The following is a 72,089-nucleotide window of genomic DNA, read 5'->3' as shown; positions in this document are numbered from 1 at the left end:
TTATATTTTTTGAATAGGCTAGTTTCCCTACAATGAATGTCCATACATGCCATTAGATGGATCTTGACCCCCATATCCCTTTGAAAGGGGCGTAGGGGCAAATATTGTGATAATTTGAATAAACACCAATTTCAGGCCGAAATGGTAAGGGCCGGGGTGGTTCAGGATTTTGGAGGAAACATTTTTTTTTTTAATAGGCTAGTTTCTCCACAATGAATGTAACTACATGCCATTAGATGGATCTTGACCCCCATATCCCTTTGAAAGGGGCATAGGGGCAAATATTGTGATAATTTGAATAAACACCAATTTCAGGCTGAAATGGTAAGGGCCGGGGTGGTTCAGCATTTTGGAGGAAAATATTTTTTTTTTTTAATAGGCTAGTTTCCCCACAATGAATGTACATCCATGGCATTAGATGGATCCTGACCCCCATATCCCTTTGAAAGGGGCGAAGGGGCAAATATTGTAAAAATTGAATTATCACAACTTTCGTGCCGAAATTGTAAGGGCCAGGGTTCAGCATTTTGGAGGAATTTTTTTTTTTTTTTTAATAGGTTAGTTTCCCCACAATGATTGTACATACTTGCCATTAGATGGATCTTGACCCCCATATCCCCTTGAAAGGGGCGTAGGGGCAAATATTGTGATAATTTGAATAAACACCAATTTCAGGCCGAAATGGTAAGGGCCGCGGTGGTTCAGCATTTTGGAGGAAAATATTATTTTTTTTGAATAGGCTAGTTTCCCCACAATGAATGTACATACATGCCATTAGATGGATCCTGACCCCCATATCCCTTTGGAAGGGGTGTAGGGGCAAATATTGTAAAATTTGAATTATCACAACTTTCGGGCCGAAATTAGAAGGTCCGGGTGGTTGAGCATTTTGGAGGAAAAAATATATTTTTTTTTGAATAGGCTAGTTTCCCCACAATGAATGTCCATACATGCCATTAGATGGATCCTGACCCACATATCCCTTTGAAAGGGGTGTAGGGGCAAATATTGTGATAATTTGAATAAACACCAATTTCAGGCCGAAATGGTAAGGGCCAGGGTGGTTCAGGATTTTGGAGGAAAATATTTTTTTTTTTTAATAGGCTAGTTTCTCCACAATGAATATAACTACATGCCATTAGATGGATCTTGACCCCCATATCCCATTGAAAGGGGCATAGGGGCAAATATTGTGATAATTTGAATAAACAACAATTTCAGGCCGAAATTAGAAGGTCCGGGTGGTTCACATTTTGGAGGAAAATATATATTTTTTTAATAGGCTAGTTTCCCCACAATGAATGTACATACATGCCATTAGATGGATCCTGACCCCCATATCCCTTTGGAAGGGGTGTAGGGGCAAATATTGTAAAAATTTGAATTATCACAACTTTCGGGCCGAAATTAGAAGGTCCGGGGTGGTTGAACATTTTGGAGGAAATATATATTTTTTTTTGAATAGGCTAGTTTCCCCACAATGAATGTCCATACATGCCATTAGATGGATCCTGACCCCATATCCCTTTGAAAGGGGCATAGGGGCAAATATTGTGATAATTTGAATAAACACCAATTTCAGGCTGAAATGGTAAGGGCCGGGGTGGTTCAGCATTTTGGAGGAAAATATATTTTTTTTTTAATAGGCTAGTTTCCCCACAATGAATGTACATCCATGCATTAGATGGATCCTGACCCCCATATCCCTTTGAAAGGGGCGAAGGGGCAAATATTGTAAAAATTTGAATTATCACAACTTTCGTGCCGAAATTGTAAGGGCCAGGGGTTCAGCATTTTGGAGGAATTTTTTTTTTTTTTTTAATAGGTTAGTTTCCCCACAATGATTGTACATACTTGCCATTAGATGGATCTTGACCCCCATATCCCCTTGAAAGGGGAGAAGGGGCAAATATTGTAAAAATTTGAATTATCACAACTTTCGTGCCGAAATTGTAAGGTCGGGGGTGGTTCAGCATTTTGGAGGAAATTTTTTTTTTTTTTTAATAGGTTAGTTTCCCCACAATGAATGTCCATACATGCCATTAGATGGATCTTGACCCCCATATCCCTTTGAAAGGGGCGTAGGGGCAAATATTGTGATAATTTGAATAAACACCAATTTCAGGCCGAAATGGTAAGGGCCGGGGTGGTTCAGGATTTTGGAGGAAAATATTTTTTTTTTTAATAGGCTAGTTTCTCCACAATGAATGTAACTACATGCCATTAGATGGATCTTGACCCCCATATCCCTTTGAAAGGGGCATAGGGGCAAATATTGTGATAATTTGAATAAACACCAATTTCAGGCTGAAATGGTAAGGGCCGGGGTGGTTCAGCATTTTGGAGGAAAATATTTTTTTTTTTAATAGGCTAGTTTCCCCACAATGAATGTACATCCATGGCATTAGATGGATCCTGACCCCCATATCCCTTTGAAAGGGGCGAAGGGGCAAATATTGTAAAAATTTGAATTATCACAACTTTCGTGCCGAAATTGTAAGGGCCAGGGTTTCAGCATTTTGGAGGAAAATATTTTTTTTTTTCAATAGCCTAGTTTCCCCACAATGAATGTACATACATGCCATTAGATGGATCCTGACCCCCATATCCCTTTGAAAGGGGCGTAGGGGCAAATATTGTAAGAATTTGAATTATCACAACTTTCGGGCCGAAATTAGAAGGTCCGGGGTGGTTCAACATTTTGGAGGAAAATATATATTTTTTTTAATAGGCTAGTTTCCCCACAATGAATGTACATACATGCCATTAGATGGATCCTGACCCCCATATCCCTTTGGAAGGGGTGTAGGGGCAAATATTGTAAAAATTTGAATTATCACAACTTTCGGGCCGAAATTAGAAGGTCCGGGGTGGTTGAACATTTTGGAGGAAAATATTTTTTTTTTGAATAGGCTAGTTTCCCCACAATGAATGTCTATACATGCCATTAGATGGATCCTGACCCACATATCCCTTTGAAAGGGGCTAGGGGCAAATATTGTGATAATTTGAATAAACACAATTTCAGGCTGAAATGGTAAGGGCCGGGGTGGTTCAGCATTTTGGAGGAAAATATATTTTTTTTTTAATAGGCTAGTTTCCCCACAATGAATGTACATCCATGGCATTAGATGGATCCTGACCCCCATATCCCTTTGAAAGGGGCGAAGGGGCAAATATTGTAAAATTTGAATTATCACAACTTTCGTGCCGAAATTGTAAGGGCCAGGGGTTCAGCATTTTGGAGGAATTTTTTTTTTTTTTTTAATAGGTTAGTTTCCCACAATGATTGTACATACTTGCCATTAGATGGATCTTGACCCCCATATCCCCTTGAAAGGGGAGAAGGGGCAAATATTGTAAAAATTTGAATTATCACAACTTTCGTGCCGAAATTGTAAGGTCGGGGGTGGTTCAGCATTTTGGAGGAAATTTTTTTTTTTTTTAATAGGTTAGTTTCCCCACAATGAATGTCCATACATGCCATTAGATGGATCTTGACCCCCATATCCCTTTGAAAGGGGCGTAGGGGCAAATATTGTGATAATTTGAATAAACACCATTTCAGGCCGAAATGGTAAGGGCCGGGGTGGTTCAGGATTTTGGAGGAAAATATTTTTTTTTTTAATAGGCTAGTTTCTCCACAATGAATGTAACTACATGCCATTAGATGGATCTTGACCCCCATATCCCTTTGAAAGGGGCATAGGGGCAAATATTGTGATAATTTGAATAAACACCAATTTCAGGCTGAAATGGTAAGGGCCGGGGTGGTTCAGCATTTTGGAGGAAAATATTTTTTTTTTTTTAATAGGCTAGTTTCCCCACAATGAATGTACATCCATGGCATTAGATGGATCCTGACCCCCATATCCCTTTGAAAGGGGCGAAGGGGCAAATATTGTAAAAATTTGAATTATCACAACTTTCGTGCCGAAATTGTAAGGGCCAGGGGTTCAGCATTTTGGAGGAAAATATTTTTTTTTTTTCAATAGGCCTAGTTTCCCCACAATGAATGTACATACATGCCATTAGATGGATCCTGACCCCCATATCCCTTTGAAAGGGGCGTAGGGGCAAATATTGTAAGAATTTGAATTATCACAACTTTCGGGCCGAAATTAGAAAGGTCGGGGTGGTTCAGCATTTTGGAGGAAATTTTTTTTTTTTTTTAATAGTTAGTTTCCCACAATGATTGTACATACTTGTCATTAGATGGATCTTGACCCCCATATCCCCTTGAAAGGGGCGTAGGGGCAAATATTGTGATAATTTGAATAAACACCAATTTCAGGCCGAAATGGTAAGGGCCGCGGTGGTTCAGCATTTTGGAGGAAAATATTTTTTTTTTTGAATAGGCTAGTTTCCCCACAATGAATGTACATACATGCCATTAGATGGATCCTGACCCCCATATCCCTTTGGAAGGGGTGTAGGGGCAAATATTGTAAAAATTTGAATTATCACAACTTTCGTGGCGAAATTGTAAGGGCCAGGGGTTCAGCATTTTGGAGGAAAATATTTTTTTTTTTTCAATAGCCTAGTTTCCCCACAATGAATGTACATACATGCCATTAGATGGATCCTGACCCCCATATCCCTTTGAAAGGGGCGTAGGGGCAAATATTGTAAGAATTTGAATTATCACAACTTTCGGGCCGAAATTAGAAGGTCCGGGGTGGTTGAACATTTTGGAGGAAAATATTTTTTTTTTTGAATAGGCTAGTTTCCCCACAATGAATGTCCATACATGCCATTAGATGGATCCTGACCCACATATCCCTTTGAAAGGGGCATAGGGGCAAATATTGTGATAATTTGAATAAACACCAATTTCAGGCTGAAATGGTAAGGGCCGGGGTGGTTCAGCATTTTGGAGGAAAATATATTTTTTTTTTAATAGGCTAGTTTCCCCACAATGAATGTACATCCATGGCATTAGATGGATCCTGACCCCCATATCCCTTTGAAAGGGGCGAAGGGGCAAATATTGTAAAAATTTGAATTATCACAACTTTCGTGCGAAATTGTAAGGGCCAGGGGTTCAGCATTTTGGAGGAATTTTTTTTTTTTTTTTAATAGGTTAGTTTCCCCACAATGATTGTACATACTTGCCATTAGATGGATCTTGACCCCCATATCCCTTTGAAAGGGGAGAAGGGGCAAATATTGTAAAATTTGAATTATCACAACTTTCGTGCCGAAATTGTAAGGTCGGGGGTGGTTCAGCATTTTGGAGGAAATTTTTTTTTTTTTAATAGGTTAGTTTCCCCACAATGAATGTCCATACATGCCATTAGATGGATCTTGACCCCCATATCCCTTTGAAAGGGGCGTAGGGGCAAATATTGTGATAATTTGAATAAACACCAATTTCAGGCCGAAATGGTAAGGGCCGGGGTGGTTCAGGATTTTGGAGGAAAATATTTTTTTTTAATAGGCTAGTTTCTCCACAATGAATGTAACTACATGCCATTAGATGGATCTTGACCCCCATATCCCTTTGAAAGGGGCATAGGGGCAAATATTGTGATAATTTGAATAAACACCAATTTCAGGCTGAAATGGTAAGGGCCGGGGTGGTTCAGCATTTTGGAGGAAAATATTTTTTTTTTTAATAGGCTAGTTTCCCCACAATGAATGTACATCCATGGCATTAGATGGATCCTGACCCCATATCCCTTTGAAAGGGGCGAAGGGGCAAATATTGTAAAAATTTGAATTATCACAACTTTCGTGCCGAAATTGTAAGGGCCAGGGGTTCAGCATTTTGGAGGAAAATATTTTTTTTTTTCAATAGCCTAGTTTCCCCACAATGAATGTACATACATGCCATTAGATGGATCCTGACCCCCATATCCCTTTGAAAGGGGCGTAGGGGCAAATATTGTAAGAATTTGAATTATCACAACTTTCGGGCCGAAATTAGAAGGTCGGGGTGGTTCAGCATTTTGGAGGAAATTTTTTTTTTTTTTTAATAGGTTAGTTTCCCCACAATGATTGTACATACTTGTCATTAGATGGATCTTGACCCCCATATCCCCTTGAAAGGGGCGTAGGGGCAAATATTGTGATAATTTGAATAAACACCAATTTCAGGCCGAAATGGTAAGGGCCGCGGTGGTTCAGCATTTTGGAGGAAAATATTTTTTTTTTTGAATAGGCTAGTTTCCCCACAATGAATGTACATACATGCCATTAGATGGATCCTGACCCCCATATCCCTTTGGAAGGGGTGTAGGGGCAAATATTGTAAAAATTTGAATTATCACAACTTTCGTGGCGAAATTGTAAGGGCCAGGGGTTCAGCATTTTGGAGGAAAATATTTTTTTTTTTTCAATAGCCTAGTTTCCCCACAATGAATGTACATACATGCCATTAGATGGATCCTGACCCCCATATCCCTTTGAAAGGGGCGTAGGGGCAAATATTGTAAGAATTTGAATTATCACAACTTTCGGGCCGAAATTAGAAGGTCGGGGGTGGTTCAGCATTTTGGAGGAAATTTTTTTTTTTTTTTAATAGGTTAGTTTCCCCACAATGATGTACATACTTGCCATTAGATGGATCTTGACCCCCATATCCCCTTGAAAGGGGCGTAGGGGCAAATATTGTGATAATTTAATACACCAATTTCAGGCCGAAATGGTAAGGGCCGCGGTGGTTCAGCATTTTGGAGGAAAATATTTTTTTTTTTAATAGGCTAGTTTCCCCACAATGAATGTACATACATGCCATTAGATGGATCCTGACCCCCATATCCCTTTGGAAGGGGTGTAGGGGCAAATATTGTAAAAATTTGAATTATCACAACTTTCGGGCCGAAATTAGAAGGTCCGGGGTGGTTGAGCATTTTGGAGGAAAATATTTTTTTTTTTGAATAGGCTAGTTTCCCCACAATGAATGTCCATACATGCCATTAGATGGATCCTGACCCACATATCCCTTTGAAAGGGGCGTAGGGGCAAATATTGTGATAATTTGAATAAACACCAATTTCAGGCCGAAATGGTAAGGGCCGGGGTGGTTCAGCATTTTCGAGGAAAATATTATATTTTTTGAATAGGCTAGTTTCCCCACAATGAATGTACATACATGCCATTAGATGGATCCTGACCCCCATATCCCTTTGGAAGGGGCGTAGGGGCAAATATTGTGATAATTTGAATAAACACCAATTTCATGCCGAAATATAAGGGCCGGGGTGGTTCAGCATTCTCGAGGAAAATATTATATTTTTTGAATAGGCTAGTTTCCCTACAATGAATGTCCATACATGCCATTAGATGGATCTTGACCCCCATATCCCTTTGAAAGGGGCGTAGGGGCAAATATTGTGATAATTTGAATAAACACCAATTTCAGGCCGAAATGGTAAGGGCCGGGGTGGTTCAGGATTTTGGAGGAAAACATTTTTTTTTTAATAGGCTAGTTTCTCCACAATGAATGTAACTACATGCCATTAGATGGATCTTGACCCCCATATCCCTTTGAAAGGGGCATAGGGGCAAATATTGTGATAATTTGAATAAACACCAATTCAGGCTGAAATGGTAAGGGCCGGGGTGGTTCAGCATTTTGGAGGAAATATATTTTTTTTTTTAATAGGCTAGTTTCCCCACAATGAATGTACATCATGGCATTAGATGGATCCTGACCCCCATATCCCTTTGAAAGGGGCGAAGGGGCAAATATTGTAAAATTTGAATTATCACAACTTTCGTGCCGAAATTGTAAGGGCCAGGGGTTCAGCATTTTGGAGGAATTTTTTTTTTTTTTTAATAGGTTAGTTTCCCCACAATGATTGTACATACTTTCCATTAGATGGATCTTGACCCCCATATCCCCTTGAAAGGGCGTAGGGGCAAATATTGTGATAATTTGAATAACACCAATTTCAGGCCGAAATGGTAAGGGCCGCGGTGGTTCAACATTTTGGAGGAAAATATTATTTTTTTTGAATAGGCTAGTTTCCCCACAATGAATGTACATACATGCCATTAGATGGATCCTGACCCCCATATCCCTTTGGAAGGGTGGGGCAAATATTGTAAAAATTTGAATTATCACAACTTTCGGGCCGAAATTAGAAGGTCCGGGTGGTTGAGCATTTTGGAGGAAAATATATTTTTTTTTGATAGGCTAGTTTCCCCACAATGAATGTCCATACATGCCATTAGATGGATCCTGACCCACATATCCCTTTGAAAGGGGTGTAGGGGCAAATATTGTGATAATTTGAATAAACACCAATTTCAGGCCGAAATGGTAAGGGCCGGGGTGGTTCAGGATTTTGGAGGAAAATATTTTTTTTTTTAATAGGCTAGTTTCTCCACAATGAATGTACTACATGCCATTAGATGGATCTTGACCCCCATATCCCTTGAAAGGGGCATAGGGGCAAATATTGTGATAATTTGAATAAACAACAATTTCAGGCCGAAATTAGAAGGTCCGGGGTGGTTCAACATTTTGGAGGAAAATATATATTTTTTTTAATAGGCTAGTTTCCCCACAATGAATGTACATACATGCCATTAGATGGATCCTGACCCCCATATCCCTTTGAAGGGGCATAAGGGGCAAATATTGTAAAAATTTGAATTATCACAACTTTCGGGCCGAAATTAGAAGGTCCGGGGTGGTTCAGCATTTTGGAGGAAATTTTTTTTTTTTTTAATAGGTTAGTTTCCCCACAATGATCGTCCATACATGCCATTAGATGGATCTTGACCCCCATATCCCTTTGAAAGGGGCGTAGGGGCAAATATTGTGATAATTTGAATAAACACCAATTTCAGGCCGAAATGGTAATGGTGGTTCAGGATTTTGGAGGAAAATATTTTTTTTTTTAATAGGCTAGTTTCTCCACAATGAATGTACTACATGCCTTTAGATGGATCTTGACCCCCATATCCCTTTGAAAGGGGCGTAGGGGCAAATATTGTGATAATTTGAATAAACACCAATTTCAGGCCGAAATGGTAAGGGCCGGGGTGGTTCAGGATTTTGGAGGAAAATATATATTTTTTTTTTAATAGGCTAGTTTCCCCACAATGAATGTACATCATGGCATTAGATGGATCCTGACCCCCATATCCCTTTGAAGGGGCATAGGGGCAAATATTGTGATAATTTGAATAAACACCAATTTCAGGCTGAAATGGTAAGGGCGGGGTGGTTCAGCATTTTGGAGGAAAAATATATTTTTTTTAATAGGCTAGTTTCCCCACAATGAATGTACATCCATGGCATTAGATGGATCCTGACCCCCATATCCCTTTGAAAGGGGCGAAGGGGCAAATATTGTAAAAATTTGAATTATCACAACTTTCGTGCCGAAATTGTAAGGGCCAGGGTTCAGCATTTTGGAGGAAAATATTTTTTTTTTTCAATAGCCTAGTTTCCCCACAATGAATGTACATACATGCCATTAGATGGATCCTGACCCCCATATCCCTTTGAAAGGGCGTAGGGGCAAATATTGTAAGAATTTGAATTATCACAACTTTCGGGCCGAAATTAGAAGGTCCGGGGTGGTTCAGCATTTTGGAGGAAATTATATTTTTTGAATAGGCTAGTTTCCCCACAATGAATGTACATACATGCCATTAGATGGATCCTGACCCCATATCCCTTTGGAAGGGGCGTAGGGGCAAATATTGTGATAATTTGAATAAACACCAATTTCATGCCGAAATGGTAAGGGCCGGGGGTTCAGCATTCTCGAGGAAAATATTATATTTTTTGAATAGGCTAGTTTCCCTACAATTAATGTCCATACATGCCATTAGATGGATCCTGACCCCCATATCCCTTTGGAAGGGGCGTAGGGGCAAATATTGTAAAAATTTGAATTATCACAACTTTCGGGCCGAAATTAGAAGGTCCGGGGTGGTTCAACATTTTGGAGGAAAATATATATTTTTTTTAATAGGCTAGTTTCCCCACAATGAATGTACATACATGCCATTAGATGGATCCTGACCCCCATATCCCTTTGAAAGCGGCGTAGGGGCAAATATTGTAAAAATTTGAATTATCACAACTTTCGGGCCGAAATAGAAGGTCCGGGGTGGTTCAGCATTTTGGAGGAAAATATATTTTTTTTTTAATAGGCTAGTTTCCCTACAATGAATGTACATACATGCCATTAGATGGATCCTGACCCCCATATCCCTTTGAAAGGGGCGTAGGGGCAAATATTGTAAGAATTTGAATTATCACAACTTTCGGGCCGAAATTAGAAGGTCGGGGGTGGTCAGCATTTTGGAGGAAATTTTTTTTTTTTTTTTCATAGGTTAGTTCCCCCACATGATTGTACATACTTGCCATTAGATGGATCTTGACCCCCATCCCCTTGAAAGGGGCGTAGGGGCAAATATTGTGATAATTTGAATAAACACCAATTTCAGGCCGAAATGGTAAGGGCCGGGGTGGTTCAGCATTTTGGAGGAAAATATTATTTTTTTGAATAGGCTAGTTTCCCCACAATGAATGTACATACATGCCATTAGATGGATCCTGACCCCCATATTCTTTGGAAGGGGTGTAGGGGCAAATATTGTAAAAATTTGAATTATCACAACTTTCGGGCCGAAATTAGAAGGTCCGGGGTGGTTCAGCATTTTGGAGGAAATTTTTTTTTTTTTTTAATAGGTTAGTTTCCCCACAATAAATGTCCATACATGCCATTAGATGGATCTTGACCCCCATATCCCTTTGAAAGGGGCGTAGGGGCAAATATTGTGATAATTTGAATAAACACCAATTTCAGGCCGAAATGGTAAGGGCCGGGTGGTTCAGCATTTTCGAGGAAATATTATATTTTTTGAATAGGCTAGTTTCCCCACAATGAATGTACATACATGCCATTAGATGGATCCTGACCCCCATATCCCTTTGGAAGGGGCGTAGGGGCAAATATTGTAAAAATTTGAATTATCACAACTTTCGGGCCGAATTAGAAGGTCCGGGGTGGTTCAGCATTTTGGAGGAAAATATATTTTTTTTAAAAGGTTAGTTTCCCCACAATGAATGTCCATACATGCCATTAGATGGATCTTTACCCCCATATCCCTTTGAAAGGGGCGTAGGGGCAAATATTGTGATAATTTGAATAAACACCAATTTCAGGCCGAAATGGTAAGGGCCGGGGTGGTTCAGCATTTTGGAGGAAAATATATTTTTTTAATAGGCTAGTTTCCCCACAATGAATGTACATACATGCCATTAGATGGATCCTGACCCCCATATCTTTGGAAGGGGTGTAGGGGCAAATATTGTAAAAATTTGAATTATCACAACTTTCGGGCCGAAATTAGAAGGTCCGGGGTGGTTGAGCATTTTGGAGGAAAATATTTTTTTTTTTGAATAGGTTAGTTTACCCACAATGAATGTCCATACATGCCATTAGATGGATCCTGACCCCCATATCCCTTTGAAAGGGGCGTAGGGGCAAATATTGTAAAAATTTGAATTATCACAACTTTCGGGCCGAAATTAGAAGGTCCGGGGTGGTTCAGCATTTTGGAGGATTTTTTTTTTTTTTTAATAGGTTAGTTTCCCCACAATAAATGTCCATACATGCCATTAGATGGATCTTGACCCCCATATCCCTTTGAAAGGGGCATAGGGGCAAATATTGTGATAATTTGAATAAACACCAATTTCAGGCCGAAATGGTAAGGGCGGGGTGGTTCAGCATTTTCGAGGAAAATATTATATTTTTTGAATAGGCTAGTTTCCCCACAATGAATGTACATACATGCCATTAGATGGATCCTGACCCCCATATCCCTTTGGAAGGGGCGTAGGGGCAAATATTGTAAAAATTTGAATTATCACAACTTTCGGGCCGAAATTAGAAGGTCCGGGGTGGTTCAGCATTTTGGAGGAAAATATTTTTTTTTTTAATAGGTTAGTTTCCCCACAATGAATGTCCATACATGCCATTAGATGGATCCTGACCCACATATCCCTTTGAAAGGGGCGTAGGGGCAAATATTGTGATAATTTGAATAAACACCAATTTCAGGCCGAAATGGTAAGGGCCGGGGTGGTTCAGCATTTTCGAGGAAAATATTATATTTTTTGAATAGGCTAGTTTCCCCACAATGAATGTACATACATGCCATTAGATAGATCCTGACCCCCATATCCCTTTGGAAGGGGCGTAGGGGCAAATATTGTAAAATTTGAATTATCACAACTTTCGGGCCGAAATTAAAGGTCCGGGGTGGTTCAGCATTTTGGAGGAAAATATATTTTTTTTTAAAAGGTTAGTTTCCCCACAATGAATGTCCATACATGCCATTAGATGGATCTTTACCCCCATATCCCTTTGAAAGGGGCGTAGGGGCAAATATTGTGATAATTTGAATAAACACCAATTTCAGGCCGAAATGGTAAGGGCCGGGGTGGTTCAGCATTTTGGAGGAAAATATATTTTTTTTTAATAGGCTAGTTTCCCCACAATGAATGTACATACATGCCATTAGATGGATCCTGACCCCCATATCCCTTTGAAAGGGGCGAAGGGGCAAATATTGTAAAAATTTGAATTATCACAACTTTCGTGCCGAAATTGTAAAGGCCGGGGTGGTTCAGATTTTTAGAGGAAAATATATATTTTTTTTAATAGGCTAGTTTCCCCACAATGGATGTACATACATGCCATTAGATTGATCCTGACCCCCATATCCTTTTGAAAGGGGCGAGGGGCAAATATTGTAAACATTTGAATTATCACAACTTTCGGGCCGAAATTAGAAGGGCCGGGGTGGTTCAGCATTTTGGAGGAAATATATATTTTTTTTATAGGCTAGTTTCCCCACAATGAATGTACATACATACCATTAGATGGATCCTGACCCCCATATCCCTTTGAAAGGGGCGTAGGGGCAAATATTGTGATAATTTGAATAAACACAATTTCAGGCCGAAATGGTAAGGGCCGGGGTCGTTAAGCATTTTGGAGGAAAATATTTTTTTTTTTTAATAGGCTAGTTTCCCCACAATGAATGTACATACATGCCATTAGATGGATCCTGACCCCCATATCCCTTTGAAAGGGGCGAAGGGGCAAATATTGTAAAAATTTGAATTATCACAACTTTCGTGCCGAAATTGTAAGGGCCAGGGTTCAGCATTTTGGAGGAAAATATTTTTTTTCTTCAATAGGCTAGTTTCCCCACAATGAATGTACATACATGCCATTAGATGGATCCTGACCCCCATATCCCTTTGAAAGGGGCGTAGGGGCAAATATTGTAAGAATTTGAATTATCACAACTTTGGATCCGAAATTGTAAGGGCCGGGGTGGTTCAGCATTTTGGAGGAAAATATTTTTTTTTTTAATAGGCTAGTTTCCCCACAATGAATGTACATACATGCCATTAGATGGATCCTGACCCCCATATCCCTTTGAAAGGGGCGTAGGGGCAAATATTGTAAAATTTTGAATTATCACAACTTTCGGGCCGAAATTAGAAGGTCCGGGGTGGTTCAGCATTTTGGAGGAAAATATATATTTTTTTAATAGGTTAATTCCCCACAATGAATGTCCATACATGCCATTAGATGGATCTTGACCCCCATATCCCTTTGAAAGGGGCGTAGGGGCAAATATTGTGATAATTTGAATAAACACCAATTTCAGGCCGAAATGGTAAGGGCCGGGTCGGTTCAGCATTTTGGAATAAAATATTATATTTTTTGAATAGGCTAGTTTCCCCACAATGAATGTACATACATGCCATTAGATGGATCCTGACCCCCATATCCCTTTGAAAGGGGCGAAGGGGCAAATATTGTAAAAATTTGAATTATCACAACTTTCGGGCCGAAATTAGAAGGTCCGAGGTGGTTCAGCATTTTGGAGGAAAATATTTTTTTTTTTTAATAGGTTAATTCCCCACAATGAATGTCCATACATGCCATTAGATGGATCCTGACCCCCATATCCCTTTGAAAGGGGCGTAGGGGCAAATATTGTAAGAATTTGAATTATCACAACTTTCGGGCCGAAATTAGAAGGTCCGAGGTGGTTCAGCATTTTGGAGGAAAATATTTTTTTTTTTTAATAGGTTAATTCCCCACAATGAATGTCCATACATGCCATTAGATGGATCCTGACCCCCATATCCCTTTGAAAGGGGCGTAGGGGCAAATATTGTAAGAATTTGAATTATCACAACTTTGGATCCGAAATTGTAAGGGCCGGGTGGTTCAGCATTTTGGAGGAAAATATTTTTTTTTTTTAATAGGCTAGTTTCCCCACAATGAATGTACATACATGCCATTAGATGGATCCTGACCCCATATCCCTTTGAAAGGGGCGTAGGGGCAAATATTGTAAAAATTTGAATTATCACAACTTTCGGGCCGAAATTAGAAGGTCAGGGTGGTTCAGCATTTTGGAGGAAAATATATATTTTTTTTAATAGGTTAATTCCCCACAATGAATGTCCATACATGCCATTAGATGGATCTTGACCCCCATATCCTTTGATAGGGGCGTAGGGGCAAATATTGTGATAATTTGAATAAACACCAATTTGAGGCCGAAATGGTAAGGGCCGGGGTGGTTCAGCATTTTGAAGGAAAATTATATTTTTTTGATTAGGCTAGTTACCCCACAATGAATGTACATACATTCCATTAGATGAATCTTGACCCCCATATCCCTTTGAAAGGGGCGTAGGGGCAAATATTGTGATAATTTGAATAAACACCAATTTCAGGCCGAAATGGTAAGGGCCGGGTCGGTTCAGCATTTTGGAGGAAAATATTATATTTTTTTAATAGGCTAGTTTCCCCACAATGAATGTACATACATGCCATTAGATGGATCCTGACCCCCATATCCCTTTGAAAGGGGCGAAGGGGCAAATATTGTAAAAATTTGAATTATCACAACTTTCGGGCCGAAATTAGAAGGTCCGGGGTGGTTCAGCATTTTGGAGGAAAATATATTTTTTTTTAATAGGTTATTCCCCACAATGAATGTCCATACATGCCATTAGATGGATCTTGACCCCCATATCCCTTTGATAGGGGCGTAGGGGCAAATATTGTGATAATTTGAATAAACACCAATTTGAGGCCGAAATGGTAAGGGCCGGGGTGGTTCAGGATTTTGGAGGTGGTGCCGGAGGCATCATGTTTTCGGGTTGTCCGTCCGTACGTCCGTCCCGTTTGACCGTTATCACAATATCTCAAGAACCATTTAAGATTTAAACTTAAGACTCGGGAATAGTATTTATCACCATAGGAAGACGATCTGATTAGATTTTGGAGTACGTAGGTCAAAGGTCACAGGTCACAGAGGTCAACTTATGAAATTCCTTGTATTGAGTTTGTTAGCGCAATATCTCAAGAACCATTTGAGATTTAAACTTCAAACTTAAGGAAAGTATGTATCACCATAGGAAGACGATCTGATTAGATTTTGGAGCACGTATGTCAAAGATCAAGGGTCACAGAGGTCAACTTATAAAATTCCATACACTGAGATTGTTATCATGATATCTCAAGAACCACTGGAGATTTAAACTTCAAACTTAGTGATAGTGTGTATCACTATAGGAAAACAATCTGATTACATTTTGGAGCACGTAGGTCAAAGGTCAAGGGTCATAGAGGTCAACTTATGAAATTCCATACATTGAGATTGTTATCATGATATCTCAAGAACCACTGGAGATGTAAAAACTTCAAACTTAAGGATAGTATGTATCACCATAGGAAGACGATCTGATTAGATTTTGGAGCACGTAGGTCAAAGGTCAAGGGTCACAGAGGTCAACTTATGAAATTCCATACATTGAGATTGTTATCATAATATCTCAAGAACCACTGGAGATTTAAACTTCAAACTTAATGATAGTGTGTATCACCATAGGAAGACAATCTGATTAGATTTTGGAGCATGTAGGTCAAAGGTCAAGGGTCACAGAGGTCAACTTATGAAATTCCATACATTGAGATCGTTATCGCGATATCTCAAGAACCACTGGAGAATTTTCACTTCAAACTTAATGATAGTATGTATCACCATATCATAATATCTCAAGAACCACTGGAGATTTAAACTTCAAACTTAATGATAGTGTGTATCACCATAGGAAGACAATCTGATTAGATTTTGGAGCACGTAGGTCAAAGGTCAAGGGTCACAGAGGTCAACTTATGAAATTCCATACATTGACTTGTTATCATGATATCTCAAGAACCACTGGAGATTTAAACTCCAAACTTGTTTAAATTGCTCTATGGCGGAGGCATCATTTTCGACTGCGCGCAGTCAAAATTCCATCTAGTTTTGTTTGAGATGATTTTTCTATTATACTGAAATTCATTTAAATGTATAATTCTTTTAATGTGATGCAGCTACTGGTAATGTTTAATCAAACTTACCAGAAACTGCTCCATGTCTATAAAAAAAAAATTAATGAAGCGTTGATGATTAATGTAGCCGAGTAATTAAGACCAGACCAAAGATTTTGCAATTTTTTGTAAAATTTCTTTAAATTGAGGCACATAAAAGATTAAATTGTATTGCAGAATTATTTTTGTTTATATTTAGGATTTAGGATTGTAGTGCAATATGATCTATGCTATATTTAATCTTTATAACATTGTACATGTAATGCATGAATGAAGCAGTTCTAAGACAATATAATTTCCTCAGAACTCAAAAGACGTAAACTATAAGAGTCTAATAAGTTAGTGTGGTGCCCTGCTGAACAAGGTATACCCAAATGTGATATGATATGATATGAAATGCATGATTTATGTATCTTACTGTGTGTCTTTTATAATATTTGTTATAGTTATATAGTTTTATAGTATATAGACTAGTTATTGCTGAATAATTAAAGACGTTGGCAGAAATATATATTGGTCAGGTTTGAGTTTTGTTCTGTTTCTATTCACAAAGATCGTAAGTTGAGCTTAAGTTGGATTTAAACATTATGGAGAGCCATTTGTAGCCTTAAAATAAAATACATTAAAAAGCAAAAATTCAAGTATTTTAAACTTTTCATAAATTCCACATCAAGAACATAAAATCTCCTTAATAATAGAAAATATGAATGGTCCGAATCAAAATTTTATGCCTTTCAAAATGTCTTTTACAAAATATTTTCAAAGATACTAATGGCTAATTTACATAACTGTTAAGTCCATCTTAAAGATAAGTTCAACTTAGGATCTTTGTGAAACACCCCCCCCCCCCCTGCATGGTCTTCTTACACTGGATTTTTTAGGCTTTATATAATGTGCCATAGCCATAACCTAAAGGTATTACAAAGTTTTGGGAAATTTTGAAAAATGGGTGGATAGTGAATCTTTACAATTTTGATATATTTGGATGCCCCTGTGGAAGTATTAAAAGCACTAGAAATTTTAGCTCCTAAAACACTTCTGCTTTCGAGAAATATTGAATATAAGGATTTACAGGTGCTCCCGGTAAATGTTATTAAATTTCAAATAGCTCCTATACGGCCGTACAATGGTAGCTGCGACCATGGAAATCTCAGAATATGTAGTTGTGGTATATAATTACCGAACAGGAATAGCTAATCGGTCGATTTTAGTCAAGAAACATTGTTTTATAGCTTAATCAATATCTTGACCTTGAGAAGGAGCTATACAACATAAAAGTGTTTTATTATTAGCAATTTCATAAGTTTAGAGTCGATTTCGACCGCGACAACAATCAGTGAATATTATAGGATCGCATATGCTTCCAATATGTTCATTTGAACCAAATTCACGACCCCATACCAAAACTTTGTATTACCTTTAATGGGAGAGGTAGGAAAAAGGGCCCCAATTAAACAAAAATACATCATAATTTTATTTGATAAGGACATATAGTTTTGCAAGCTTTTCAAATGAGAATTCTCAACAAGTAAATGTTCAGCTTTTCCAACTCCAATACTGATCACTAAGGATGAAATTGAAGAATAGAGAAAGGGATATATGAGCTGAGAGAGGGAGATGTGTAGAAAGAAAGAGTGGAGAAAGCTGGAAAAAGAGATGGACAGACAGACAGACATGACTCTAAAGGATAATGGAATGTGAAAAAGGGAGGAACATGATGGCAAAACTTTATTTCAAACAAATAAAAGTCAATTAACCAAAGGCAATTTCTATAGCCTTGAGATAATTACATACTGAAGCATTTCAATATGACAATGATGTGTTATAATCTATATATTGGTAATGCAATAGTGTGACTGCCCTTGGTTTGATTATTTTTCTTCAAGTCTTTGTGATCGTGCTGAGGTGAGGTTCTAGGGGGAGTTGAGGAGAGGGAGAATAAATTATGTTATTATGAACCAACGATTCTGTATTATTAGCACATCTGATGAAAGGTAAATTTTTTTTATAGGAACAATCAAAATATCTTCATTAGCAAAACGTGTCCCCATATGATTATGCAACTGTACACTACACTGCATCGATTCATGTTTAATTTACAAACAAAGTTTTGGAAGTCTAGGACAAAGACTACTTGGTGTGCGAGTCGAGCTGCGTGAAACTTTCGTCGGCTCCTGAAACAATTTATTAGTAATATTTGCGAAAACTCTATAAAGAAGACAACATTGTGAGAATTGTTTGTGCAGCATTGAACTTATAAATGTAGGCATCTTTATCATCGTAATGGCGTGTTTTAAAACAGCATGCCTACCATGTTTTCAAGCTAAAATTCGTACGCTGGGAGGGCAGCTGGTTAGGACAAAGTTGCAACGGTTGCACGTATTGGAAGCTGCCCGAAGTCGAGCGGTTGGACTTTGTACCAACCCGATGGTTATTACTCGAACAATCTGCTGTTTGACTACGTGTGATCCCGGGAGTAAGCAGCATAAAAATGACTCCTTTCTTAAGAAATGTCATGGATTGACACCGACTAGTAGGAGACAGAACAGGAGATCATTCTCCTCTTCCTATGATCATCATCTTTCAAATGTTCTTGTTGTTCCCAAAACAACAAGATACATGTTTGAGAAACAGCGCTTCGGTGGAGTCGAGACTGAAGAACAAATTAGACGGAGGGTAAGACTAAGAGTAATTTTTAGAGTTTTGTCTGTCCACATCTGCAATGTATCATAACATCTTCTCTTTTTTTCTTGAAGGTGTATCTACGTTATCCTTTTCGGGAAGACTTCCTTTCGCGACAGCCACCCAAATTGAAACTTGAAAGAAAACAAAATTGGGTACAGCTTAGAATGGGAGTCGGGCTAACTCTGACCAAAGACAACTCGGCCCAGCTGGTTTAGGGTAAGGTTTAGGGATAGGGTAAATGACAAAATCTGACTGTTTTTGCAACTGGGCCGAGTTGTCTTTGGAGTTGGCCCGGATTCCTTAGAATGATATCTATAGACTATACATGCAATAATATGATATAATAATTTAGTCTATATCAAACATGGTAAAATGGGGTTAGCGTTAGAGTTAGGACAAGGCAAAAAAAAAATCGACTCTGAAATATGGCTCTAAACAGCGCCTCCTAGCGACCTACAAAATAAAGTCTAATCTGCCTAGAAATTTGTTACAAACCCCATCACAGGTACATTGAGAGCGTCACCGTCTTCCGTTGGAATAGGTGCAGTACGTATCAAATCCCTGGGGCTTTCAACAAAAAGTGAAATTTATAATTCATTTTATGTTAATATCACAGGATCAGGAGGATTACAAGTTGTTGAGACAACAATGGAAAAGTCAGAGAGACAATGAGAGATAGAAAGAAAGTGAAATAAGACAATACAAGAAACTTTGTTTTTCATTTTGAGTCGCTGTCGCAAAAGGAAGTCTTTCCTCATTTTCCATTTGTCTGTGTGACTTTGTCCTCTTTGCTGTTTACTTCGAAATCAAATCCATCTTTTAAGATTTACCACACAAAATTAATGTTATTATCTAACTCTTTTAGTTTCACTGAAAAGTGAGATCTTCCTTTTGTACCCCACCTCCAATCAGATTTTTTTAAATTTCTAATTTTTTTATTGGACATGGCTCGAAATGTTATTTCCTACCTATTAGGATGAGAAAAGTTACAAATTAAGAGAATCCTAGGATCTATGGTTACGGTAAGGGTTTTTCACAATTTTCTTACATATATGCAGCTGCTGGAGAGAGGATCAGACCTTGATTTCCTGAAGGATCGTCATAGAGTTCACTCGGAAAACACAGAAAGATGCAAGAACATTCTCCAGTAAGATGAGATTTGTACACCTGCAGCTTATACTCCTTCGGCAGGCAAAAAAAAAAGACAGTTTTCACCTCCATTTTAAATTTGATCACTGTTGATGTTTCAACGGTGAGGGATTGACCCATTTGATGATTATCTTTCGGTACTGTAGATTAACTCAGTCCTTTCAATTTTTTTGTTATGATTTCCAAATTCTGAGTTATGTATTTATCAAGATAATTAGCCCTGATTGAGTGAGTGTTTTCCATTAATCATAATGAGGGGGGTGGGATGCCTTCATACGTTTAAACAAACATTTAATCTGACATTTGTATTGTTTTTGTTTTTGAAAACAATTGACTTATAGAATTTCCTCCCATGTTGGATACATATAGGAGAGAAGACCAAAATTGTCACCTTCTTTAGAACCCCATTTCTTCATTGTGTTTTCCCTTTATTCACCCATTTTCATCTCATTTAGAAAGCTAGGTTTAGAGACAAGAACTGTTGACCGTTACCACTTCAACGATGCTGCAGTCAGGTGGGCAGACCTCATCGTATCTATGGGAGGAGACGGCACCTTCCTCCTAGCTGCAAGTAAGGTTTTAGACCAGACACCGGTGATAGGGGTCAACACCGACCCCGAAGGGTCTGAGGGTCATCTATGTCTACCCAACAGATATACCTTTCTCTTTGAAGATGCCATGAAGAGGATACTGTCTGGCGATTTCAGGTAATCTTCATTTAGATCCATCCCCATGTTTCTCCAAATTCTAGTACCGGTAATTAATTGACCAATGTTTACAGTTGTTACATGCATTTGCACATATATGTGGACGTTTTATCCCTCCACTCTCTCTTTTCTCTTTCACATAGCTACAACTTTTTAGTGAGAGTAGTTCTTGGTCTGTTTCCATAAAGTACGAGTTCAGTCATTCAAATTCTTAATTGACCAATGTTTACAGTCATCACATGCATTTGCACTTATATGTGCATGTTTTATCCCTCCACCCTCTCTCATCTCTTTCACATAGCTACAACTTTTTAGTGAGAGTAGTTCTTTGTCTGTTTCTAATTGCAACTGCAGTCAATCACAAAAAATGCAATTGCACATTTGCTCCTTGGAAGACTAAAGTGTAAGAATCCGTGGCCCCATCTAACAGAGTTGCAATTGATCCAAATTTAACAAATCCTCCAGTCACTCACAAAGTTACAATATTAGCATTTTCTAGTCAGTCCTTCTTATTTTCTGCATGATGAACTATTTAGGACTGCTTCTCTCATAAGGTAGCTCTGAAATCCTGGGATCCATTTCACAAAGCCTTTTTTCATGACAAATGACAAAAATCAGTGACAACTCTGCTGATAACCAATCAGAAGCAAGGATTTCAGTAGCTTATAACAAAAACTGTCATTTGTCACTGATGACAAGTTTTGTGAAACACCCCCCCCCCTGATTGCCTTTGAATCTTTACTTGAAAAAAAAACTTTTCTGTGGTTCCTCCGTCTGCCCTGGACAGGTGGATGAGGCGTCAGAGGATACGAGTGACCGTAGATGGCCGCATGGTCAACAAGGACCCCATCGATCTCCATGAGCTGGAGCTGAGCTTCCCAGAGCACTACCACACCCATAGCCAGCAGGAGAGGCGTATGCACCAGGGACTGGATTGTATGGTCAAGGGACCTAGGGTGCTGCCTGTTAGAGCTCTGAATGAGATCTTCATTGGAGAGTCACTCTCTTCAAGGTAATACAGGCCTGATAATTACCCGATTTAAATCGGTTTCCAATGTTTTCCATTTAAAAAAAAAAAAAAAAAATTCCCCCCAATTTTTCCCGTATTTTCTCTATTCTTCCAAATTTGTTCCAAATTTTTTTACTCAAAAGAGGGGAATGTTGTTAGATGCCATTTTTTTTAAAAAGTGTTGTGGTATAGTAGTCCATTCACTTGACTTTCAATTCAAGGGTTTAGGGTTTGTGTCCCAGCCCGGCACTAACGTCCTTTGGCAAGACGTTAATCCACTTTTGCCACTCTCCACCCAGGTGTTCGATGGGCACCCGGTAGGAAGCGAAAGTTGTTGTAGTTTGCCCAGCATTGTATTGTGAGCATCTGCAAAATTACTCTTGGCTAAAATGCTCCCTGGGGAGTGGAGAATGTGCAGGCAAGCCTGAATCCAATGAATGAGGGTAATATCTGTAAAGCGCTTAGGAACATCTTTGATGTATTAAGCACTGTATAAACCCAAAATATTTTTATCATTATAATGTTGCTAAAGTATGGTTGTGTCACAGCTCAGATATATTGTTAAGCATATGTAGGATCAATTAATCCACAGTTGATTGACACTGCTGCTCAACATGTTAACTCTATGACAAGTGCTCTGTTTTCATGTTGAATCTTAATACAGAATGTCCTACTATGAGATGTCCGTGGATGACGGCCCAATGGAGAAACAGAAGAGTTCAGGGGTCACAGTGTCAACAGGAACTGGGTCATCGTCATGGTAAGTGCTATCATTATACTCCCTCGTATATCTAGAATCAAATTGCTCATAAACATGTATCAATAACAAATGCTAAATATCTATGACAAATTTGCTCTCAACCAATCAAATGCCACAATTTCAGTAGCTTATAACCGCTATTGTAACTTGTTATTGATAGCCAGTTTTATGAAACAGGGCCCGGAACCATGCTAATTCTAAGCATAGGCTTGTTGTAACTCGTATACGAACCCTGAAAGCAGCATTGAATTCAATTCACATTATCCTAGATTTCCATAAAATGTACATGGGGTTGGAGAGGAAGGGGCAGGGTCTATTTCTTCATCATGTCTTTTTAATATGTGATGATAACTATTTCCTTGGGTTAGATGGACAGTATGATTTCTTATGAGTGATTAAACCAGTCCTATAACGACAGCCTTTAATTCTCCCTAGGGGAAGGTGTCAAAACCTAGCAGTTCTTCACAAGGGGGTAGAATTAGAAAAGAAAAAAATGTGAGAGGATAGACAGCTATTGAAGCAGAGGGAGCCTATTCCCTTACTCGGATTAGGAACCAGTCCATCGCAATGAATCATATATACAGTGCATATTTAAAAAATATACCCAACTTTAGTAATTTATAAGTGAATCATATCTCATGGTTAAGGATAACCAATTCCCTGTCTAATGATACCATATTCGTAATTGTGCTGCCACAGATGACTGAGCAGCAAGCTTTTCAAAAACTATCGTCAAAATGCTCTTGTACCAAGTTTGGGCTGAAGTAATAAATGTGGGTCAAAAGCTCTGTATGGTATCTCATTCCAAAAAAATATTTACATTGATCGTTAGACAGTTGAAGGGAAAAGTTGTTGATATCAAAATTATCAACTCAAACTCAAGGAAATGCCTATCAAAAGCAGAAATATTATGAAGAGGGTATTGTATCATTGGACAGAAAACAAGTTACCGTACTCTTCATCATGAAATAGATTTCAAAGTCATAATGGTTATGACGTTTTAATTAGGAGCTACCAAAGTTGGATACACCTTTTTTGATACACACTGTACTGGTCTGAATACATTGATGTTTTTTTCTACTTCTATTTTCATTTCAGGTCTTTCAACATCAACAAACTATCTTGCCTAAGTGTAAAAGACATCCTGAAAATAAGTGAGTATTGTAGAAGACGATGTCCATTTATTATCATACTCTGAGATGTCCTCCCACAATGGGTAGGCAAAATGTAAATATATTTGACCTGAATATCGATATCTTTCATCAAAACTACATTGAGTTAATTAAACAAGGCTGACTGTATAACCTTTTTTAATTCAAAGAGACTTAGAGAAATTCTAAATGCTTCTCATGGATTCAAAGGGGTTATTTGGTCCAGCTACATACACACATCTTGCTGGAAACTAGATCACTGAAGAATAAAGTTCCAGAATATTGGCAATAAAAATTCCATTTATGTCATTCCACCAAAAGCACGATACTCATGGGACCGACCACAAGTTCTTGTGGTCAAAATGCGACCAGGCCAACTACTTTTAGACAGCTCTCCTCATGCTCCTTTGCTTATTATTCAGACATGTTATCTACCTGATTCATAGGGCAGACATTTGTTTGTCGTCTTAAGTGTAAGTTTAATTTGATTCTGCGCATATTTTTTCTCCATGATTACCAGAATTCAATATGCTCTTTCATCCATGGTGCTTTTGGTAAAGGTTCTATATTCTTTTTGTCATGCCAATGTACATGTACCGTTAACAACTAGATTATTCATACCAAGTATTTCAATTTTCTAAGTATGCATAAAAATTGATTTGTACCGATAAATGTGTCTTGACGATGTGACGTATTAATATAACATCTAAAAGCATTCAACAAATGCCCTAATTCGACCAGTCCACATTTCATTCCCGAGTTAAGAAAAAAAAAAAAAAACATTTACAAGGGGTACAAATAATTTAATTATTAACTGTATGTTTCTGCTTCTTTTGGGGTACAGTATTCAATTCATATTTTCTCCTGGGGTCTTTGTCCACACAGCCAACGAAGAAACAGGCAGCAACCTAGCTACAGAGGACTGCACAGTGGAGAGGATAGCAGACCGGTTCAACTCCTCTCTCCTGTTTGACGGTGCTGATCCTCGCATGGCATACACGGTCAGAGATCCCGTAACAAACAGAGTCTACCAGTCTGACATGCCCAGGGGTTTTGCTAGGAAGTAAGTAATCAAGTACATTTCCTTTTCTGTGTCATAATTCATCAATTTTATTGTATAAGCCTTTTCAGATGTTTTACACCAAATTTTCTAAAGGCACAAGTTCAGATTTCATTCCAATGTGCTTAGTCACCAAAATATTATGTTTTGTTTTTTTGTGTAGTCCCTCATGTACATTTTTATGGATATAATTTTTAATTGTGGGGAAAAATAAGAATCTGATACACCCTTCTCAATTTTTGCCCTGGCTTTAGCGGGACAAGCTGAAATAGTGGGCTGAAAAGAGTCAACAGAGAGAGGATATTGTAGACAGATTGTCTAGCCTTAGGGCTTAAGGATTCAAAATAATATCTTAATGATTACTAATTAGGAACACAATTCAGCTTGTCTGTGTCATAATTCATCAATTTTATTGTATAAGCCTTTTCAGATGTTTTACACCAAATTTTCTAAAGCCACAAGTTCAGATTTCATTCCAATGTGCTTAGTCACCAAAATATTATGTTTTTTTTTGTGTGTAGTCCCTCATGTACATTTTTATGGATATAATTTTTAATTGTGGGGAAAAATAAGAATCTGATACACCCTTCTCAATTTTTGCCCTGGCTTTAGCGGGACAAGCTGAAATAGTGGGCTGAAAAGAGTCAACAGAGAGAGGATATTGTAGACAGATTGTCTAGCCTTAGGGCTTAAGGATTCAAAATAATATCTTAATGATTACTAATTAGGAACACAATTCAATTTTGCTAAATATCTATTATTTTCCCTATTTTTCCGTTCTCCATGACTGGATGTGTGTTTGTAAATTGACCGCTTGGACTCGTCTTTGTTGATTTATTTGTTCCAGGATCGTGATGAGATCTCGATGTTGGGATGCGTCTCTGGTCATAGATGCGGGATCTTCCTTCATCTTCAACGACGGGGCGATCGCTACCATGGAAATCAACGAGAAGGATGCGCTCAACACCGTCGAGTTAGATTGATGATCAAGAATTGAGTGTCCATCTGTGGACTGAACATATGAGATAGGTGGGCAAGAAGTCTAAGTGTGCCTCGATGGAGCTTAACCATCAAAATAAAAAAGGAAATATTAAGCACTAGGCGTTGTGGCGTGCGCCTGTAATCCAGCTAACAGTGGAAGTTACAAACCGATTCAGCCGAGGATGCAGGTTCGAAACTGAGTAACGTCTTTCGGATGGTGACGTTAAAGGTCGGTCCCCGGACGTAAATAATCATATCTGATTGATACACGTCTGTAAAAACCCAATTTAACACACACGCACCTTTGAGGTACATGTAGTAGATTGATGAAAAAATGGGGATCTTTCAATGGCAAAGATTTACAAAAACTTGTAAAATGGATGATGAACAAGTTTTTTGTCGACCTTGATGGATCACTAAGCATTGAAATGAATGCAATGGACTCTCTGAACAACATTAGGAGATGAATGATCAAGGAGCCTTTCGGGGAGAAAATGTACTTAACATGAAAGGATGATGATCGAGAAGTTTTGGCCAACCTTTGATGTTGGTCTCCCTTTGTGGATCGGTCAATGTGAACACCTTGAAGCCTTGTCAATGCATTGTGATGTCAAGATATGTGGCAAAGACACATGCCTCCCCCCCCCCCCCCTTCCCCCAATCAATGAATGGTGAAGGAAGAGAGAGGGGGAAAGACAACAGGAAAAGAAGATGATACAATCCCTTCCCACTCCCTCTCCTATCACTTTGGTCTTGATCCTAAATGCATTTTAGCCTCCTTTTTTTTCTTCCTGACGCTATCCTTTTCGGTAGAGTGATAAAATCACAAAATATTCATAGCAGAAAAATCAAAGATGTGATACATTTCTTAACCAGTTTTGTTGCCATACTGAATGTTCAAAAAATGGGTTGAATACTCATAAAATAAGCTTTGAAAGTCTGCAAGTTGGCAACACATGATCTAATTTGAAAACTGAACTGTTGCAAAATTTAATAGTCATTAGTTAAGTCATATTTTCTAAATAAACACATACATGTAACATTGTATTGAGACAAAGAAAATTATTGTGTCGTCAATTTAATTCATGCAGCTGTTAGGAAATACCTCATCTTCATTGAGTTGAAGGGGCGGTCTTGTTACTTACCGGTAGGCTAGTAGTGTTGGAGAGTTAAATCGCTCATAACTGTGGATTTATCATTACTTTGTGCTGCAAGACAGAGGGATATCTTACAATTATTCTCACTTTATTGATGCAAGGATTTTTTTTTCAGCAGTGGCCTTAAAAAAACTTGTACCATACATAATGATTGAACATTAAGTTCTCTTTATGAGAGCTACACAATATGAAGTATAGATTGGAAGTCATTAAAACAGCCCGTACAACGAGGTCCACCAAGGGAATGTATCGATGTTGTACATGTATGTATGGTAGTATATGTTTGTTGTTTTTATGCCTTCGTTACGAAGTAGCCGGAGGCATTATGTTTTTGGGTTGTCCGTCTGTCCGTACGTCCCGTTCTCGTGATCGCGTTATCTGAAGAACCGATTGATGGATTCCTGCCAAACTTTGGTCATGTATGTATCTTGCAGAGCCGATGAACTGATTAGATTTTGGGGTCACGAGGTCAAAGGTCACAGGGCTCATTATGTATGCAAAAACAGCTCGTGATCGCTTTATCTGAAGAACCGATTGATGGATTCCTGCCAAACTTAAATCATGTTTGTATCTTGCAGAGCCAATGAACTGAGTAGATTCTTGGGTCATGAGGTCAAAGGTCATGGGTTCATTATGTATGCAAAAATAGCTTGTGAACGCATTCTCATTAGAACTGACAGATGGATTACTATTTAACTCAGGACATCTTGCATCTTACTGAATAGATTTTAGGGTCATATATGTATATGAGAAATTGCTTGTAATCACGATATTCTGAGAACCTGTTAATGGATTACAATTGAACTTGAATTTGAAAAATTTCTTCTGTTTTGGTTTGTAAAATTGCTCTATGACGGAGGCATCATTTTCGACTGCGCGCAGTCGAAGTTCTATCTAGTTTGCTATTTTTCTTGACAGAACATGTGTGCTTAACTTTATTATTCCATAAAGTTGGTATACATGCAAAGCTCGTGCCAAAGTTAAAAGTTACCGTAATCTGTTGGATTGATAATAGTCTTTTTGCTGTTTGTTTCATTTCAATTTCTTTTCACTTTATTATTTTTTTAGTTTAAGAAATTATTGGCTGCCCTCATGTTGCTGCAGATACCCATAAAATGGGATGACTTTGAGGATATGAAATATAAAAACTTAATAATAAAACTGTAAATACAGTTTAAATTTTTTTCTTCTTACTTTTCACCATTTTCTTTTCTTCTTGAGACCATTTTTAGGGATAAACAAGAAGCTTCTATATGTGTGTACTTTTTTTTGCTTGAAAAGATATGGGTGCACCAATGTTCATATTCATAATATGGGTAAAATTGCACTCGTACATGTACACTTAAAAAAGTATTGTTCCATTTCATTTTCTCATAAATCTCTGTTATGGAGTTCCGCAGTGATGTTCATGTGCACCCCATCTGCACAGGTCCAGCTGGTGATGTATTCACCATACACAATGCCTGGAGATCCTTGTATTGTGAAGAGGTAATGCATGATCAGCTGGCTCTTTGCAGCTAAGGGTGCTCACAAACAGTCCTGCAGAACGTCATTAAAAGGGGTGTAGCATGGCAAATACTGGTTAACGCCATCTACGACTTCTTTTGGACAACTGCACATAAACAAGTTGACTTGATTAACGGTCAGCGCTCGCTAGCGCTCGTGAAACAGACCTAAGTTTTCCTCACGTTTTAGTTTTGTGTATGTTGCATGCACGTGAATACTGTGGTCATGTCGTCCCTAGTCGTATTATACCCAATTGGCCTCCGAGTCAGGCCACGGGAAAGACACAGTCTCGTCATGCTACAGCCCCTGTAAATGGTGTGATTTTCAGTTCATGGTAGTGTGCTCAATGGAAGTCTCTCCATTGTGATAACAGTACAGTAGAAAACCTGACCAACATCATCTATGGAATATATCTATGAATAAGTATCTATGGAAATGATTGCAGGACCCTCAGGGAGAACAGTATTACTGCCGATGAGGCTACCCTGGGTAAACAAGACATTTGATCATCATTATTAAGTGTTTCGCTGAACAAACCAGCCGGTATGTATGTGTATACATGTAATTGTGTTTGTGAAAGACATATACATCTAGAGAACTGATTCTGTGAGCAGTTCTCACTAATGTCCACGCCTTTTGTCTATGAGACTCTAAATTGTAGTGTGTACAGCTCAGGATTGAGGTACATTGTATGGAAATCATGATTGATGTAATATTTTCTGCATGTTGAAGAGTGACTATGAATAAATCATGTTGCTAAGTAAAGTTCTCATTGTGTGTGATTATTTTTTAGCATTTTTTAAATTACAACTATTTGTTAATGCGAAGCTGAAGTACAACAGATTTGAATGCCTAATTTTCACGAGAAATGTGAGTAAAATATGCTTTGATGGTGGCTAACAGAAACTAATAAGACTCTTTTTTTACACAAAAATGAAAAAATTATTGATTGGATTCATAAACCCCAAAACTCTTGAACCCCATAGAGAGCAAAACAAATAACAACACTTGAAATATAATGTATATATATATATCACAATACCACTTGGATTTATTACAAAATAATACAATATATACAATATCTCTTATATACAATAATAATAGGCACCATATACAAATGCTGACAACGCAGATGTATTGATCTCGTGCCGCTATGCTGTCATGTACATTCCCATCCTTAGGCAATGCATCAAACATAGGCAGACAATACACTTGCATATAAACAATCAATTCATTTAAATAAATGAATCGTGAGCTTGTCAGATTATAATCATCATTATATAAAAATTCCTGATAGGTACACAGCAAAATCACTCTGTTAAGTACAAGACAAAATATATCTTAGTAATAATTAAAACATGTCATACATGTATAAACAAAGCAATCAGTGCTTTACAAGCATTGATAATTTCATTTTAAAATACTTTATGAGCGAGGCAAGATAAAAAAAAGTTATCAAATAAAACTAGCTTACAGCATTAAATATACTCAGGTCGATACGATTCAAGAACAAAATCAATTGAATTTAAAAGGACTTGTTTGTATTTATTAAATTACCAGTCTTAATTGTTGAGATAGTATCATATATCAAATGGAAATTTTAAAAAGAGTATATCAGAATGGTAAAAAGTTTTAGGCACTTAGCTGGGACATATGGCACTTGGAAATATAAAATCATTAAAAAAGTGAGCACTTTTTTTCTGAAGTATTTTTACACCGAGGATAAAATGTAAAGCTTACTTTACACAGCCTTGCATTTCTTTACCAAAAAAAAGGAAAAACTTATTTTAGTAAAGATAGTAAAACAACCCATATTATAGAATATGGACAGAGAATTATCACATTTTAAAATATATACTTTATATTGGGGTTAAAAGCTTCTCCAATATCATAATTAGCTGTTGGGATATAACTCTCCTTTTGTTTTTATACATTATAGTATATGAAAGTCAGAGAGGGAGTTTTCCAAACACTGGGTTTCTTTAATGGAAAGAAAATACATAAATATTAACAATCGTAATCTTCTTGGCAAAACTATGTCAATCTGGGCACATTTGGTGGTTCTTTAGCGAATACAGTCACTGTTAATTAAGGCAGAAAAAGTTTAAAGGATCCAATCACACACGATTTTAACCTTGGCTTTTATAATATATTGCTAGAAATAAGGACACACACACACACATAATTTAAGGCTAACACTTCTGATGTACTTCTAGAAATGGGTATCCATTGGAATGGTATCGACATTGTAAAAAAAATATTAAGTACATCTTGGCTACATACTTATTGTTGGCATTGATAATGTCTAATAACTGGGCACTTCATGAAGTATTACAGAAAAGTTGAAATCAATCGTGGATGAGTTAAAATTATTTCAACTTACTGTAACTGAAATGGTAGAGATCCTTTGAATACAAAGAAGTATATGCAACAATTTCATGTACATTATATGTAAGAAATTAATCTCACATCATTAAAACATGATTGTCTTTACCATAGACAGATTTTTAAGAAGAGTGACATATAAAAAATAAACTTCACTTATTCTCACTTTAACAAGCAGCATTTAAACTGTCCACATAATGTCATCACATCTTATCGCAGTCTTTGCACACAAGTACGTTACCGGTATGTCAAATTTATACTTTCCTAGTACAGTTACATCAGTCATAAAATCACTTGTCTTGGGCAGAGTAGAGAGTATTACTCTTGGTTTCACCTGACCAGCATGGCACCTGAGAAGTCCAGACTATTTGTTGCGGGAACTACATTTCTATCTGCACATCACATGGTAATTAGAATTCAGGCTTGAAAAAATATTGAAAGATTCTTTGCTCAAGTCTATTCCTCCAAGCAGAAAGAAACACTGCTCGGATATTACCTCCACAAATGAAGCCAGCTACATTCATGGCTTTGTCTCGATCTTGAGCTCATCAAGCCTCAAGGTAACCCTGAAAGAAGAACCTTTTGCTTGAGAGCTCTTATTGGAATACAATACTATTTTATAGGCATTGCTTCAAGCAAAAAAGCCAGCTTAAAATGGTTTCTACATCCATTACTTAGACTCTTTATCTCCTTAAGGCTCTAAGAAACTCTGAAGTAACCCAGAAATAAAATTCCACTTCAGTGAATTCCTCTGCAACAGACATTAAGCCAACTTCGGATGGTGTTTGGATTATTTTTTCCCTCTCCAGATACAAGATACATCAAATTCTTCCAAGAAATGAAAGAAGTACCCTCATTGCTTCAAGATAGACTAGAATAGCCCAAAGGCTCATCTCTTCATCTGAGTGAAAGCAGGATGCTTCAGAAGCTCCATGACGCCTGGTCGAGCGGATGGCTCGGCCTCGAGGCAACGAAGAGCGATGTCATGTAGGGCTGGAGGCTTCAAGATAGATTAGAATAGCCCAAAGGCTCATCTCTTCATCTGAGTGAATGCAGGATGCTTCAGAAGCTCCATGACGCCCGGTCGAGCGGATGGCTCGGCCTCGAGGCAACGAAGAGTGATGTCTCGTAGGGCTGGAGAGAGGGATTCTGGGATCGGCGGAGGCCCATTGGCACTTGCGATCTGAAGATAGAGGGATGGAAATTCAATGTAAATTTAACAGGAAATGACATACATGTACATGCATTAAAGAGAAAAGTAAATTCTAAACCATTCTACCATGTCTTCATTCTATTTTCATTTTCATATCTTACAGCTTTTAAGTTCTGAGATTATCATCTTTATCATTACATTAAATTCATCTTTTGTTAATTTTCATGCCAATACCGAGTTCTGCATAGCAACATGTACTCTAGGACATCAGATTGCCAATGACCCTACAAAGATAGCATTCTGCACAAATTTAACTCTCTTTACACGACTCAATCTTTTTTTCTGATATATTTAACCATCTGTTTTGCTCATCCTTTTCTAAAAACACAACTCCATGTTGCCATATACTTTAAAACATTGATCATTTGTCTATGGTAATGCCGGGAATAGGATGATGGACGACATACCTTGAAAAGGAGTTGGTAATGGTTGGATATCGCTGTGTTATTCCATGGTGGTTTAGTGGTGCACATCTCAATGATACAGCACCCTACACTCCAGATATCACAGCTACGACCGTACGGCTCTCCTCTCAACACCTGTATGATCACAAGAAACACAAACGGATTAATAAATAATACCATGACTTTACAGAATTGACATGAATTGAACTCGATTTTAAAATGTAGGTCGAGTGCACAACTATAGACTTCACACAAGCGAACACCACACTTATCTTTTTCATTATACTCACAGCCATATAAGTAATATTGGGCTGCTTATATTTATTTATACAGGGGAAGCACATTTTCAACAAAAAGTATTCCTCCATCGGGCTCTGTATCATTATTGGTAATTCAATAAAAACTCATAAAAATCTTGCAACAAAGCCCAACTCTGAAGGAAGTATAAATAACTTTTTCTTCTTCTTCTGTTTTGGCTTATTGGTGATAAGTCAGTTGTGACTATTGTTGCCAAAACCAAATTTTATAGTATCATTAAAGACAAAATTTTAAAAGAGAAAAGAAAAAAAACGAAAATTACCTCTGGAGCCATGAAGGAGATAGTGCCTAGGAATTGACCTTTGAACTCATCAGTCCGCGTGATATCAGCATTCATCTTGCCTGCTGTACCCAGGTCAGCTATTCTCAGGTGGTGGCCAGTGCTATCCATCAGCAAGTTGGCCCCTGAATCAGAATATGCGACAGAAAAGACAATGCTATTAGTTGAGTAATAAGATATGTTTTAGTTGTGTTATCAGACACTAGGTCTTTTCTAAAAATGAATTCAATTTTGTTTTCAGTAGTAAAACTCATACTTTATAAGACAACTTGTGCAGCACATGACTAATGTCTGCCTCGATACTTTACTGTGATGGAAAAACAAGGTATAAAACAAAAACTTGAATATACTAGTACTGCACTCCAGACAAAAGAAGGACTCTAGCACACACTTTAAGATACAGCATTCAAAATGCCAGATTAAGACAATGTTAAAGGCTGGTACAGTCAAACCTGCTGGAGTGACCACCTGTTTACAAAGACCACCTGTCTACAAGGACCACATTTGTTGTTTCCCTTGAAAATGGTTTCTCATTGAAACATGTACTTAACCCTATTTAGCCCGGGGGGGGCTTGAGAAGCCCCCCCCTCGACATTTTTCGCGATAATTTTTTAACGCAAGAAAATCTTGCACTGAAATTTTGTGACTTTTTTCTTTCGAGTCTTGCGCATCTTTTGAATGAAATTTTTCGAAAATCGGACCTACCATTACGAAGTCACGTGTCCTTTTGTCTTTGCATGTCAGCCCGAAAATCGCTCATTTTTGTGATTTGTGTACAAAACATATGTAAATCTCATTTTTCAAATAAAGAGATAAAACATTGGTTATTTGGTCTTGTTTATAGTTTAGGTGTTTATTTTTGGGTCAAAATAGTTGAATTATAGTTGGAAATGAAATAAAACAACAAAAACAATAAAATACATAACTTAAAAAAAACAAAGAAATACATAAGAAATTAACAAAACAATAGATAACATAAGGAATAACCCTGGTTTTTCAATTTTTTGTGTTGTATTATTATTCCAAATGGTCTAACAAATATATGTAGTGAGAAAGAATGCTTAAATATGAATAATGTCTGATTTATGGGCAAAAATGTGAATTTTATGACCTTATTTGCATAAATTACCATAAATATGCAAATGAGTGAATTTTTCAAAAAATTGAAATTACCATAGTATTCTATACACTTCACTTGACATGTATGCAAATTTTCGCGGCGATCGGGCGTTTCACGGCCGAGATCATAGGGGGGGGCCTGAGAAGCCCCCCCCTGGGCTATGCAGTTTCAAAATAGCCCGGGCTAAATAGGGTTAAGGAACCCGTCTTCAAAGACCACCTGTCTACAAGGACCACTTTTTATGTTTCCCTTGGGCAGTCACTGTAGACAGGTTTAACTGTATATGACCGGCTCTCACCTTTAAGGTCTCTATGGATGACCCTGTTATCGTGAAGATAAGCCAGCCCCAGGCACACCTGGTGGATGTACTTGACCGTCACCGCGTTGCTGAAGGCACCGAAGTCCTTGAGCAGCGTGGAAACTGCTCCACCCGGCATCCACTCCACAAACACATTGAAGTGGGCGTCGTGCTGCGTCGCCCCCATGAGGCGGACGATGTGAGGGTGGTCAAAGGTGGCCATTAGCTTGATCTCCTTCTTGATTTCCTCCATGGTGTCTTCTTGGTCTCCGGCGTTGTTGCGACAGAATGATATCTGAGGTGGAAAAAGGACATGAGCCAAGATTGTCAGGGTATATTTAATTTGATACATGATATGTTACTTTCAAGTCAGTTTATGCAAGATGACTTATTATTGTTTATCTCTGTTAAATTGCTGATTGAACCCTGATTGTTGCGTCAGTATACAGCAGTGCGTGGTTTCTTTTCTTGGGTCTTGGGCATCTGGATGTCATCCAAAATCACACGCCACAGGGACATAGGGCAAGAGAGTGATATTACAACTTCTAGGTTACTAGAGATGTAAATCGTTTGATAAAAATGCCTGCATCACTAGCTGATGAAGGTATTTTGAAGTTGTGATAAAGCTCATTCCTACAATGAGGAGGACCAGAATATAAGAATGCCAGCCAACTATTCTAATTAAGCCATACAACCCTAACACCACAGGCATCACTCCTTTCTGGCAACAGTTGCATGGAGCTGTTAAAGAAGGCTGGAAATGTACTGAACTGTATGTGATTAACTTAATATCTCGGTAAATCTAAATTAATCAGATAGATTGCAGTATGGAACCAGAATCTGTCGAGTTATTCCAGAACCCTCAGCAACCATTGATGACTGATTTTTTGAGAGCACGTACCTGTTTGACTGCCATCAACGTTCCTGTCTTGACGTCCCTAGCCATGTAGCACGATGAGAAAGCACCCGTACCTAAGATAGCACCCTTGGTCCAATTCTGGGACTCTGTGTATTGCTTTGATCTTGGGCTTACAACACCATCAACCTCCTCTGTGGAATTCTGCACAAGAGACAAAGAGGGAATACAAATTACAATATAATCATTTCTTATGCATTTAATATACAAATTACTAACAAAACAGAACAATATTACATGTAGCCTTAAAGATGTCAATGCATGCATGGGTATAAAGTCGTTCGTGAAGTAGGCAACTTGGCGAACAGTTAACCAATGGGTATATCTCAGATCTCTTCATGTATATTTTTTTTTATCTCTTGTGACAAAAAAATTGCCTTTACCTTGTGATCTATCTTGATGATAACATCTCCATCCCTCTCTGTCCTCAGCCCTGGGACACACGGTAAGACACACTGAGTATGCATGGATGCTTCCATGGCAATAGCTAAAGCTTCTGCTTCCTCCGCCTCCACCTCATCTTTGCAGTTCTTGGAGCCGACGCCCGGCAACGTGAAGTCGAATGCGGCCATTCTCTTCTTCGGCGAGGATGCCACTTCCGACTTGAAGCAGATGGGGTTGTCACAGGGTGTGGTCGGAGAGGCTGATGACAAGTCGGATAGGTCGCTAACGTTCGTTTGCTCGTTGCTATCTGTTCTCGTTGGAAAGCAACCATCTGCATTGTCTCTTAGAGAAGGTCTCGATGGTGTTATTGCATGATCATATCTTCTTGACGATACATTAGTGTTTTCTGCAGCACAAGGGGAATCCTGAATATTGGATAGCATCCCGTTCCGTCTCCCATCTCTCTCATCATCACACACTCCTCCTCCTTCATCGTGACCATGCACAGCAGCATCCTCTCTCTCCCTCGCTGCTTCATCTTGAGCACCTTCATACTCATCGAGGATCTTCTGGAGTCGGCGCAACATCCGGCTTCCCACCTCCCGCGATTCCAGCGTCCTCATCATGTCACAAATCCTGGCGAACCCCGAGGCATCCGCTACTAGGATCTTCGCCACGGTTACCGATATCTTCTTAGCGATCTTGCACATCCTGGTATGGCTGCTGTTGAGGTAGGAGGACACGCAGGTCGCTATGGAAACCAGACACTCGATCTTGCTCGCCTTCTCCACTTCAGAACTGTGGTCTTCGGTGATGACGAAGCGCTCCGGGAAGTCAGAGAAGACTCTCTCCAGGACACAAAGACATCCTAGGATGTGTTGCCACGATGTCTCTCCAACGTTGATCTGGATGTCGCTGATGAGACAAGACAGGATATAATCCAGGCTGCCCAGTCCTATACAACCTGTTGGTACACAAAAGATACGAGGACATTAATATTGTTTCTCTTTTAAAAATGCATTGAAATTTGTTGAATGAGTATATTGGTTTCAGAGAATTCAATATTGTATTTAAACTGACAGCACTATGATTTTTAAGGATCTGAACTTGGAACTTACTTGAGCAGGAGAGTTCTTTGCTGACTGCTAGCTCTCCGGAATCTCCTCTGGCAAGTTCAAACATGGCTGACACAGACAGCTGAGCTGTACGTCTGTTAAGAAGCAGACCAGAAGCAAATAGACATTAGCACATGAAACACATAGAAGACTTGTTGAACGATAACATTAGATCTATACAAATATTGGTAATTCTCAAGACATCAATCAGCAGATTCTATATCTCAAAAAAATATGATATAACAAAATTACAAATGCATGATAAAAATCTTGTCTTGTCTTCTTTGATATGCTAGAGCGCCGCGATGGCAGCACAGCCATAGCCGGGGTAATAATCTCCAAGTTTGGAAGCGCTTAGTGATTCTAATAAGCGCTATATACAAAAACTGAGTATTATTATTATATAACGTATACACAGAGTATGAATCCTAAATGAATCATGGATCCACTAATTATTTCTCTGTACATTCCAGAACTTAGGATTAAAACTGCAAATTTGAAGTGAAAGTAACAACATACCTGTTGCCATCTGCGCTTTTGACCAAGATGGCCGACATGACAGGCTGTAACCACTTTCTCAGCTGGGCTTGTTGGTCTTCGGTACTACAGTGTGAACACATCAAGAGAGTTCGTAGTACTCTCTGTTTGAAATCAAAGCACAGATAAAAAGTGAGTTCATCAATGCATTAGTGTGAATATACAATATACTTGTGTACAAAGTTTAACAAAATAAAGACATATGAAATACGACCCCTTGTACAAGGTTTGAGTGAGAACATATTTGTGCTTTAGAATGAAAATAAAAGACTATCCATACCAGATATGGCATTTTAAATGATCTCCATTTCAATGATCATTATGTATACTATCAAATTTCTTCAAACAAAAACAGATAAATATACCAAATTCATTCATACTGAGAAGCTAATACATCATACAATTTGTCATCATATAATTCTAGAGGAAAGAAAATTGCATCAATTATATAAAAATCTGGGAGACTGGCGAGAGCTAATACAAACTCTGCATACATCAAGGCAAATACTCGATCATGATCTTGTTTACGCGATATCAGCATCAAAAGCAGCGGCAATATGTGATATTTAAATGAAGTCATGGTGATCGTTATCATTACTCACCAATGCTGCTACATAAACTTTGTAGACTGGATCAGAACACGCCATGGCAACCATCATGAAGCCAGATTCCATGGTGATCATGTCTGCCTGGAAACACTGCTCACACGTCTCAACGTCGTGAGGCTCGTTCAGCAGGCCTTCCCTGCTGTGTTTCAGCTTCGACGCCAACTGCTGACTGAGCGAGTGGAGGGTGTTCTCACGGATGCCCCAGTCACGGGAGAACATGGCTTCGACGAGGCTGTTATCAAACGCCTAGAGGTAATGACGGTGAAAATGAGATATTAACATAAGAAATCTTAAAGATGTACAACATATATAATGACTACTGGAATTTCTCTCAATCCATAACTTCAAGAAGACTGGAAATAGATGTAAATGTAGCTCAAACAATTCCAATTCGCCCTATATTCCATAACAACTAATTCAGATGTATTATTGTTGTTGTTTTGTTTTGTAATCATCATCAACATCATCCTTATCATCGTATGCAAAAATAACGTCAATAATAATACCTTATGAGTTACAAGGAAATACACATTTAACCGGATATGCTAAAGACGTTGATAAGAGCAATTTGCTAATACTGAAAAAACATCTCTTGCTCTTAAGTCCTTGATTATCATCATTCATCATCAATACCTCTTTCCATCCCTCTTTCTTCTGCTGGAATGTCTGGAGTCTACTGCTCTCCGTGATGCCAGCCTCCTCTTCTACCGGTCCCTGCTCCGTGGAGGGATGAGGGGTGGATGATGCTGCCCCAGCTCCGGCCTGGTTCTCATGGGCGCAATCGGCCCAAATAGCTCGGCACAGAGGGCACACCATAGGCTCCTGTTGCCTCTTGCACTCTCCCTCCCCTAGAAAAAAATGGCAAACCAAGAAGGTGGTTTGGTGAAATCGGCCAGCATTGATGGTACAAGATAGTCTTGCCAAAAGTATGAAGAGTCAGGCTCAAGTAGCTAATGCACAAATTTTCTGGGTTCTGTGAGCAGCTATATGAACAGCTTAACTTCTATTACAAATAACATATACTTTTGACGCATTTCTATGATAGAGTACTATAACGATAAGTACACAATTTCTAAAAGGAGGCGTTTGAACTGTTCTTCCAGTTTTATCCATTAAAGGCTATTAGAAAACTTTGGTCCATGAAATGAGTTGAAAACATTTGAAGGCTACAGGTGTTCCTATAACACTTTTTTATAACTGAGGGTAAAGTGAGAGAAGGAAAGATATCAGTGTGGTACCATATTTTTGGTGAGTACTTACATATTGCTACACAGTGATGATGTAGCTTGTTGTGGCAACCATTCTTGCATTCCACTAGACTCTCACCCTCTACCATTTCAAGTAAGCAGATAGGACACAGGTCTTCATCCTCCCTGGACGGTCACAGACAAAACAAGCCAATATTGTTAAACATACATATTTACAAAAAAACATGGATTAAATGATCTATTTAGAGTCAGGAGGGTGGTAACTCTATGCAAAATGACATGATTTTATAATCTTACTAGCATAACCAATTGGATTATTTAAACTAAAAGTATAGTAAACAAATATATGCCTATTCTTTTCATCATACATGTATGTCTCTAAATGATTATGCTGATGAAGTGAATGAAGATACTATGTATACGAATGCAATACTTTTTTAACAACTTGTTCTGGAATACATTCTAACATTGACCTAAAAGTTGTTATGTTAACTTATACGTAATTTTGGTATTGTAGTCTACAATGATATTCCATCTTTTATCTTTGTATATATTGTCATCATGATGTAAATAAATGTCAATTCCTTTACCTTTGGTCACTGCTGCCTGTTGATGGGCATGGAGAGCTTGGTCGGGGAAGGTGCGATGTGGATGGACTCTGGGATGACCTCCGTGACCTTTGACTTGACTGACTAGGAGAGTGCTTTAATTTCTTCTTCTTCATAGCTTCATATTTGGAAAATAGCAACTCCACCTGAGGAAATAAAAATAGTATATTTTGTTTTATTTCTCCCGTATATATGAGAACACTCTTGGTAAGGTCAAACTGGTATGTATATCTTCAACTTTTGTCTTGATATAGTACACTAATGGATTCTCTCCCTCTTTCAGACTCAATATTTTTTGTTTATGTTTGCTTTCTTAACCTCCCTCCCCCTTCTCTCTCTATCTCTCTCTCTCTCTCTCTCTCTCTCTCTCCCTCCTCTTTCTAGTTTTAACTATCCCCTTCTCTTTTCTTCTTACATGTGCATTAACTTTCTCCCCATTTATCCTTTGTTTCTCCCTCTGTATCCTCAATATGAAAACTCCAATGTCGAAAATGCCTCATCACAATAAAGGAATCGTACATTTAACAACAGCATAACATCCTTAAGATCATACAACACTGATGCCTACCTCATAATTTTTCAGGGTTCTGTTCCACAGAAGGTTGTCATCCTCGGCAAGCTTGAACACTCGTAGCATGACAAAGAGCAGATGAACACAGAAGGGCCCCTTACCACAGTTGCAATTCTGAGAAAGAATGAGATCAAACATCATGATTATTATTATCATTATTACCATCATCATCATCATCATCATCATCATCATCATCATCATCATTATTATCATTTTTTTATTTTTTTAAATAATTATTACTATTATTATTATTACCATTATTATGATTATTATCATTATTATCACTATTATTATATCAAAAATTATTGCAAGCAGAATAAACGAACTTAGGTCTCTGAAATTTAGCATAGGTTATAAGTTATAAATATAAATATGAACACAATATTCTATTATCCTCTTCCAATTAATTTGGTGTATATAGTTGACAAAACAATAAAAAAAAAGTTATTGAAAGAAACTTGAAATTAAGAATTAAATATTGGGGGAAAACATGAACAAAGTGCATTTTTAAACATACTGCTTCAGCTCCATTATCATTTGATACCATATAACTTTCCTTAGGCATAGTGGTTATTACAAAATGAAATTTTGTCCTCGCATTTGTTGGCCTAAACACACTCCATCATAATATTTGATAATCCGTCACATCTTTACTTTCATTTCAAAAGCTATATATTGGAATTAATAATGACAACGTCGTGACACAGAACAGTTATCCATGACACAGAGCCAGGCGATAAAGAATAGATGCTCAAAATTTCCATATTTCATATTTGCAATAATGATTACTAGTACGTGTTGACACTGCGTCATCTGATGTGTACGCAGTGGTTCAAATTGGCAGAAATTGCTCTAAAATGCCCTTGAGATCTGAGCGTGGTCTGCTAGAAATGCGCACAAAATTAATTACAGTTGATATGCATCACGCCCAGAAGGATATGAACATAATAACAGAGCTGATAACTGATAAGATTATAATCCCTACTGGCCTTAAGCAGGCCTGCACTCAACGTGGAAGCCATATAGTCACTTTGGCATCCTAAATTAGATTTTTATTTTCTTGTTAAATCATGAGATCTGGAAGCCATACAAGGGGAATGTATTAAAGTAGAGTAGATAAAAATGACCATGGAATAAAAAGTTAACAATGAAAAAGAATACTTTGAAAGGTGTTTACTGGAATAGACCTTTTTTAGAATTGCAGTGCTGATATACTGTATGGGGCTGAAAATAATTAATCTATAATGATGTTATATTATTTTACTTGTATATTTATTTTTTTCTTTACAATCTCATTTCAGATGTTGCTTTCAATTACAAAATTATGAACATTAAAAAAATAGATTGGTGTAAATTCTAGCACTTTTTAAAAGAAATATAAACAGAGGTTATCGAATAGCATCTTTGTTCTTCACAATGTAAGCAAATCTACAATACTAGCACACCGATTTCACAATAAGGATTGATGATTTAAGATTTTAGATGAGAAAATTTGAAAAGAAATAACATAGAAATCTATTTAGTTTCTTACTTGTGACCCGATGGTGACCTTGTACTTGTGATCTGGCGAGTCTCCACCGATAAGGAACGAGTTGGGACCGCTCTGAGTGAGGAGGAAGAGTCTCGCGTGAAGCGCCCTCTCCACGCGCTTCTTCAGAACTCCGACTGCCAGCGTGAACAGACAATCGTTGTTTGGTGATGGCACCCTCCTGTGGCCGCCCGTAGGAGAGCCCGGTCTGGAACCCTGCGTGAATCAAAGAGAAAATATGCTCCAATCAATCACAATTGAAAAGTTGAAAAGTTAAAATGAAAGTATGACACAAATGCAAAAACAAATTACACACAATTAATCAAATAAGAAGAGAAAACTTTTTTTCGAACAAGGAAGCTTATAGGTGAAGAGAAAGACTGGAAAGGGATAATAAATTAGCAGTCTTGCAATATTGATGGAGAACGAAAGTTGAAACTTACAGAAGGAGAAACATATCCCCTGTGTCTTGGAATTCTGGGTGATGTGGGTGAAGCAACTCTGTTTACAACCTGAAAAGAAATGAAATATAATTTAGTTTCTTTCATACCATGGTAATGACTTAACTGTAAGTTCTATATCGTAAGAAAAGTAATGTTACATTTTTGTATCTTTCTGTAAAACTACAAGCTACTTTATCAGGCAAATTACATTACAATTGTATGAGAATCATTGCAGAAATGCAGATTTAGCTTCAACATGATTGTAACCTGTATGTAATGTACATATTATATTTCAAATATGTTCCCTTTCTCTGTACTCTCTTCTTTTATTGATCTTTCTCATTTTCTTCTCTCTGTCATTTTTTTATTTCTGTCATGCTCACCTTCTATCCCTCTCTCTCTCTCTTCTGCTCCTATTTCTTCTCTCTCTTCTCTCCTGTTTCTTGCTCAAAGATTTCTCCTCCCCCTTTTCTCCCTCTCTCTCTCACTCACACTCTCTCTCTCTCTCTCTCTCTCTCTCTCCCTCCCTCCCTCCCTCCCTCCCTCCCTCCCTCCCTCCCTCCCTCCCTCCCTCCCTCCTTTCCTCCCTCCCTCCCTCCCTCCCTCCCTCCCTCCCTCCCTCCCTCCCTCCCTCCCTCCCTCCCTCCCCCTCCCTCCCTCCTTCCTCTCTCCCTCCCTCCCTCCCTCCCTCCCTCCCTCCCTCCCTCCCCCACCCCTCCCTCCCTCCCTCCCTCCCTCCCTCCCTCCCTCCCTCCCTCCCTCCCTCCCTCCCTCCCTCCCCCACCCCTCCCTCCCTCCCTCCCTCCCTCCCTCCCTCCCTCCCTCCCTCCCTCCCCCTCCCTCCCTCCCTCCCTCCCTCCCTCCCTCCCTCCCTCCCTCCCTCCCTCCCTCCCTCCCTCCCTCCCTCCTCCCCCCCCCCCTCCCTCCCTCCCTCCCTCCCTCCCTCCCTCCCTCCCTCCCTCCCTCTCTCTCTCCCTCCCTCCCTCCCTCCCTCCCTCCCTCCCTCCCTCCCTCCCTCCCTCCCTCCCTCCCTCCCTCCCTCCCTCCCTCCCTCTCTCTCTCCCTCCCTCCCTCCCTCTCTCTCTCCTTACCTGTTTAGTGAAAGGTGACTCCTTGCCATGTGATGAAGGAGACTGTGACCTCTGAGGGAGAAGAGATCTGGGTCTCCTCGCTGCTGACGATGAGGATGCTGATACCGGTGGTGGGGGTGGGGTGGACGAGGCAGATGAGGACCCATCTACAGGTGATGGTGATGAAGGTGGTCTCGCAACCTATGCATCAATAAATGGGAAATATCTTTAAAGTGTTTGATAATATAATATTCATATCCTACCACCCTGTACATCATGCATGGATTGTAAACCTTATTTTCTTTAAGCTTATCTGCTTTAGGGAGGGAAGAAAGCTTAAATATTTTGTCCCTCATTTAGAATTCCCATGTGCAGTGAATGAAAAAAATGCTGCAAGTACACAAGCACAGGAAGTGATACATGTACATTCAATGTTGTGCATACTTGGAATGTAAATTCATTTTATCTAGAAATGACTATACTTTAATCACACTACACATTACATGTACATTCAAGAGGAAGAGTATAATGGAATAACATGAATAATAATACAGACTTTGTACTCATTAATTGGACCACATTTTCCACATCTGGTAATGAGTAAGGAGTATATTATGACACACAATTAGTTGCACACTTGAAATGAATCTCTTATCCCAAAGAAATAAAAATATTCCTACTCCCTATACAATTTATCTTCTAATTTCCCTCTTTTCCAGCTGCAGTCCAAGGCAACAGGACTTGCATCATTTCCTATTCTTTATTATAACTGCAAAAAGTGCTGGAAGAACACCTCTTTTGATTGCTTTTAATTTGCTCTGACGTAAGGTACAGATCACCTGCCTGCTAGTGCTATAACATGTATTAAACCCTATATTGTGCCAGTTGGAATAAAAATGCTTTTTTAACTTATGAGAGCTGCTTTTTGGGAGATTTAGATTTCCTTCAGGGCGATTTAAAATACATTTAAAGGCAATACATGTACAAACATTTAATTTGTAATTGTTAATGAACATGTTAAATAGTTGTCATGAAACATTTTCCTTTTTCTTTTTTAATCTTGCAAAAATCTATCTACCTTTGCTACATTGATAATAGGGATTTTCTCAAGGAATTATTTTTTACAATTTTCTTTTTTGGAGTTATTTCTAATCTTTGATTTTGTTTTCCTTCACATCAGTTTTCCAAATATTCATGTGTTTTTTTAATAAACAATTTAAATAGTTTTACAGAGTTACATCACTCACAGTTAACATGGGTTTTGTTTAGTAATTTAATTTCATTTATTATCATCATTATCATTATCTATTATTTTATTTTTTGCACCCCTGAAGAGATTTTGTTTTCCTTCACATCAGTTTTCCAAATATTCATGTGTTTTTTTAATAAACAATTTAAATAGTTTTACAGAGTTACATCACTCACAGTTAACATGGGTTTTGTTTAGTAATTTCATTTCATTTATTATCATCATTATCATTATCTATTATTTTATTTTTTGCAACCCTGAAGAGATAACAAAATCTTACCATTGGTCCTTTTGTTCTGGGGGCATCTCCTCCCTCTCTCCGTACCCCTGGCTTGCCCCTCAGCTTCTCCCTGATGGCATTCTTCTCCAGAGGGTCATCTAGCTTGGACATCCGCTTCATCTCTTTATCTGATGATGATCTGTAAATTGGCAACAGAAGATGAGAGTGAACCATGAGTATAAACAATTTAATGTTTTTCTTAATGGAGAAGGAAAATAAAATTGGAACACAAACCTGCACATTTAAAATATGAATATTACATAAGTTGTTAAACAAAAATGAAGAAGTTATAAAAAGACAAGTTTTGCACATTTACCGGTAGGCAAAACCAGCATTCCAAAAAATATAACAATTAGGGGAGATGGTACATGCATCTAAATTATCCGAAATCTAAGTACAAGTATACTGTTGTTTTGATTACTTTGAACTTTGTTGATATTTCGTTTGTTGTGGTGGTGGTGGTGGTGGTGGTTGCTTTTGTGTAGACCTACAGTATCATAACTATACATATTTTTTAATGTATCATTCAACCAAAGACACATAGACAAAGTCGATTCCACATTACCATACATGAACACAGTAGGTAGCCTCAAACATGCATTAATAATTCCCTTTAAAAAAAAATTACCATAAAACACAAAATTAATTTGAACGCTTTTCAAATAAATAATTAACTCCACGACTTTGACTCATCAGTGCTAAATACCAAAGTCAATGACAAAAGAGAAACACATTATCAAACAAAATGTCTAAAATCATAGGCGTTGACGAATAAGTCATACTTCATGATTAATGTGAGCAAGTTACAAAAACAGATCTCTTCTTCCTCGCAAACGGCGACTACATGTACATACTGAGGGGTTTCATACAAATCATACAGATATGATCTACCAATATGTACATGTATGCCTCTGCCAAGATCTAAAAATAGATACCCTGGTTACTATGACTACCGGTAAACTCCTATCAAATCAACAAACCGCTTTGTGTGTACACTGTACATGTAGTCTTTGTCGTAGTCAAATAATTCGCGACTTGTAGAGTACATGTAGGTATATCATTTTTATTCTTCTCCTGGCTAGTCGTCATTCACATTTAGAGCAGTGAAAAATGATTTTGGGTAACTGCATCCCAAATGATGTTGTCAATACTGGTATTCACTGTAACAGCCCTGTAATTAAACAAAATGTATATATAGCTCTTTCCAGTCACTAGAAGGGTCTGATAACAAACACTACCAATATTTTTATCGCGTGCCCCTCGTTAACAATAGAGACATCTGGCAAAGGCTTGCTTGAATTGAAGTGGTAAAGGTATTAATGACGTAGGCCTACACACCACACGCGACCGCATAGAGTGCTACTTGTGAAGACTTGTGAAGATTTGTATTTATTTGTAAAAGCCCCCTAGAGGAAAACATCTATGGGTGGAAATATCAGTGGGGAATTTTTGCTCTTTTACATGCTCTTGCACAGAATGCAAATTAATTTCTTTTCTGAAATCCTAACTTTCTTGGGGGTTTTAACATGTTTTTATGAACCCTTTCTCGAATGGATTATGCATGTATTTCTAATGTTTTCATTTCATACAGGTACATAATTATACAATTTAACACATGAGAACTTATGATTTCAAACTTTTTTATCTACTCAAGTATATCTGTTGTTGATGTTGTTCTACATTAGAAAACTTTACATAGACATACACTTTTCACATGGTATTATTTTCTTTAAAACCTTTTTAAAAACATGTGTCAGCAGATAAAAAGCATTATTTCTTATGTTTATTACCGGTAGTAGAGACTAGAGCATTATTGGTCTCTATGAGTTAAATCTCACCAGGAATACGTATGATTGAAATGTCATTGAATGTGATCTTCTTTGTAGATAGTTGTATCATATTGTTGCCTAGTTACAATGAATAATCCCTGACTGAATATCTCTGACACTGTTGCATATTCAAGATGTCAAGAATAAACGTTTATAGAAAGGAGGAAATTACAAGAAAGCAGTAAATGATAGTTTTGTTCTTACCGGTATCTCGTTTAGGGTTTCTATTGAAAAGAGATATTTCCTCCATACAGCTTATTGAATAGAGCTTCTTTTTGTGTGTGTGGCTTTCCCAGGTTAAACTATCTTCCTCATTTTTCACACTAAATGCTAGGAATTTCTGCTAATTATTGTCCAGTTTTCTATCATTTGCTACAATGCCATACAAATACTACTACCAGCATGCATGTTTATAGAGTATACCTTCTTTTGAGAGCCAGAGCCCTGCTGTACCGTATACATGTACTGTACATGTATCTGAGAGTCAAAGAGACATTAATGCCCTTCTGTATGTACATGTACATGTACATGTACATTTAGGCCCTGCATTTGTGATGTATACGTATGCACATAACCTGGAGAATATTTTTGTTGGGTTTGTGGTTCTACTTCACAAGCATCATTTTCTGATAAGCTCAATTAATTTCCCAAAATTACACAACATCACACAAAATTGATATGTATTTGTACATTTAACCAACACTGTTGTAAATGCTTGAAAATTTGAAAGCAACAGAAATAATTTCTGATTCCTCTTTTGTCTACACTGTAAGAAAGGAAGGGACAATATAAACAGCATCACCACATGTTTCTTTATTATTTCCCTTTTTTATTGTTTATTCATTTAGACTGGTCACTATCCATCCTCCATTCATTACCACAAACTATTTGACTGGGGCCTACAGCTCTACAAGCTTGCTTTCATGTAGGTCCCATCATATTTCTCTCAATTAAATCATTACTCTATATTGACCACTTATCTTTATGTTATTTACTCATGTATCATTGAAAAAACAACTTGTACTTTATTTGAAATGTATTACGTAACATGAGAAATATGAAAATAAATGAAATGAAATGAAAAAATGAAATATATTTATGTACTATACATGTATATGACTGCCCTGCAATACTACTGTATTACTCATACATGTACTAACAAAAGTACTTTACCAGGGGTAATCAAACCCCTATGCCGAGATGAGTCACTCATGTTATGGTAATGGGTATATAATCCAATCAATATGCAACTCAAGTGATCATGAGCGATCACTCAGGCAGTAATGGCTTTCATGCATGTCCAGTAATTATTTTATATTTATAAATGGATGTTCTGGGTAACGTACAGGGGGTTTTGCAGGCAGCATACAGTGCACTTTCTTTAAAATTCAATAACAAACTTTTACATAATGTCGTGTACGCCCTGCACATTTCTGACATAAAACTGTACATGTACATGCTGAACTGTAGTACATATTGATGACACATCCCTACATAAAAAGGAGTAATCATGCATGTGCACATACATGTGCAAATGTAAACGTACATGTGCATGGGCTTTTCTACCAAAACTTAAACAATTCCTTCTTTTGACAAAGCGTCACACCCCTCTCTTGGGAGATGAAGTCTAATTGTCAATATGATACAGAACTTTATTTTCATTTAGTGTCAATATACGATATAGCTTTGAAAAAACAATTGTGTCACTAGCGCAATTATGTACAACAATTATGTTGCCCCAGGAAGTTTCAGAACATGGGTCTACCAGTTGATACCCTTTTCATCAATTATCAATTGTTTATTGCAAATGGCTCTATATGCTGTACATACACACAAAATATCATGCCATGAATTCCATCATAATCAATATTCCACTGCATTTTACAACCTGTTTTAAAAGTTTATATAATTCATTAATTCAACTGAGTATTTTTCCATTTTTCAATGCTGTACATACATTGTACAAGTCCTTTGCATCTATCAAACTACTTACATGTAGTACAATTTTTAGCAGCATTAAATTTTTCTGAAGTATAGCCTGTCCCATTTAAAACAATACTCCTGACATCTGTACTGCACATATGGTACATACATGTAGGTCCTCATTATGTAGGCTTAGCACGCAATACACAATGTAGCCTGTAGGCATACATGTGTGTCTAGCTATACAGAACATGTACAGATCCTTATTTTGTTAAAGAGTAGAATAAAAAACAACATAACAACACCTGAATACATTTCAAATTACTGTAAGACACCAAACAAACTTACCAAACTCCTTTACAGTATCCAATGAAAACATATACATGTATATGTCCAACTTATATGTTACAAAATACCAAGTTTCCCATTCAGGATAGTAGCAAAGTTCTATCCAAGTTCCCTACACTGCTGTGCTATAAAGTACACTTTAACACGTATCAGTCTTCCTGTGTGTACACTAGGCCTAAAGTGCGTCAACGAAAGAACAATTGTGATCCGCTGTCCTAACTAAATCGTGTGTATAGCCCTGACTGCTTTCCAAACTCGAACTGCTCAACCGCAAATTACCAGTATCAAGAAAACCCCTCTAATGGACAGCTGTCGGATATAGTTTAGGCCTACAATTTACAAACTCAGTGAGGCATGTAGTCTACTACTAGTAGGTGTGGGTTGAGCTTGGATTGTTGTACTTTGATCTGAGCCGTTGAGTCAATGACACATCACTGTTTACCTTTTGTGTAGGAATGTAGGAAATGCATCTTTTAAATGCTGGTATTTGTTAAATTCTTACGTGAACTATGAAGTTGTGCAATCCTTCAATAAAATCCAGGGTATATACATGTAACATATTGTGAATCACTATTTAATTTGTAATTTGTCTTTTATATGTAACTTTCATCAATGATTTAGGCCCTTATGTAGCTCTAGACAGAAAGATAGTTTATTGTATTCCACAATATCTCATTTTACAAAAGAGTGTAACAACATAATATTGAAAAATGATTATAGTATACAAGTAGTATAGAATACTGGTGCACACTATTCAGAAACTTGTCCTTCAGTTAAAACTTAGGAGATTTAGTGGCGGAGCCTAGACAAAGCAGCGCTTGTTGTGGATAAGCTCTTTAAACTAGAAATGACATAATTAACTAAAGTTATTAGGTTTATAAAATACAAATACATGCTAAAACAGAGAAAGGAAGATTACAGGGATACATGGACCAATACCGGTACTCACAATTAACTACAAGACAAGGGAAAGGGGAGGCAATAAATGACTGCAGCATAGTGAAACAAAATTGTTTTTTGATGTAAATGTGGAACAAATAAACTTCAAACAATAGTACAATGTAGTTTGTTATCAACAGGGCTTAAATTAATCCAAGGCCACCAAGGCCATGGCCTTGGATGCCCCTTTGATTGACCTCAATGCCCCTCTCATTGGCCTTGGAGATTTTGTGTGCCCTTTCCAATTCTTCCCATTGGTGCTGTAATATAGGAATGTGCCCTACAGAAAAGCGGCCTTGCCCTAAAAATGTTGAAAATTAAGACCTGTATCAATATGAGTAGAATATATATGTACATGTTGGCATGGCCATATCATTATTTACTAATTGTAATCAACAAAATCCCCTCCCTCCCTTTTTTGTTCAGCCTTATCCTTTTCCTTTCTTTTTCAATAGACCTACTTTGTAAGTCCATGCTTTTCCCCTCTCTGTTTCCTTTACCATGAAAGTGAAACAAAATCTACTCCAATTTAAATATATGGACTTTGGGGAATACAAATTACTAGCAATGGTGGACTACAAACAAACACCCCTCAAAAATGCCACAAACATCACAATCACGCCTTCCCTTTTCTTGTATAGCAACAGCATTATCAGTGTTGCTGGGTTGGAGGAAAAGAGCATTTACGACAGCAGAGATTAACATACAAAGGATGTCTTTCTTCACCCCATGTCTACATTGAAAAAGTCAGTTGAATAACAAAAACTCATGCCAGAAACCCTATCCTGCACTGGTAACAAATAACAAAAGAGACTTGTTGTTTTCAAGATATAGTACAATCATGGTAGGGTCCATGGTACAATGGATGGACAATTAAGTCAGAGAGAAGCCACATCAGAATGTTATTAAATGGGGATACATGTGCAAAAAAAACATTGAAAAATTATAAGACGTAAAGTTCCTGTTTATAATGTGATGTCAAAGCTTTTTCTAGGGGATAGGAGCGCACTTGATTTGTTTAGTGAAATAAGATGTACTGTACTATATTTTAAGTTTAACCATTTTACAAAGTATTTGCTGAACTACAGTTACAAGTACACTATACTGACTCTACTGAGTATAAGCAGGAGATGTTTTAGAATTTATACAATCTGTATATATTTATTTTTTTGGGGGGAGGGGGTTGGGCTCACAAAAATGGGCCTTCATCTTCCCTTAGCCACCCTCTAAGACCTGCTACTACATGTACATGTAGATCTTATGATTATTTTATCATTTTAAGATACATGTAGATTTGTTAGCATATGAACGTTTAAGTATGGTTGGTGTGCAAATTAGTACAGCAGCGAGGTCAATGAGTTTCATAAGTCCCTGGACATACAACTGATATTTGTTGCTCCTCTCCTGTAACTGCAAAATCTTGGGACAATAATTATTTGAACCTGAACAGTTTGACCTTGGCCTTGCAATATCTAGGGTCATGTGTACTCAAGCCATACCAGTTCAAGTGGCCAAAGAGACTACTTAGCCTACATCTTGGATTGTCGTCCTAACATATAAATATTCGGCGAGGGACTTTGTATCAACGATAACTGATCACATCAACATCAAGGTGGACTGTCCTACATTTGAACAAGAATTCCAGGCCTGCACAAATAGTGAATCTTTCATGGTATCTGACCATTTATACCTGATTAAAGGGGAAGTTTATTAGTCCACCCTGATATTAAGTTGATTTTAATAGAAGCAGACAAATGAGAGAAGCAGGTAGTATGTGAAAGTTTGAACAAAAAGCAATAAAAAATAAGAAAGTTATGAATAATTTAAGGTGAGATCAATCAAACACAAATAAGCAAATCTGTGGCATTTCTTGCAAGCTTTCCGGTCTCCTCCCATTCGCCCTGTACTAAAAAAACTTCAAAAATCTATGTTTTCCCTTAAGAAATTTCCAATCATACATTCACCCTAAATAACAAATATGTTTTTATACAATTCCTGAACGAATAACTAAGAAAATGAAAAATTATGACATTTTCTGTACAGAGCAAATTTGAGAGCAGCTTGCCACAGTGTTCCCAATTTGTGTTTCAATGTTGACAAAATTACATGTAACTTCAAATATCCATAACTTTCCTATTTTTAATCAGATATTGCTTAAACTTTCCTTCTTCTTCTATTGTTAATCTTCAAAGGGCTATGCAGTCTATCACAAAGATCAGTAGATATTGAAGGCTTACCAGAAGATTTTCACTAATTTGTTTCTCTTGTTTTTCTGCTTTATAGCCAAGATAATATCAGGGTGGACTTCCCTTTAAAATCAGATAAATAGAAGGGCTACATTGTCCGTCGCCTAGATACATGGAGACATAATTAATTATACACTTACTTACTGTTAAACTTACATTGTGTTGTTAACTTGTTAACCTTTGCCTATGGTTTAGAAATGTCTATTTTTGGTAAATTAGCCCTACATTCCTAAGAGGTAAAAATTATAAAATTAAACTATAATTGACGCAGAATCTACATCAATGACATGGTTGGGAAAAATAAAGTGTACCCCCCCCCCCCCTCCCTTTTATAAATGTTGCATCCTTTTCCAACATTTCACCCCATTATAATTTTCAAAAAAATGAAGATGCACAATGATCTATTCACTATCAAAATAAAAGAGTAGCAGTGTAAATATTGATCAATAAAAAGATAAACATAACAAAAAGAGATATTGAAACAAAACAAAACAAAGCATTTTGAAAATAACACAAAAAAGTTACATACTAATAACTAAATATACAAAAGCATATTTCAAAGAATGTGGTTGTGACACGATTTTAAAAAGCAGCAAAGACAAAGTTAATGATAAATGAATCCCATGAATGAGACTATAAATTCAAATTCATATTCAATGCATCATGTAATACAAGCAATGAGTAAATCCCAATACTTCTCAAGATTAAATTTATTGTACTTTTGTTTTTGAGACATGTTGTTTGTATTTTGTGTGATTCAGATATAAGCCAGACGGTAAACCCTGCAAAGTATGAACAAAATTGAATTTACCCATTTTGTTTAGGCTCAACTGAAGCAGGAGTTCCCGGGAGAGGTTTAGCGATCGAGCCTCCATCGGCATCAGTAGGTGATTTCTGAGAACCCGAGCTTCCACTCCTCCTGCGATTGCGAGAACGTGATCGCTCCCCCGATCGTCTGCGAGACTTGCGAACGGCACCACCAGTGGCTCCAGAAGATGAGCCTTCTCGAGTTTCAGGTGTGCAATCGCCATGTTTTGATCGCGATTTGTGAAGTCTTTGTTCTCCGGTTTTTTCCATGATATAAATCCAATTTTTGAGGACTGGTTCACGATGAGAAAGTAATCATTACAAGAAGAAAACAAATCACGCAGCTGAATCAGTTGTCAGGCCGTCGCCTGTCCTCTCAAATTTACTTCGAAATTCAGATTTCGAACGACCACCTGTCCGTCGGATTTCCCAATCTTTTTCTAGTTTTCGCGCTTAAATGTTCACGTGGTTTCACGACCCCGCGATCACAATAGCAATCTTCATTTACACTTTGTACAGTTGAAACCACATTTCTGCATCAGTCGTTTTTATGGCGAGAATATTACCAAGGATTTTGCCCAGTAACAAAGTCCAAAACTTCTGTGTCGCCTACGCATTCAGCACGTAAGTCAGTTCGCCAGCGAGCGAGCTACCAATGAGGAATGTTTACAGTAGAAACAACAATAGGCGGCGTGGTGATGACATCATCAGGGTATTTCTGTTGGTAGAAAGCTCCTTTATCGCGCGAGGGGTGGTCAGCGTTGCTTCTATTCAAGACGATTTTGGGAGGGGTCTGCGCATGTTTCGGTGAGTCATCACAAAATACAATAATCAATAATTCAATAAATATTTCGCCGTCGATCTCTCTGTCATTGTAGACATGAATGTTTAAGGAGGGTAAAGATGATTAATGTTAAGTCACGTCATAAAATTTCACTTTGTGGGTAAAACATGAAAAGGAAGAAAAATGAAATTGCTGATGGGAGTTGAGAGAGAGAGAGAGAGGTCACTTTAGTATACGACATATTTTTTATTTCTTTATTTTTTTGTTTCTTTATTTTTTTATTTAGGTTTCATTTCCACATTAATAACTGCGTATGAAAAGAATTTACAAAGTAACGCATATACAATACAAGGTATACAAAACATGTACATAATATTAGATACGGTAGATAAAACAGTTATAACAATTTTATGCAATCATCATTAAATACAAACTGATGCTAACAATAATCTGGCATCTGCAGTAATGAGGAGGAAAGAACCTTGAAAGCATTATGCTTGTAATTAAGGTTCCCTTTACATAACACGTTTGTTTTTGTTTTATATATTATCTATAATATATAAAACAAAAAAACAAAACAAAAGAAGAACAACGGATGTGTGGTGCTGCCAACCAAGCAGTGTCAATAACGATGGTCTCCATCATGATGACCTTCTTAAGCATTTTCATACTGAAGAAGAAGTTTATGTTTCAAGGGATATTTAAAAGTTTAAATTTCAAAACCATAAAGCAAGAAGGGAAATTCTGAAAATACAATGACCTAAGTGTATAATCTATAAAGGTTCTAGTAATTAGTGTAGTAGATCTAGGCCGGTTTTCTTTATTAAACCCTCGATCATGAAAATTTTGCGTGGGGGTCTACAGAGTATTTTTAAATATATCGCATCACATTAATAAATTGTAACAAATCCCCATGGAGATCTGCTCACAATTTCCCTTTGTATAGTTGCATAATTACTCCAGAACGGGGACAACTCGCGTTCAAAAGCTAAGAGCCACCCCTATCACGGAATGAAATCGCCCTGTATCAATACCAATACCACACGTACACACCAGCAGCACCGTACTGACAGGTGTACTGGACTCAACATGGCCACTGCCACTGAACTGTTGTCGTTGACAACACCAAGCCATTTGTAAGGGCTCTGTATAGCTGTACACCGTACATGGATCCGGATCGTATGCACGGTATTTTCGTAACTCTATCCACCTCACATTTCCGGCTATTATGAGCTATAGCCGTGGTGTACGTACGAGCTGATCGGATTAAAAACAAAAAAAAATCAAGAGGGCCAGCCCGCTGCGGTAGCCAAGCAAGCGGCTACGTACACATTGTTCGTATAGATCTGTGTAGACTCTAGATCTACATGTAGACTGTGTCTGACTCTGAGACTGTAGTTAAACAACATAGATTTCTAGGTCTAGATCTGGGTCACACGATAAATGAGCAACTTTGACTTTTTACTAGTTAGCCTACACTCTACAGCACTTCCATTTTGTTTGTGAATTATGGACTGAGGTACGTGATAACATTAACAATCTTGCATTTTGGTGGTAAGTTTTCACTTTTTCTCTTAAACATTTTGATCTCGTCCTCAGAGTCAGAGATTGACTTAAATGTATAAAAATTTAGACTTAGAGAATCAAGTAGCATTAATTGCATCATCATGAGACATGACATGAGAGTTGAGACTTTAATTTTATAAATCTTAAGTTGGATCTAACTAGGCCTAATTCTAAGAGTAAGAAGAAAGTAGATCTAAGACTGACTCGAGGTCGAGGGCACAAATGCACTTTTGCACTGGGTGCCTATAGGGTCTAGTAAAAAAATGTGAAGCCAGCGAGTCTGCACATGCACAGGCCAAGTTTACTCTGAATCATGTTTGTCGGGACAGTTGATTTAATGTTTACCAGCATTTTTAAGAAAATCCTAGCTATCGCGGATGCCAGATACATGTAGCAATATGCATTCCCATGATGCATTAGGCCTCCAATACCTGAGCAATTTTTGTAGACACACTACCAATTACCTTCCAGTGATTCTATCATTACCAGATGTAGATCTACTGAAAAACTTGTATCTGTCATCCAAGTAATCCATCTTGCTTCTTCAATAATTTGATAGGTGTAGTGTGGGTGTATAATGTGCACATTGCTTCAAGGTGAGAACATACATGTACATGTAGTTCATGGCTTTGCTTCACGCCAAAATTTGTCAAGACTGGACACTTACACATGTCGACATGATCTTAACCAAAAAGACTGAGAAGAAAATTCAGGTCTAGATGGTATGATTAAGCCAGACTAAGACATTTATAGATCTCTAGTCTAGATCTATGCTGGTTTATTTTTCAGACATTTTTTACCATTTCATTTAAAATTTGTGTGTTTACCCCGACACAAGAACTAGCCCGTAATACCCTCATTTTAAAACTAATTAATATGTTTAAAGACTTAAATTACATAAAAATTAACAGAATTCTGCATATTTTTTTATTTGAATTCTTTCTACACAGGACTACATTGCTTCATGGGAATGGTGAAAAGATGGGACATTCAGAGCAATTGAGTGCTAGAACCTCCGTCCTCATCCAGAAATGAAATGCCTCATCAGTTATCTCGTTTATAGATCTTAGAGGAGAAAACCAGTGAAGATGACGGAGGATAAAACTCTCTTTGTGTATGATTACGTCAATCTGAAGAACAGGCAGCTTGTTCGAAAAAATGGCAAGGTACGAACAAGTACTGTTTATTAAAATTAAGATGATTAAAGTTATCATTTTGTATATGTAAATATTTTGTAGTTCAATATAATGATAATGGCTATTTATATAGCGCTGTTTTTCGCCAGGTTCTGACACTCAAGGTGCTCAACAAACAAATCGACTTAATCTAAAGTAAAAATACATAATGCAAAGAATTATACAAACAAGGGGTGAACAATCTTAAACACAGAATAATACTGTAAGTGAAAGTTTCATGTGTAAGTCAGTCATGATTGTATTAATTGACAATAAAGGGAAATTACTGGGGATTATTTAATTGGTTGAAATCATGTTGACCTACTGTAGTATCCTACTGGAAATTGCAAGCTCCCCTCTCATTTGCCCTGTAATTAGAAAAAAATTAAGAACTTTTTCAATCATACATTCCTAAATGCAAGTATGGCAAATATGTGTTTATACAACCCCTATATGAAACAAATCTATTCCATCATCAAAAGCTAAAAAAATAAAAGTTTATGAAATTTTCTGTACAGATCAAACTGGAAAGGAGTCCGCAAAATATGTCAGTGTTGCCAATTTGTGTTTCACTGATTCATAACTTTCATATTTGTTAATAGGATATTTTTCAAACTTTCACTTACCTGTATTTTTTTCTCTATTTTTTCTGCTTTTATTTTAAAGATGGGCTTCCTCTTTAAATGAGTTATTACTTATTACTGACATAATCATGCATAAATTTCACCTTTATTTTAATGTTTAATACAAGAATACATTACCAGCACTGATAGTATTTAGGGTGAGTAATGTTGATTGCATAATTATAAAGCTAGCAAAATTTCCCTTTATAAAAGCAGGCTACCCATTTTAAAAGTTCCCAACATTTTTCAGCACTCAAATGTGCACCTTTTAGAGCTTCTTCATCAATACATTCTAAAATAAATTGTGGTTAAGTCCCATTTGTCTACTAGCAGTACATGTACATACAGTACTTCATAGAAAGTTAAACAAATTGTGGCTAAATCTTGTTTGTCTACAAGCAGTATATGCACATACATTCATAGAAAATTATGTAAGAAAATAATAGTTTTTAACAAGCCTTTGAAGTGACAATACAAGACAAGCCTTGGTGCAGCGAAGTGATCACTGTGGCTTTTGTTTGGATTGAAAAGAGAATTTCTATTAACATGGCTGCTGCTATTGTTGTTGGAAAATCGTTATTTTGAGGTTTAAAATTAATCAATATCTGTGATCAGGTATATTGTGCAAACCTTGCTTCTGAAATGGCTGGTGATTGTTTACAACCCCTATTTTAGTAGAATAGTGAGAAAATGAGTCCTGTTTGGAGTATATGTACATGTATAGCATTGACTCGGTTCTCGTCTTTAATTTAAAATTTAAAAAATTCATTTGATGAGAAAGTAAAAAGCAGTTCAAATGAAAAAGCTTGCATTGTATGAAACATTGGACAAAACTTGCATAATGTAGCACAACATCAGGGAGGTGTTTCACAAAGATCCTAAGTCGAACTTATCTCTACGTTGGACTTAAAAGTTATGGAAAGCCATTAGCATCCTTGAAAATATTTTGTAAAAGATATTTTAAAAGCATAAAATGTTGATTCAAATCATTCATATTTTCTATTATCATGGGAGATTTCATGTTCTTGATGTGGAATTTATGGAAAGTCTAAAATACTTGTTTTTTCGCTTTTGAATATATTTTATTTTAAGGCTACAATTGGCTCTACATAACTTTTAAGTTCAACTTAGAGTTCAGTTAAGTTCGACTTAGAATCTTTGTGAAACACCCTCCTAGTCAAAATGCTATCAGTTATATGTAGAAAGCTGAAAATCGCTGGAGATGGTTTCGGAATAAGCAGTACAAACCATTGGACTTTGTACTCATTATTTCTGTTTTCTTCTTTATACCGGTAATTGAATGTAAATCAATTTTCATCAGCATCATTATTGAATGATTATTATCATCTTAATAATAGTTATCCTTATTACAATATTACTAGACGACTTTATTAATCATTAATACTAGTCTGGTTTTATTGCCATTTTTATCATAACTGTTATTTTCATAATTGATTATGGTATGTTAGTATTACCGGTAGTGATAGTTTTCATCGTCACTACAACAACAATGTTGCCCACAAAGTTAAAATACTTTTTTCTTAACCTCTTCTCATTAGGTGATTGTGACAATTTTTATGCCTCCGCCACCGAAGGTGGTGCCGGAGGCATCATGTTTTCGGGTTGTCCGTCCGTACGTCCGTCCGTCCGTACGTCCGTCCGTCCGTCCCGTTTGACCGTTATCACAATATCTCAAGAACCATTTAAGATTTAAACTTAAGACTCGGGAATAGTATTTATCACCATAGGAAGACGATCTGATTAGATTTTGGAGTACGTAGGTCAAAGGTCACAGGTCACAGAGGTCAACTTATGAAATTCCTTGTATTGAGTTTGTTAGCGCGATATCTCAAGAACCATTTGAGATTTAAACTTCAAACTTAAGGATAGTATGTATCACCATAGGAAGACGATCTGATTAGATTTTGGAGCACGTATGTCAAAGGTCAAGGGTCACAGAGGTCAACTTATGAAATTCCATACATTGAGATTGTTATCATGATATCTCAAGAACCACTGGAGATTTAAACTTCAAACTTAGTGATAGTGTGTATTACTATAGGAAAACAATCTGATTACATTTTGGAGCACGTAGGTCAAAGGTCAAGGGTCATAGAGGTCAACTTATGAAATTCCATACATTGAGATTGTTATCATGATATCTCAAGAACCACTGGAGATGTAAAAACTTCAAACTTAAGGATAGTATGTATCACCATAGGAAGACGATCTGATTAGATTTTGGAGCACGTAGGTCAAAGGTCAAGGGTCACAGAGGTCAACTTATAAAATTCCATACATTGAGATTGTTATCATAATATCTCAAGAACCACTGGAGATTTAAACTTCAAACTTAATGATAGTGTGTGTCACCATAGGAAGACAATCTGATTAGATTTTGGAGCACGTAGGTCAAAGGTCAAGGGTCACAGAGGTCAACTTATGAAATTCCATACATTGAGATCGTTATCGCGATATCTCAAGAACCACTGGAGAATTTTCACTTCAAACTTAATGATAGTATGTATCACCATATCATAATATCTCAAGAACCACTGGAGATTTAAACTTCAAACTTAATGATAGTGTGTATCACCATAGGAAGACAATCTGATTAGATTTTGGAGCACGTAGGTCAAAGGTCAAGGGTCACAGAGGTCAACTTATGAAATTCCATACATTGAGATTGTTATCATGATATCTCAAGAACCACTGGAGATTTAAACTCCAAACTTGTTTAAATTGCTCTATGGCGGAGGCATCATTTTCGACTGCGCGCAGTCAAAATTCCATCTAGTTTATCTTAGAACTTTGAAGATTAATTTAAAGAGGCACAGAGATTGATCAGTAATGTTCTGAGAAAATAATAAATGTTATGTATTAACAATAAACAAATATTTTCTGAATCCCTTCATGAAAAGCTAAATACAAAAATTATTCCAACATTATGGGCGACAGCGTATCTAAATAACATGATCATTATTATCATTATTATTTTCATCATCTTCAGAAACGTAGCCTGGGTGACGTGAACAGCAAGTATCGTTACCATGCCCCTCAGCAGACGCAGAGCGTGATGGGCTCGCTCATCAGTCTGGACTTCCCCGAGACCAGGGCCATCAACACCAAGTCAGCCGATGCCATCATCTCAGACCAGAGCCAACAGATCAGGAACACCTACCGCAAGACGTTCAGGTACGGGAGAAAGCATCATTGTCTTGCTTTCGTAGAACTCTAAATATCAGAAATGTTAATAGAATAATTGTTTTTAACTTTGAACCGAGGTTATTTTGTAAATAGTATGTTATGTTGAAACCACAACCTAGCATGCTATCAGACCATGGGTTGCTTTCAGTAGAATTAATTGTACAGTCATAGAAAACAGCATGTAGCCTTATGATTTTATGAAATAAATGTAATTTTAATAGTGCAAAAAGGGGGGGGGGGGGTACTGTTCCTTGACACCATCATATATTACCCCCCCCCCCCTCCTCCCCAATGACTAACCAATTAAAGCTATCTGAAACTAAGGGAGAAAATAAAGCATAGGCTTTAAAAAAGAGGGAAACTTCTGATAATTGATTTGAATTAGTATGTATCTCTCATAACATATTCTGTGCCTTTTGCAATCTTACGTTTGTCTTACAAGATGTTCAAAAAGGAATCTTTCAAATGTTTCAAATGAATGAGAAATTGAGCAATCTGGTGGTGTACTGGCCCAGGTATAGACATGTGCGAGACTAGCTCCCACCCGCCCCCCCCCCCACTCAGTGTTATTTAGGGTATGCGCATGCATGTTCCCTCCCTTTGAAAGCCCCCCCCCCCCCAAGTCTGGTGTGTAAAGTCGATACAGGCCGGATTTTTGTGTATTATACGGGTCAGACTTTGTTGCATGAAAATTACCCCTATACCAGAGATTTTGGGAACACGAATGCGGTCCCTTCGACCCCAGAGTGGGGGGGGGGCAGGAAGCTAGCTGCAGGTGTCAGTGTTTGATTGACATAATGTTTGGCCTTCAGTAGAATGCCTTCTAAGTAAAAGAATGCACCACAAAAACCACAAGGACTTTAGATGGTTTCAGGTGCAGCTGAAAAACATAAACGAAAATACAAAAACAAATTAAAAAAAAAAAAAATTCTTGATTGACATGTACATGTATATTCCTTATTGGTTAATTAAATGTCTTATATTTTGTTTTAGACATTTCATTGATTATTTAGTGAGCATTGATGTAGTAACAAAAGACTTGTATACATGCAAATGTAGGCCTTATTGTTAAAATGTGATGAAGGTAATAGCAAAAAGTATGTTTGTCAGATATATCTGTATACTGATATTAGGTGTACCCATCTAAAAAGCTCAGTTCCAAATTTATTTATTGTTTAGTTTCAAATAATGTTGGCATGACATGTTTATTATCTGATAAATAGTCTATTCAGCTGTACTTTCTCTATTGCATTTCTGAAGGGTGAGCCATGGCTCTTTGTCGACATACATATACATGTCATTTGAAGACTGAACAATAGATGGCAGTATTTATGTGTAGTGACAGAATAGCTTTGACTAGATACGTTCTGAACTTTAATGATATCATCTCTCTTGTTGTATGTGCTAGGGCATCAACGCTGGATGCATGGAGTAAACCTGAGCCATCCCTTGATAACAGACCTTATAGCAGTTTAGGTACGTGTGATTTGCATCATGCTTCATGGCGAGCAGTATGAAAAAATATCAACTTCAATTTCTCTCTTTGTATTTTAACTCTTTTTCATTACCGGTACCCATCATTGGTTCTAGTTGCAACTCTCTATGTTAATATCTCTCTCTCTCTCTCTCTCCCTCTCTTTTATTAAATCTTTTGTATATGCCACACAAATTATCTCCCTGTTCCACACTGTATTTATCATGGAATAGATATAGCTGCACGATTATTCAACTGTTTCCAGGGTACGACCAATCTGTATATACAGGTATTGAAAGGATTGTCATGCATTACCACCTTGAACATGTACATGTATGTCTCACTGTATCTTTTGGTCTCTTACTCCCTCTTTCTCTCACTCTCCCTATGTTCCCTCTCTCTCTCTCTCTCTCTCTCTCTCTTCTCTCTCTCTCTCTCTCTCTCTCTCTCTCTCCCCCTCTCTCTCTCTCTCTCTCTCTCTCTCTCCCTCTCTGTCTCCCTTGTCCCTTCCCCCCTCTTTCTCTCTCTCTCTCTCTCTCCCCTTCTTTTCTCTCTTTCTCCCTCCCTCCCTGCACTCTAATGCCTACTATATAATAATAATAATAATAATAATAATAATAATTGATTCTTATTGAGCACTACTACAAACAAACTGATCAGAGTGCTATACAACAGAAAAGAAACATACACATCATAACAATTAAACAAGGAACAGTAATCAAGATATTATGAACAAAAAGAAAATTTAGCTACTCAAAATGTACATTATGGATTCACGATGGAAAGAGTTAGGTTTTAAGTTTCTTATATCACCTCTTTTGCCTTTGATTCTCCTCATATTGTTAATGTTTATCATTTTAACATTATTACTGGTAACACTGAAAGAAAAGGAATTAATTAGACTGATGGATTTCTTTTAAAAACAAATTGTTTCCAGTTTGAGAGTGTCATGAATTTTAAATAATGTAAATGTTTTTTCTTCTATTTATTCAGAAAATCGACCCCAGACTGCCCCTGACTTATTGCAAGATCTACAGCCACAGGTTAATAATAATAGAATAGACAACAACAACAGCAGGCCTCACACGACAGGTAATAACATGACTGCAAAACATATCTTAACTTAGTCCGACCAACAAGGCCAATAAGGACAACCAAAAAAAGATGTTGTAATTGCCCTTTAGATGCCAAAACATGGACCAGTCGGAAATCTTTCCTCTTTTTTTTTTTTTTTTTTTTTTTTACTCCCTCTTTGGGCTTATATTTTTCAGTTTTCTAAAAAACAGTAAAAAAAAAAATGTAAAAGCCGACCATAGATTTCAAGATTTTTGGGTCAGTCACAAAGGGCAATACAACATTTTTTTTTTAGGCTTAAGTTTGTTCTTTTCATAGTATCTTTTCTTAACCTTTGATTTTACGAAAATTTATTTTAAATTTATTTTTTGCTTTAATATTGTACTGAATTTTATCTCCATTTCTAATACCGGTATATGATTAGGCTTAGTATGGTTGCAGTTTTTTTGTTGCTATTAATCAACTTCTTTGTCCGTTGGGATACCATATAGCATTTTTTCATTAGTGATATATAGGTCATATTGATTTTATGACAAAGTGCTGTTTCCCCTGTCTTGCGTTGATTTTAGTTTCTGAGCAGAGAAAATATTTTCTAATTTCCTTTTTTTCCTACCGGTAGTTAAATGTTTACCCTTTTTTTGTACAGGATTATCTTGAATTGAAAATCCAAATTTAACTTTTTCGCTGCATACGATGTAGACTGGCTGAGCAAGTAAGTGATTTTTAAAAGATAGCATTGAACAAGGACCTAATAAAGTTTTCACCAGAGGAAAATACATGAGGTGAACCCTTAATTTCTCTCACATGGAAGATAAAAAGTTTCTTTATGGCTCTATTTTCAGAGATGCCAACCAGTACGATTAAATCGTATTTAGTACGATAATAAGAGTGAAATACAATCTTAAAATCTTAAAATACGATTATTCCAACAACAAACAAAAAAACTTTTTTGTTAAACCCATATAAACAGCGTAATCACATTAAAAAACATGTACAAGTAAACCCCTGCAACCCCAACTAAAACTTTGCTTTACAATTTTCTGATTAAATTTTGATGAAAGAGCAAACATTTTACTTGACCGTACTTACCAGGAAAACATTTTTCTGAAATTTTACTGGCCCGGGCCGACGGGCCAGTGGTAGTGTCGATTTTTCAGGTTTTGGGGGATACTCGGTCTGTTTTATTGTGTCAAGAGGTTGGCATCTCTGTATCCTAAGCTATTCTTCTATTTCGTATTATTACCTAGTCCTCTCTGATATACAAACTAGGAAATTTTCCTCCAGTCACAGAATGATTTAAACATTTGTATATGTACATCCCCCCCCCCCCCCCCCCCACACACCCCTAGGGAACCGCACCCCGTCCCGGAAGCCTCCCCACCCATCCGGCTTCATGGTGGTCAAGATGAAACCCGACGGTTCGGTCAAGAACATGGGCTTCAAGAGCGTGACCCAAGAGATACGAGAGTGGTGGGAGGAGGATGATAAGAGACAACGGGACAAAGCACGCAAGGCACAAAGCCAGAACTCGAAGCGCTACGACTCGTTTGCAGGGCAGTGGCTCAGCTTTGCAGGAGAGAACGAGGAATCCGAAGGAGTCATAGAGGCGTTCACAGGTGAGAGCTTGGGTAAAGTGTACATGGAGAAGAAGGGGTGGGTGTATGATGAGGAGCGGGAATTTGTGCCAACCGCACAATATACGATTTGACTGCAATCCAACCGTGAAAGAATTTGCAATATTTTTGCATATGATGTGGACATTCAAACGTCCAAGTTCTTAATGATCAAGGATCTGAAATCTGATACCATGAATCAAATTAAAAATTTCAGTGGTTTTCAAGCTTCCTTGGAGGAGAAAAAATGCTGAATCAACTTGGATTCGTAGTGATGTCAGACCCCTAGTGTGATTGTGTACGATTTGAAGCTGGTTCGGCTTTTATTTCTTTACAGTTGTCTTTCGATCAAGTTTCAACAAGGTACCTGACAAGATTTGTTTCTTAAAATGCCATGTGACTTGGTGAGAGCTCCTGGAGCCCAAACCAGGAGAATCATTTTCAAAGTACTTTTGAAGCAAATAGGACTGTCATATCAAGATGTAATTTGTGCTATATAGTGGAACATACTGCTTCTACATGTAAGATTTCTAACATTTTTAAAGCCATCTTGCAAGATGAATACAATATATTGTAGAGGTGCGATGGCTCAGTGGTAGAGCAGTGGTCCCGAAACCAAGTCGATGTGCTAGTGCCCTTTGGTAAAGCAGTAATCATCATTACCAAGTCCCTTGGAGAGGCTTTAAAGCTGTCGGTCCCCTTGTTGCTTATTTACAAGCATACACATGCTTTTTTAATTAGCAGTCAGCTTAAACAAACAACTTATTTAATTTGTATATTTTTGTATTTCATTCTGAGTTTCAGGCAAAGTCGCCAAGGATGAGTTTTACAACATCGAGAGCCGAGTCGGAGCCAGCGTAGCCACCCAACTGAAGAATGGCAACAAGGTCAGGGTAGGGGTCAACGGCACTCTCCAGTCCAACAGTCTCAGGGTCAAGAAGTGGAAGAATGACCCAGAGATGTAAGTTTGACCTTTTTTATTTCAGGGCCCCGTCTTACAAAGAGATCGTATCAATCGCAACTATGTACATTAGAGATAAGGAGACTGCAAACTTGTGATTGATTGGATCAATTGCAACCATTTGTAAAACAGGGCCCTGATCTAAAGTAATCACTCCCCTTCTAGTATGTGCACCTACTCAAAATACATGAATATTTTATTTCTGTTGAACAAAGCAAGTCTTTCAACAACTCCATGTATCCCAAAGATTCTACAAATGTAACCCCCAAAACAGGGATTCTTGAATGACAGCTTGCAAAACAGTATCAAGCAATTAATCATCAGGTTTGCCACATATCATGAGGAAAAGAAATTGAGCCTGTGGTTGTCCTTCAAACGTAGATCCAATGAAAAATATGACAGTAGCACAGAATCATTTAATGCAAACACAAGATTATTAAAATGCATTTATATGTCCTTGCATTTTTTTTCATCTCCTTGTTCTTTCCTACCCTTCCAGCAAGGATAAGACCGTTGAAGACATCTTTAGGGAAGCCCGAGCCAAGGCACCAAGTCCAGCGCCCTTCAGGAAAGAAAGGGAAGGCAAGACCAGGACCAGAGCAGTGGAGGACCTGGTCCCGCTGTCCTGGACAGACCAGGTTGCCAAGCCTAACGTAAAGGTCCTGGGACTCTGCGAAGCAACTAGTCCACCTGCACGAGCTGTAAGTTGAACATTACATTTTGTCTTTCTCCCTTAATCATGAGTTAAATGCTATTCATTAATATGATGAAACAATGACCACTTTTTTTGATGCAGTAATGAAATGGATGATTTTACATGCTCAGTCACCATTCTAGTTATGATAGTGTTTTTAACCGGGAATGCTGAAAAGCAAGTAAATACATTTAGAGAATCTATGTTGTATCCCAGGGAGCTAATAGGCCATGGAAGAATAATTCTTTGCCCACATGGGTATAAGGTGCGTATATGATACAAAGACCATGAATGGTAATTCTGGTGTCCATTAGGAGTGTTCTCATCACGAGCAGATATATATAGAATACTGTAATATTGTGAAGTTCTTTGGGAGCTTGAAGTCTCGCTTCACAATGATTGCAGGGCCCTCAGGGAGAACAGTATTTATACTGATGAGGGCTACCCTGGGTAAATGAGACATATTTGTATCATTATAATTATCATCATTATCATCTTCATCATCATCATCATCATTATCAGCATTATCATCATCATCATCATTATCATTATTATTAATATCGTTAGTAGTAGTAATATTATGTCCCCTCGCCGACGAAGTCGGAGGGGATATAGTAACGCTACCGTCCGTCCGTCCGTCCTTCCGTCCGTACGTACCGACATAGCCTCATTAAATATGCAAAAACACCTAATTATATATGTGAAAATGTGGTTAACTTCCTTGCCTAGTAATATAATAGTATAGTCCAATGGAGGTAACTTGTTCTGACGTATATAGGCCATTTGTACCCTGCGAGGGGATGCTACGCTTTGCGTTGACTTGTTATTATTGTTATCATTATTGTTATTATCGTTTCTTTATCATTATCATCATAATCTGTTCCTCCTTGAAGGATCTCTCTGAACGTCACCCTGTGGTTTTCCATCCCCTGATGAAAGATGGCAGCAAACCGCAGCGTAGCATCAATCTGGGGAAGTACCGCATCAACCAACAAAGCAGGTCGAAGATCGGTATCGACGGTGCCGAAAGCCTCAACAACAGGATCACCCACGTTACTATTGACCAGGTAATGTCGGATGAAATGGCTATTTGTATTATGTGAGGAGGGCACTGGCAAAAGAATACTTGTAACAGGGGAAAATTAAGGATCACCTTAATTTGCACCCAAAAATCTTAAAAGAACATATGTCCAGTAAATATGACATGTAACACCAGTTTTGGAATAAAGTAACCCTGGAAAAATGCCATAGCATACACTATGAACATATACAGTTCCTCAGGTAGACAAAGGAACATCCCTTCACTGCTATTATGTAAAAATGTATAGAACAGGTGTCACATGCATATTCACCTTTTTACATAATATCAGTAAAGGGATGTTCCTTTGTCTACCCGAGGAACTGTATATTTTGTCCGCTTTCTTTGTCAGTCATATTCATAGTGATAGATCCTAGCTTGAACCAAATGTTTTGTGTGAGATTGTTGGGGAGGGGGATGTGCATATGGAAAATCGATTGCCGTTATGCACCATGATGTCAGTATGGGGAGTAGATTATAAGCAAGAGTTTTATGTTAAAATGTGTATAGAGAATTGGTCTTTTGACAGAGAGACCACAAATGTAAATCCAAGTCACATGGGACTACCCTTTGGTAAATATATTTCCCTGTTTATTTCTAAAACTATGCTGAGGACATTATAATCTTTCTTGTTCTGTACATGGAACAGCCATGAGAAGACCTTCAGTGGGCTTGCATTTTATTATACCTAATGTTAGTGTCGGTGTATTTGTGCATTAAATCAAGTTTTGACGATAACGTGCACCAGTTATTCAAATTCAACTGATTTTGCATTTTGCTTCGGATTATTTCTTTGATTACAGATTGACAGAGCTGATAGCGAGTACAGAGAGTTAACAGATGCAGACTATGAGAATCTCCTGAAGGAAAAGCTACGATCAGTCAGCATGGAAGCGGAGTCGGAGGAGAATGAGGAGGACGATGCGATCTTGGAAAGTGTCGGTCCACGAAGGACCGCTGAAGATCTGCGGGAGGCATCCGCGTACAGCATAGGCAAGGAGAGTGACATGTCTGGACTTACTGTAGACAAGCCTGCCACAGTTCGATCCCAAGGATCTGCAGATTTGATGGGTGCAACCCAGCACGGCTCCCGTCCCGAGAGGCCGTACGTCCGTCAGGTCGCGAGTGCGATGCCCGGTACGAGACAGGCACGTTCTAATGACGCGCAATTGAGTGCGCCACCTAGGAGCATGATCAGATCGGCAGGATCGCAGAGGATACAACCACCTATGGACACTACCGGTCAGAGATTGGGAGCCAGATCTGCTGGATCACAGAGGGCACTGTCCAGTGCCTCCAGCAGAATTAAGTACTCATTTGACCAGAAGGTGACACCAAGGACTGCCCAAAGTCCGAGACCTAACCTCGCCAGACCCGGACACCTACCTCGCTCCAAGGTGTCCAGTATCAGCACAGGTCCACAAGAAGGTGATTCGGAGTACATCAAGTTCTCACAGCAGATCTTGAAACCGGGTGAAGGCCAGGGCCATGATCCTGGTATGAATGCCATACACCAGTTCCACGACTTGACTTACGGACAATTTGAAAGCATGAGAAATACGTCCATAAGTAGCATGGATGATGGGGGATCCGTGGACAGCATGAACGTGCATCGAGGAGATCCTCGCCAGGAGAAAGCCCACTATCACGAAGATGGCACCAAGTGCACCTGTTCAGCTGAAGCCAAGCGTGTCATGTCTGCCGCACTCTCAGCCATGACACGTGTCTCTGGGGATCACTCGGTCATCAACATTCCGACAGCTCCGATGACTCCATCTGATTCAGACAGAAACTCTTTATCAGACATGGATCCTCTGTCCTCAACGTCCTCATTCCACAGAGCGTCTTTGGGCGAGGAAGATTGGAAGGAATCGTCCTTTGATCAGAGCGGTTACCATGCCCCTGAATACCAACACCAAGGAACTGAAGGGGATTCCCCCACACCATCCAAGGAGATGGTCATCAACAGACACGATGGTCTCGATTCTCTCGGGATCACACCCCCTCGCTCGGCCGGCAAGAAGCGCACCGTCAAGTTCTCTGACGAGATCGAGGAGCCGTTCGTCCCGTACACCTCGCCGATCTCCACCCCGCGTGATCCTCAACATCCAGGCTCCGCAGAGGGCAGTCTTCACTCTGGTGAATTTGTTCACTCTGACAACCGCCCTGATCTCACAGCTTCCAGCATGATGTCGGGAGAGGCTTCGGGAGAGTTGAGCGTACTGAGAGCCAAGATCAAGGCAGATTTGCAGAAAACTCAGGCTGAAACCGAACAAGATCTTAGAGGGATGAAATCACCAGCACCTGGCGTTTGATCAGGGGGGCGTTTAACAAAACTTGTCATCAGTGACAAATGACAGCTTTTGTTATAAGCTACTGAAATCCTTGCTTCTAATTGGTTGTCAACAGATTTGTCACTGATTTCTGTCATTTGTCATTGAAAAAAGGCTTTGTGAAATGGGTCCCTGATGGTACCTTGTTGCCAGTTTTCCTGGTTTATACCTGATTTCTGGCCCTGACATCTCTCAGCTTTCTCAGGCTTTTCATGTTGTTCAAAACATATGGCTCCTACATGTATTTCTTGCTTTTCAGGGGCTCTTTGGTTAAAACCAGCTACTGTAGAACTCTGAAAAGAGTTGAAAGAAATCTTTGTTGTAGACTTATAACATTTCTGGCAAGTTTCTATCAATACCTTTCATAACCATGTGTAACACGAGTTTAAAGATCGAGTGGTGCAAGCGAGATTGTATGGGAAGAAGAATGTGTATTGAAAGGTTGTATTGGGTAAATGCTACATCACTTTATACAGTCCCTTTAGACGAGTGCAGAAGATCAAACTGGGTCCTTTATCTATATTTTGTATAGCAAGATTCTAGGCCTCTGATTGGTCAAAACCCCAGGCATGAAATTTGCTACTGGCTGCCGGGCGGTATAGGTTTAAACAAATATTAACCTGGAATAGTTTTACTCGAGTGTACAATCCGAGGATGCAATGGTTACGCATGAAGATAACAAGAGGTACACTTAGAGAGACATGCGCATTGGTCTTATTAAACAGGTAAATTTCTTTGACTTTACAAATATTTCTTTTTAAATGGCATATTTCGTTGAATTACATTTTTTTTCAGATGCGGTATATAAAACATATATTAAATGCTTAATTATTTGGGTCACGCTTTATTACTATAACTGTTCAGTGATCTGGAGACTGCACTGTACCCCTCGACTATGTCTCGGGGAACAGTACAGTTTGGATATTACTTTGGGCAGTAGTTTTAACCGTGTCCCTCAGAGCATTCAATATTTGTGAACTAATAATAAACAGATTAGTATTTTGGAGAGTGATTTGTTGGAATGATGATATATGTCTCATTGTCCATGCTAATCTGTTACTAAATTCGGTGTAAAAATTACCTTTTTGCAAGTTAAGATTTAGTGGGGGGCGTGTTTCTTTGGGTTATGAATGAAGCTACTGAACAAAATTATTTGATATTTAAAGGTAATAAAAAGTTTTGGGAAATTTCGAAAGTTGGCTGGATAATGATTCTTTACAATTTTAATATTTTTGGATGCCCATGTGGATTTATTTTAAGCACTAGAAAATTTAAGCTCCTTAAACATTTTTGCTTTCGAGAAGAATTGAATATAAAAATTTACTGGAACTCCCGGTAAATTTTGATAAATTTTTAATAGCGCCTATGGCCGTACAATGGTAGCTGCGACCATGAAAATCTCAGAATATGTAGTTGTGATATATAATTTCCAAATGGGAGTAACTAGTTAGCGTTCAATTTTGGTCAAGAAACATTGTTTTATAGCTTAATTCATATCTAAACCTTGAGAGGGAGCTGTACAACATAAAGAGTTTATTATTTACAATTTCATAACTTTAGACTCGATTTCAACTGCGACAACGATCACTAAATATTGTAGAATCACATATGCTTCCAATATGTTCATTTGAATCAAATTCATGACCCCATACCAAAACTTTGTATTACCTTTAAAGAAAATTCACAAAACCAAAGATAAACAATTTGCATAATGTGAATAAGTAATTGCTCTATGCCCTAAGGAATTCCGTCCATCCCTTCACTGTATCCTACATTTTTTACTTACACATGTCTATTTAAATTGAATTGTACACTGGATATTTACGAAATGGAAGTGCAGCCAAATGCACCAATATGTGAATTTTGACTTAATAATTGCCTACTTGAATCACGTTCATGACTTCCAATCATTTTCTGCATTTCCTTGTTACATATAACCATGGCATTAAAATAGACACCATTTCATTTTTGACACCTTGATTCAACTTGCCGAAGTGTTAGTAGTCTGTTATCATATAAATCTATGGCTTTATTTATTTCTATTTGCATGAGGAATTGAATCTTATAATGTACATTGAAAAAGTTTTTTGATGAACTATTGTAAAAATGTGAAATTGGGTAATTTTTTGTCTTGAGCTTGAACAGAACACAACCAAGTCCAATCATTACTTTGTAAAAAAAAAAGGTGTTTTATCAGGGTTTTCAAACTTCAATCAAGATATGTTCTGCATTTAATCTTTTATATATACATTGAAATTTCTATATCATCAATACTTAATTGTGCTTTGGTCCCTTGTGAAGAATGAGACATATAATTTGTTTGA

The 72,089-nt window shown here is 37.8% G+C and overlaps 3 protein-coding genes across 7 annotated transcripts; 2 read left to right on the top strand and 1 right to left on the bottom strand.

Annotated features, from left to right (window-relative positions):
• The first annotated feature begins 18,538 nt into the window (after nucleotides 1-18,538).
• On the top strand, nucleotides 18,539-26,000 carry LOC590496 (NAD kinase 2, mitochondrial). Of its 2 annotated transcripts, XM_790099.5 has the most exons (8): nucleotides 18,539-19,067; nucleotides 20,135-20,223; nucleotides 20,681-20,932; nucleotides 21,720-21,944; nucleotides 22,606-22,701; nucleotides 23,800-23,855; nucleotides 24,738-24,915; nucleotides 25,760-26,000. In XM_790099.5, exons 1-8 carry the CDS (start codon nucleotides 18,675-18,677, stop codon nucleotides 25,893-25,895), a joined length of 1,425 nt encoding a protein of 474 aa, XP_795192.4. In that variant the 5' UTR covers nucleotides 18,539-18,674; the 3' UTR covers nucleotides 25,896-26,000. The 2 variants fall into 2 exon arrangements, with proteins under 2 accessions (XP_795192.4, XP_030852705.1); XM_030996845.1 differs by lacking the exon at nucleotides 20,135-20,223 and having other exon boundaries at nucleotides 18,969-19,067.
• A 3,989-nt stretch (nucleotides 26,001-29,989) lies between these two features.
• LOC590478 (mitogen-activated protein kinase kinase kinase 1) lies at nucleotides 29,990-53,590 on the bottom strand. Of its 2 annotated transcripts, none has more exons than XM_030996083.1 (18): nucleotides 53,188-53,590; nucleotides 45,092-45,230; nucleotides 43,584-43,763; nucleotides 42,493-42,561; nucleotides 42,053-42,265; nucleotides 40,519-40,635; nucleotides 39,933-40,096; nucleotides 39,395-39,507; nucleotides 38,768-38,982; nucleotides 38,129-38,380; nucleotides 37,509-37,630; nucleotides 36,993-37,084; nucleotides 35,874-36,838; nucleotides 35,476-35,634; nucleotides 34,575-34,869; nucleotides 33,139-33,281; nucleotides 32,562-32,693; nucleotides 29,990-32,124 (listed from the first exon to the last, which is right to left on the bottom strand). In XM_030996083.1, exons 1-18 carry the CDS (start codon nucleotides 53,451-53,453, stop codon nucleotides 31,972-31,974), a joined length of 3,789 nt encoding a protein of 1,262 aa, XP_030851943.1. In that variant the 5' UTR covers nucleotides 53,454-53,590; the 3' UTR covers nucleotides 29,990-31,971. The 2 variants fall into 2 exon arrangements, with proteins under 2 accessions (XP_030851943.1, XP_030851944.1); XM_030996084.1 differs by lacking the exon at nucleotides 53,188-53,590 and adding an exon at nucleotides 49,192-49,321.
• A 5-nt stretch (nucleotides 53,591-53,595) lies between these two features.
• LOC100891212 lies at nucleotides 53,596-70,856 on the top strand. Of its 3 annotated transcripts, none has more exons than XM_030996087.1 (10): nucleotides 53,596-53,990; nucleotides 56,484-56,699; nucleotides 60,342-60,526; nucleotides 61,947-62,014; nucleotides 63,006-63,104; nucleotides 64,436-64,702; nucleotides 65,504-65,660; nucleotides 66,160-66,361; nucleotides 67,248-67,421; nucleotides 68,236-70,856. In XM_030996087.1, the coding sequence occupies exons 2-10, from the start codon at nucleotides 56,622-56,624 to the stop codon at nucleotides 69,745-69,747; spliced, it is 2,742 nt and encodes a 913-aa protein (XP_030851947.1). In that variant the 5' UTR covers nucleotides 53,596-53,990; nucleotides 56,484-56,621; the 3' UTR covers nucleotides 69,748-70,856. The 3 variants fall into 3 exon arrangements, with proteins under 3 accessions (XP_030851947.1, XP_030851946.1, XP_030851945.1); XM_030996086.1 differs by lacking the exon at nucleotides 53,596-53,990 and adding an exon at nucleotides 55,014-55,486; XM_030996085.1 differs by lacking the exon at nucleotides 53,596-53,990 and adding an exon at nucleotides 55,014-55,521.
• The last annotated feature ends 1,233 nt before the right edge of the window (nucleotides 70,857-72,089 follow it).

Source organism: Strongylocentrotus purpuratus, unplaced genomic scaffold, assembly GCF_000002235.5.
Source record: "Strongylocentrotus purpuratus isolate Spur 01 unplaced genomic scaffold, Spur_5.0 spur5_scaffold_3, whole genome shotgun sequence".
Classification (NCBI taxonomy): domain Eukaryota; kingdom Metazoa; phylum Echinodermata; class Echinoidea; order Camarodonta; family Strongylocentrotidae; genus Strongylocentrotus; species Strongylocentrotus purpuratus.
The sequence above is the reverse complement of the archived record's forward strand: the minus strand, read 5'-3'. Positions and strand labels throughout refer to the sequence as shown.

Bases quoted from the DNA above. Each gene is read 5' to 3' on its own strand.
- LOC100891212 (XM_030996087.1), top strand. From the start codon at position 56,622: ATGACGGAGGATAAAACTCTCTTTGTGTATGATTACGTCAATCTGAAG. The intron at 56,700-60,341 runs GTACGAACAAGT...CATCATCTTCAG, and splicing joins TTGTTCGAAAAAATGGCAAG to AAACGTAGCCTGGGTGACGT. The intron at 60,527-61,946 runs GTACGGGAGAAA...TGTATGTGCTAG, and splicing joins ACCTACCGCAAGACGTTCAG to GGCATCAACGCTGGATGCAT.
- LOC590496 (XM_790099.5), top strand. From the start codon at position 18,675: ATGGCGTGTTTTAAAACAGCATGCCTACCATGTTTTCAAGCTAAAATT. The intron at 20,933-21,719 runs GTAATCTTCATT...TGCCCTGGACAG, and splicing joins ATACTGTCTGGCGATTTCAG to GTGGATGAGGCGTCAGAGGA. The intron at 24,916-25,759 runs GTAAGTAATCAA...TATTTGTTCCAG, and splicing joins CCCAGGGGTTTTGCTAGGAA to GATCGTGATGAGATCTCGAT.
- LOC590478 (XM_030996083.1), bottom strand. From the start codon at position 53,453: ATGGAAAAAACCGGAGAACAAAGACTTCACAAATCGCGATCAAAACAT. The intron at 40,097-40,518 runs GTAGGCATCAGT...TTATTTCCTCAG, and splicing joins GAACCCTGAAAAATTATGAG to GTGGAGTTGCTATTTTCCAA. The intron at 32,694-33,138 runs GTAATTTTCGTT...GTGATCATACAG, and splicing joins TCTCCTTCATGGCTCCAGAG to GTGTTGAGAGGAGAGCCGTA.